This window comes from Equus asinus, chromosome X (assembly GCF_041296235.1).
Source record: "Equus asinus isolate D_3611 breed Donkey chromosome X, EquAss-T2T_v2, whole genome shotgun sequence".
In the NCBI taxonomy this organism is placed as follows: domain Eukaryota; kingdom Metazoa; phylum Chordata; class Mammalia; order Perissodactyla; family Equidae; genus Equus; species Equus asinus.
The window spans coordinates 135,238,395-135,303,084 of NC_091820.1; the positions used below are offsets into that span (position 1 = coordinate 135,238,395).

Genomic DNA, 64,690 nt, shown 5'->3' on the forward strand with positions numbered 1-64,690 from the left:
CTGCCGCCAGCAGTGTACGAGGGTTCCCTTCTCTCCACAGCCTCTCCAAGACTTGTTGTTTCCTGTCTTGTTAATTATAGCCATTCTGACTGGAGTGAGGTGATATCTCATTGTAGTTTTGATTTGCATTTCCCTGATAGTTAATGATGTTGAACATGTTTTCATCCACCTGTTAGCCATACATATATCTTCTTTGGAGAAATGTCTGTTCAGATCTTTTGCCAACCCTTTTTTAATTGGGTTGTTGGTTTTTTTTGTTGTTTAGACATATGAGTTCCTTGTATATTTTGGATATTAACCCCTTATCTGATATATGGTTTGCAAATATCTTCTCCCAATTGTTAGGTTGTCTTTTCGTTTTGTTGATGGTTTCCTTTGCTGTGCAGAAGCTTTTTAGTTTGATGTAGTCCCATTTGTTCATTTTATCTTTTGTGTCCCTTGCCCAGTCAGACATGGTACTTGAAAATATGCTTTCAAGACCGATGTCAAAGAGCGTGCTGCCTATGTTTTCTTCTAGAAGTTTCATGTTTCAGGTCTTACATTTAATCCATTTTGAGTTGATTTTTGTGCATGGTGCAAGATAATGGTCTACTTTCATTCTTTTATACATGACCGTCCAGTTTTCCCAGCATGAAGAGTCTCTCCTTTCTCTGTTGTATGCTCTTGGCTCCCTTGTCGAAAATTAGCTGTCCATATATGTCCATATAAGTCCATATATATATATAAACCCATAACTATCAGAGCTTATTTCTGGGCTCTCTATTCTGTTACATTGATCTGTGTGTCTGTTTTTGTGCCACTACCATGTTGTTTTGGTTACTATAGCTTTGTAGTATATTTTGAAATCAGGGAGTATGATACCTCCAGCTTTCTTCTTTCTCCTCAAGATTTCTTTGGCTATTTGGGGTCTTTTCTTGTTCCATATAAATTTTAGGATTCTTTGTTCTATTTCTGTGAAAAATGTTGTTGGAACTTTGATGAGGATTGCATTGAATCTATAGATTGCTTTAGGAAGTATGGACATTTTAATCATGTTAATTCTTCAAATCTAAGAGCACAGAATATCTTTCTATTTCTTTGGGTCTTCTTCAATTTCTTTCAATAATGTTTTATAGTTTTCAGCGTACAGATCTTTCACCTCTTTGGTTAAGTTTCTTCCTAGGTACTTTATACTTTTTGTTGCAATTGTAAATGGGATTGAATTGTTAATTTCTCTTTCCGTTACTTCGTTGTTAGTGTATAGAAATGTAACTGATTTTTGTATGTGGGTTTTGTATCCTGTGACTTTCCTGTATTCATTTGTTATTTCTAAAAGTTTTTTAGTGGATTCTTTAGGGTTTTCTGTATATAAAATCATGTTGTCTGCAAATAGTGACAGTTTTGCTTCTTCTTTTCCAATTTGGATCCCTTTTATTTCTTTTTCTTGCCTGATTGCTCTGGCTAGGACTTGCAATACTATGTTAAATAAGAGTGGTGAAAGTGGGTGTCCTTGTCTGATTCCTGTTCTTAGAAGGATAGCTTTCGGTTTTTCTCCATTGAGAATGATATTAGCTGTGGGTTTGTCATATATGGCCTTTATTATGTTGAGGTATTTTACTTCTATATCCATTTTATTTAGAGTTTTTATCATAAATGAATGCTGTATCTTGTCAAATGCTTTCTCTGCATCTATTGAGGTGATCATGTGATTTTTATTCTTCATTTTGTTATGTGGTGTATCACATTGATTGATTTGCAGATGTTGAACCATGCTTGCATCCCTAGAATAAAGCCCATTTGATCATGATGTATGATCTTTTTAATGTATTGTTGTACTCTATTCACTAGCATTTTGTTGAGGATTTTTGCGTCGATGTTTATCAGTGATATTGGCCTGTAATGTTCATTTTTTGTGTTGTCCTTGTCAGGTTTTGGTATCAGGATAATGTTGGCTTCGTAGAATGAGTTAGGAAGCCTCCCCCCTCTTCAATTTTTTGGAACAGTTTGATAAGGATAGGTAGTATGTCTTCTTTGAATGTTTGGTAGAATTCACCGGGGAAGCCATCTGGTCCTGGACTTTTATTTTTTGGGAGGATTTTGATTCCTGTTTCGATCTCCTTACTGAGACTGGCATATTCAAATTCTCTACTTATCCTTGATCCAGTTTTGGAAGGTTGTATGATTCTAAGAATTTTCTAGACTATCCAATTCATTGGTGTATAGCTTTTCATAGTATTCTCTTACAATCTTTTGTATTTCTGAAGCGTCCATTGTAATTTCTCCTCTTCCATTTCTGATTTTATTTATTTAAGCCTTCTCTCTTTTTTTCTTGGTAAGTCTAGCTAAAGGTTTGTCAATTTTGTTTATCTTTTCAAAGAACCAGCTCTTGGTTTCATTAATTCTTTCTAATGTTTATTTAGTCTCTATTTCTTTTATTTCCGCTCTGATTTTTATTATTTCCTTCCTTCTGCTGATTTTGGGCTTTGTTTGTTGTTCTTTTTCCAGTACCTTTAGATGCGATTTTAGATTGTCTGTTTGGGATTTTTATTCTTTGTTGAGGTAGGCCTGAATTGCTATAAATTTCCCTCTTAGAACCGCTTTTGCTGTATCCCATAGATTTTGGCATGTCATATTCCCATTTTCATTTGTCTCCAGGTATTGTTTGGTTTTTCCTTTGATTTCTTCATTGACCCAATCATTGTTCAGTAGCATTTTGTTTACTCTCCACATTTTTGTGGCTTTTCTGATTTTCTTCCTGTAGTTGATTTCTAGTTTCATACCTTTGTGGTCAGAAAAGATTCTTGGTGTTATTTCAATCTTCTTAAATGTATTGAGACTTGGTTTGTGGCCTAGAATGTGATTAATCCTGGAGAATGTTCCATGTGCATTTCAAAAGAATGTGTATTTGGTGGTGTATGGATGGAATGTTCTATATATATCTACTAAGTCCATCTGACCCAAGGTGTCATTTAAGGCCAATGTTTCCTTATTGATGTTCTTTTCGGATGATTTATCCATTGGTGTAAGTGGAGTGTTAAAGTCCCCTACTATTATTGTGTTACTGTCTATTTCTCCTTTTATTTCTGTTAATAATTGCTTTATATATTTACGTGTTCCTATGTTGGATGCATAGATATTTACAAGTGTTATATGCTCTTGTTGGATTGTTCTCTTTATCATTATGTAGTGCCCTCCTTTATTGCATTACATTGTTTTCCTTAAAGTCTATATTGTCTGATAGAAGTATTGGTACCTCCGCTTTTTTTCTTTGGCATTTGCATGGAGTATCTTTTCTCATCCTTTCCCTTTGGTTTGTGAGTGTCTTTTGGTCTGAAGTGTGTCTCTTGTATGCAGCATATATATGGGTCTTGTTTTTTTATCCAATTGGCCACCCTATGTCTTTTGATTGGAGCATTTGGTCCATTGACTTTTAAAGTAGTTATTGATAAAAATATATTTATTGTCATTTTGTTACTTTTTTTCTGGGTGTTTTAGTAGTTCTTCTCTGTTCCTTTCTTCTTCTCTTGCTCTCTTCCCTTGTGGTTTGATGGCTTTCTTTAGTAATATGTTTGATTTCTTTCCTCTTACTTATTTATTTTTCTTATGATAGGTTTCTGATTTGTGATTGCCACAAGCTTCCTATATAATCATCTATGTATGTAGCAATCTATATTGAGCTGATAGTCCCTTTAGCTTGACCTCTTTCTAAAAAGCTCTACTCTTTTACTCCCCTCCTCCCACATTTTATGTTTTTGGAGTCATATCTAATCTCTTGTTTTGTGTGTGTCTATCCATTACCCTCTTATCATTGAAACAGGTAATTTTAGTACTTTTGTCTTTTAACCTTCATATAATCTTCATAGGTGGTTGATCTGTTACCTTTACTGTATTTTTGCCTTTACTGGTGATTTTATTGCCTGGGGATTTTTTTTTTTTTGGATAATTTTCTTATCCCTATTTGTGGTCTTCTCTTTCCCACTTAAATAAGTCCCTTCAGCATTTCTTGTAGAACTGGTTTCTTGGTGATAAACTCCTTTAATTTTTGCTTGTCTGAGAAGCTCTTTATGTATCCTTCCATTCTGAATGATAAACTTCCTGGATAAAGTATTCTTGGCTGTAGGTTTTTTTCCTTTCAGCACTTTAAATATGTCACGCCACTCTCTTCTAGCCTGTAGGGTTCCAGCTGAGAAGTCCACTGGTAGCCTTATGGGCTATCCTTTGTATGTCATTTGTTGCCTTTCTCTTGCCGCTTTCAGTATTCTCTCTTTATCTTTAATTTTTGAATTTTAATTATAATGTGTCTTGGTATGGGCATGTTGGTGTTCATCTTGTTTGGTTCTCTCTGTGCTTATTATACTTGTATGTCTGTTTCCTTCCTTAAGTTAGGAAATTTTTCAGCTACTATTTCTTCAAATAGATTCTCTGCCCCATTGTCTCTCTCTTCTCCTTCTGGGAAAGCTATAATACACATGTTAGTGCACTTGATATTGCCCTAGAGTTCCCTTAGACTGTTATAGAACAGTCTGTCTCATTCTTTTATCTTTTATCTGTCCAGCTTGGGTGATTTCCTTTAGTCTTTTTTCTGGCTCACTGATCCATTTTTCTGTATCATATTCTCTGCTATTGAGTCCTCCAGTGAATTTTTCATTTTCAGTATTGTATTCTTCATTTCTGATTGGTTCTTTTTTATATTTTCCAATTTTTTGTTGACATTCTCACTGTGTTCATCCAGTCTTCTTCCAATATCCATGAGTATCCTTATGAGATTTTGTTTGACCTCTTTTTCAGGTAGACTGTTTATTTCTCTTTCATTTAGTTCTTTTTCTGTGTTTTTGTCCTGTTCCCTTGTTTGCAATGCCTTCCTTTGCCTCCTCATTATGCCTCTTTCTCTGTGCTCATATCTATTATTACATGAGTCAGCTATGCGTCCTGATCTTGGAGAAGTGTCCTTATGTAAGAGATGCCTTTTGAGGCCCAGCAGTGTGCTTCCCTCTCGCCACCAGTCCAAATGATCCAGGAGTGACCCCTTTGTGGGCTGCTTATGTCCTTCTGCTGTGGCAGGGTTGCTCTTACTGCAGGTACCCAGGGAGTCTAGCCTTTCCCTCCTTGGCAGGCTGTAAATTGGGTTTGGGGAGCCCCAGCACCACTGTCTACAAGGTCTAATACCGCACTCCTATTGCAGTTTTCCTGTTAATTGAGTAGGCACACAGTGTAGCTGGTTGCTAGGCTCAGGGGCTTATAGTTGCTATAGCCCTCAGGCCTGCAAGGCTGTTGTCAGCTCTCTTAGGATTGCAGCAGAGTGGGGCTGGCCCTAGGCATGGGAGAACCCAATAATTTCAGGCTCTGGAAGGTGGGACTGATCTTCTTTGTGGCTGTTTGTGAACCACAGCTCTTCTGCCACTGACTAGCCCCTCCCACCACAGGTCCACACACACCATCAACACAACCCTGGCCCATGCACACTTCCCATTCCCCCGGAGTGTACTCAGATGCCCCACTGCAGAGGCCCCCACCTCTCCACCAATGCCCCCCTCAGCTCACATTGTCCTCACGCAGGCCCAGTCCCACAGAGGCAGACACACTCACCTGCCTGTAAAGGATCAAGGCACCCAGTCTATGCAAGCTGACAAGTAGCCTGAGAGCTTACTGTTGGGTGGGCCAGTCCCTTGGGTGGGCTTCCTACCCTTGCTGAACTAGATTAAATCTGCACTCTAGTGGGTGTGGCAGAACCCTGGGCTGTCAGGCCAGGGGAAGAACTTAAATGGCATCTGCCAACATTTGTGTTAGCATGGCTGTACTAGGTCATAACAATGGCTGTCACCAATGTCTCAGTCTCTGGAGAGGTCTCACCTCTCACCAAGATGCACCCAGAGCCTAGCAGGTGAGTCTCTTTTCACCAAAGGACTGTGCAGCTTTCTTTTTGGAGATTTTAGGTTGCCCTCTGAGATGGGAGAATTTATACATGGGGCCTTTAAGAGGCAAGTTTTTTGGCTTTTGTCCGTAAGCTTTTCTGGGGGTATCCCCCATTGCGGTTAATAGCCAGTGAAGCCAAATAGTAGGACACTCATCTCAGTTGTGCTGAGTCTAAAGGATGCTTATAGTGGTAACAGGCCCGCACTAACATCACCACTTCTCCAGGGAGGGCTGTGTACCTTAGGGTGGCTCCTGCCCAGCCGGCTGTAAAGCTCCATGGCTCATGAATGTGGCTTTTTTCTCTCCAGAAGGAATTTCTGCCTTTTCTGCCTCAGTCAGGACTGTCCCTTGTTGTGGGGGTTCTTTTTATCCAGGTTTCAGTTTTCTTTCCATCGTAATTTTTCCAAGAATAGTTGTGACCTGTTTGTGTTTTTGGGAGGAGTTGAGTTCAGAGTCTGCCTAGCCACTATCTTGACGAGATCTACATGTGTGATTTTAATATAGGTAAGCTGATTAAATTTATCCCATCAAAAGAAATAGACACTCAGACTTATTTTAAAAAGAAATCTAGTTACATGTCATTTCCATGGCATTGCTAAAACAAAATGATAAAGAAAGTAGGAAAATGTATTCAAGCCAAATGCCAAAACAAAGGAAAGAGTAAGGACAATATATCATAGAGAGTAGAAATCAAGGTAAAATGCATTAAACATGTACGAAATGTGTAGTGTAGTTTTTGATAATTCATAACATTTATTCCCCTAACAATCTCAATGTAAAATATAGAAAGCAGAAAATATCAGAAAGACAAGAAAAAGTGGACATATACACAACTATAGTGGGAAATTTTAGCACTTATTTCTCAGAAATGAACAGGTTAAAGAGGTAAAACTAATAACAGAAATATACAAGATTTGATAAATACCATTTAATACATACAAAAGCTTAAAAATGTAAATATGTACTGTGCCAGACTGCTACACTTGGCTATCCAGTTAGTATCTATTTCCAGCCTCCCTTTCACCCAGGTGAGGCCATGCGCCTAAGTTCTTCTGAATGGAATGTAAGCAGCTGTGATGTGTGCAAATTCTGCCTGACTTAACAACAACAACAAAAAAACACTTTCCTTGGACATCCTCTTTCTTGTTCCCAATGCCTGGAACAAAGATGTGTTTGAGTTCCAGCTAAAATCATACAAACAAGGACAACTTTCCAGGGATAGTAAAGCAGCAAAATAGAAGGATTTTGGATCCCATAAAGGCCAGGTGAAGCAAAGCTTTCCCCAACCCTAGGCTATATTAATTAGGACCGTTGTATGAAAGAGAAGTTAATAACTATTTTCCTTAAGTAATCATATTTCATGATATCTTTGTTACAGGAGCTTGGGCCCACCATAGATAGATGGCAAACAGATAATAGATTATAGATATTTAGATATATATAAGTAGATAAAGTTTGGACCCAACTACCAAAAAAAATCCTTTTTAAATGTTTATGGGGGGCCGGTCCCGTGGCCAAGTGGTTAAGTTTGCACACTCCGCTTCAGTGGCCTGGGGTTTTGCTAGTTCGTATCCTGGGCGTGGACATGGCACTGCTCATCAGGCCACATTGAGGTGGCGTCCCACATGCCACAACTAGAAGGATCCACAACTAAAATATACAACTATGTACTGGGGGGATTCGGGTAGGAAAAGCGGGGAAAAAAAAAAAGAAGATTGGCAACAGTTGTTAGCTCAGGTGCCAATCTTCAAAAAAAATGTTTATGGGACATTTGCAAAAGTTGATCATGTACTAGGGAACTAAAAATTTCTCAGTTTCCCCAAATAGAAACATTCAAGCCATATCTTGCACCATAATAGATAGGAAAAATAAGCAAAGATATGATAGACTGATAGGGAGACAGTTAGATGGATGGATGATAGACAAGGGATAGATAGACAGATTAATGAACAAAGTACCTGGAAAATACCACTGTACTTCTAAATAACTCTTGGGTAAAGAGGAAATAAAAAATAAAATATCTAAATGGGTGTGACAGACAATGAGATCACTATGTGTGAATACCTACAGGATGCATGCAAATAACTATATTCAGAGAAAATGTATAGTCTTAAATGCATTCATTAAAAATTATTTAGAAAACAAGAAAAAGCGAAATTAAATAAACTAAGCATTCAATTTAAAAAGCTACCAAAAGGAGCCAGCCCTGATGGCCTAGTGGTTAAAGTTCGGCGCTCACCACTTCAGCGGCCTGGGTTCGCTTCCCTGTCATGGAACCACACCACCTGTCTATCAGGTTCCATGCTGTGGTGGAAGCTCACATAGAAGAACTAGAATGACTTACAAGTAGCAGATCCAACCATGTACTGGAGCTTTGGGGAGAAAAAAAAACGAGGGAGATTGACAACAGATGTTAGCTCAGGGCAGCTCATTTCCCTGTGGAAAAGAAAAAAAGCTACCAAAAGAGTAACAATATTAACCCAAGGAATATAGGAACAAGAAAACCATCAAAATAGTATAAGACACTAATGAAATAAAAACTGCACAAACAAGAAAAATAAACTTGATAAAGAAACTCAAAGATCAAGGTAGTTCTCAACAATAATAAGACAAACCTCTGGCAAGTCTTGAGAAATAAAACTCAAATGGACATGAAAAAGAAGAAAAAGTGACATATAGACATATATTGGAGAATTTAAATCTTAAGATAATACAATGAACCACCTCTAGCTGGAAGACTTGACAACTTATATTAAATTCACAATATTTCAGTAAATAGGTCACTAATATGTTACCAACGTTGACTGAAGTATAGAAAATGAACATGTTCTTTGACTTAGAAACATTCTACTTCTATGAATTCATTCTAAAGATGTACTCACATATATGCAAACTAACATGCATGCAAGGCTACTGGAAGTCCCAGGGTTTATAAGGGTGAAATAATAGAAATAACCTAATGACCTACTAAAGTCATAACTTCCTATCTGGTAACACTTGGCTTCCCATAGGGCGGACCCAGAAAGACTCTAAGAGATTAACTGGCCTGAGACTCTAGTCTCAGACTCTCAAATTAAGCCATAAGCTTTGGTTATAATGATCTGTTTAAATAAAAATCTGGTAGTGGGTACAGGGGTGTTTGTATCATTATTTGCACCTTTTTCTTTTGCCTGAGGAAGATTGTCACTGAGCTAACATCTATGCCAACCTTCCTCTATTTTTTGTGTGTGAGACGCCGGCAGAGCATGGTTTGGTGAGTGGTGTGCAGGTCTGCACCTGGGATCCAAACCCACGAACCCCAGGACGCCAAAGCAGTGGGTGTGAACTTAACCACTATGCCACTGGGCTGGCCCCTCTAATTTTTTTTTTAATTTGTCAAAATAAAGCTTTAAATTGTCATTAAAAATGTGATGACTTTCAGTTTCAGCTCTCACATGTAAAGTGCCTAGACGTTTTCACTCCCATCATAATGACAAATAAAAATAGCAAGTAATAGGATATAATGGAGTATATGATGAAGCCATTTTGTGTAAACCTAATTCGGCCTGACCTTGTCTTTCCAAAAGGGCCTGACCATGGCTGTTGAGCATGCATTGTATATCTGCTTTAGATAATCCCTATGGCAAGAACAAAGGCCCTTGAGATAAAGGTGAAACTTCCCTCCCCCTCCCATCATTGGCATTTCCTTAAGGATTAAGCATCTTTCCTTAGGCTAGGAACTGATTGCTGTGCTCACCTGTGACCACCCAGCTCGAGACAATAGACTTGCCTCCTGCTCCACCTGCTGAGATAGCAGACCCACTGCCTGCTGTGTCCATCAGGCGCTGTGCGACAGGGCAATCTTGTGACTATTGTGGGAAGGACATTTCAATCATATGTGAAACATCCTGTATGTGGGTACATAACCACTCTGTATACCTCACTTCTTTGGTGCCCTTTCTTCCTTTGGGAAGAAAGGCGCCGGGCCATGGTCCTCAGATTTCAGCTCAGAATAAACTCTCCAAAATTTTCATTTATAGATTGGTTATGGATTATTTTCGTTGACAATTACAATAAGGAAGATGCTGAATAAACTGAAAATCAATGACTTTCTTGGACTCATCAGAGAATTGAGGTTACATATAAAACTGCCACTCCAAAATTGGGAACGACAGGTGAATAAATAGAAACACAGCTGAGATCAGCTTACCAGCAGTAAAAGTCACGGGAGCTATAAACTGGTAAGAACACTGAAACAGTGTTACATTAATTAAAAAGAAGGGCTTCAGACTGAAGTGGCTCTAATGCCATGGTGGCCTACATACGCAAACCAAAATCTAGGCCTGTAAATGCCTCAAGGCTATGACAGTGAAACCTAAGGACAGCCAATCACTAACAGCCAACTAGGCTTTCAGCTACAGCCAATCAATAATTTCCTTACTTTGCTTCTTTCTTTTCTCTATAAAAGTCTCTCCCCGAGCTCCTGTTAGTGGAGTGCACCTAACCACTTCTGGTTTGACACTGCCCAATTCAAAGTGATTTTTGCTCAAGTAAGCTCTTAAATTTTTAATATCACTCAGTTTATCTGTTAACAATGGAGAGATGACAAATTTCTGGGGGCTAAATGTGCACTAGTGTGAGACCAAGAAACTCCTGGATCTACAGTCTTAAGAGGACCCCATACTTGCACAGCTTTTCCCTCCAAAAACCCCATCAGATTATCACAGTGAGGAGCCAAGAAAAATTATCTCGTGTCTTTGGCAATGGGAGGGGGAGATTAAGCATTTTTAAATATATATAGTGCGTTCTGCATAACAAAGACCTACTCTCTAGTGAAAAAGACTTTACCAGAGTCTTATCTCACATAAGCAGAAGGGCAACTACCCTATTCCAGCCACCTCTAGCATTCTTGTCTCACCTAAGCTGGGAGGGGAGAGAAGCATAAATTCTGAAGGACACAAGCCAGGAAAATAGACACACTAGAAGACTGAGATTTCATCACACGATTATAGAAGGCCTCCCCTCTCCTGCACCTTACCACCATAACAACGTCTCCATTATAATAAAAACAGTAGATTATAGCTGAAAAACTGCAAGACACAGAATCTATTTAAGATGTAGTTCCTAGAGAAACCCATAAACAACAGAGGAGAAACAAAAACACAGAAATTATATGAATTTTAAGCCTCTTGCACCTATAGCTGCAATGCTAGCCAGACTGACATAAAACCTCAGACTATAAAGGCCTATTTACTTCAGTTCTAACTGCCAAATATAACATGTCTGGCTTTTCAACAAAATATTACATGACATGCTAAAAGGCAAGAAAAAATACAATCTGAAGAAACAAAGCAAGCATCAGAAAGAGACTCAGATATGACAGAGATGTTGAAATTATCAGACAGGGAATTAAAAATAATTATGACATGTGTTCTGAACTGAAATGGAAAAAGGAGACAATATGCAAGTCAGATAGGTAAGCAGATGTAAACTGAGAAATGGAAACTACGGAAGGTTCAAAAGGAAATGTTAGAAATAAAAAAATACTGTAGCGTAAGTTAGGGATGCTTTTGACGAGCTCATCATCAGAGATTGGATATGGCTGAGGAAAGAAGCAGTGAGCTTGAAAATATGTCAATAAAATCCTCCAAACTGAAATAAAGAAGAATGAAAAAAAAAAAACCCAGAACAGAATATCCAAGAACCATGGGACAATTTCAGAAGGTGTAAAATTTAAGTAAGTGGAATACCAGAAGGAGAAGAGAGAGAATTTAGTTTGTAATTTAAACAACACAGTTCCAAATACCTCTGGATCGGGAGAGAAGCCCCAATATAAATTTCTAAATATTTTGAATTAAATTAAAATAAAAATGCAAATATAAAAATTTGTGGAATGTAGCAAAATCAGTGCTTAAGGATAAATTAATAACACTAAATATATTAGAGAAAAAACATCTAAAATAAAAACCTACTGGAACGTCTAAAAGTGAAAAAACTCACAAGTCTAATGGCTGATGAGAATTCAGAGCAAGAGGAACTCATTCATTTTTGGTAGGAATGTAAAATGGTACATTTACTTTGGAAGACAGTTTGTCATTTTCTTAAAAACTGAACATAGTCTCACCATAAGATCCAGCAAGCGCACTCCTGGCTACGTACCCATCTCATTTAAAAACTTATGTCCACACAAAAACTTGCACATGAATGTTGATAGCTGCTTATTTGATAATCGCCAAAAAATGGAAGCAAGCAAGATGCCCTTCAATAGATGAATGGATAAACAAACTGTGGCACAACTGTACAATGAAACACAATTCATCAATTGAAAAAAAATGACCTACAAGATGTGCAAAGACATAAATGATTCTTAAATGCACATTGTTAAGTGAAAGAAGCCAGTTGGAAAAGGCTAGAGAGTGTATGATTCTATGTACATGACATCCTGGAAAGGGAAAAAGCAAAGAGATGGTAAACATATAGAAAAAGGTTTAAATAGTTTAAGCACAGGGAATTTATCAGGGCAGTGAAGCTATTTTGTATGATACTATAATGATGCATACATGACAGTATGTATTTGTCAAAACAGAAAACTTGATGGCATGCAGAGTAAATATTAACGCATGAAAATGAAAAAATTAATTTAGAAGGTCAAGGAATCCGTGGATGGAATGCAGATCGTGGCAAAATATTCTAACTGCATTAAAAATGTACGAAACAACCTCACTGCAGGGAAAGTTGCTGCCCTAAGTACCTTTAGAAATGAATGTTACCAGGCTGAAGTCAAAAGGAACTGCACAGGGCCAGCCCAGTGGCGCAGCGGGTAAGTTCGCATGTTCTGCTTTGGTGGCCCGGGGTTCACTGGTTCTGATCCCGGATGCAGACATGGCACCGCTTGGCAAGCCATGCTGTGGTAGGCGTCCCACATATAAAGTAGAGGAAGATGGGCACTGATGTTAGCTCAGGGCCAGTCTTCCTCAGCAAAAAGAGGAGGATTGGCAGTAGTTAGCTCAGGGCTAATCTTCCTCAAAAAATAAAATAAATAAATAAATAAAAGGAACTGCACAGAAGCACTGTACTCCAGTTGGTGCAGTTGTTTCCCACAGCAGTACAGGTGAACAATCCTGAAACTACCGTACATGTATAGTGGAACTGAACAATTACATGGATTGAACAATAAATTCAACTGGTGGTGGGAGACAGATTTCTCACTGTTGCAGGGGGATGTTATAGGTAAGCAAACGGAGGAGGCTAGAGTGATCTTTGTGATAATGGATTAGAGTTGGAGACATCAGTATAAACTCACATTCAGCTTAAAATAGATACAGATGGTTCCATATATAAATATTTACAGGTATGTGTATTTACACAGGTTAATACAGACATACATATTTCATTGCTCTGTTAGCTGACAGAGCCTATGATGTAACAAGTCCCCAGTAGCAGCAAGGATACCCAGTACAGAGATCGAGGTTTCTTAAAACCATCCAACAAAAGGACCTAGGAATCCTTGGAGAAATGCTGGTCCTAGGACTGGGGCAGTAAATATACAAACAGTCTGGGGTATCTTTTAGTGTCAGAAAGTAAGGTCAGAAGAACATGTTAAGGGACGCCACAAATGTTGCATTCAGCAAAATCCACACTATGGGAGCCTGGACAGAACTCAAATCTTGTCTTTTTAAAATATTAAGTGCAAGGAAAGAGAGGTAATGTGGGAAAGAATTATAGATTAAAAATATTTAAGGGACATCAAAAACAGCTGCAGTGATTAGCTTATATTTGGGCACCGATTCAAAGAAACTGGTGTTTTTTGAAGTATACATCTGCCAGGTAAACATGAAAAATACCTGGACATTTGATGATCACTTATTTAAACTTTTGAAAAGATAATTGTATTGGATTTATATTTCACAAGAGAGTCCTTATCTTTTCTAAATCCATATAAAATATTTAGAAATAAAAGGGCATAATGTTTTAGATATGCTTCAAATTGCTCTAGTAGCAAGAAATGGGGGACGGTGAGGGTATAATCGGAACCGGATTGTATTGAAGATTGTTGATGCCGAGTGCCAGGTGTACAGGGTTCATTATAATGTTCTCTTTATTTTGCATATGTTTGATAGTTTCTGTAATAAAAAGTTTTGACTATAAATATCATGCCATTAAATTTGAAATTCTAAGTGAAATGGACCACCTAAAGTTTAATCAAACAATAGAAACTGAAGCTGTATTCAAAACTCAAGCCACCGTCAAATGTTCCAGGACAAGGCAGTTTTGGGGGAAAAACAAACTACATCTTATGTAAACTCTTCCAAAGCATACAAAAATGGGCAATTATTCAACTCATTTTGCCAGGCTAGTACTCCTTGATTCAAAAACCAGGTGAGAACACCCCATGAAAAGAAAACTTGAGCCAAGCTCACTCACACAGCAGCAAATGTTCTGAATAACTTAATAGCATATTCAACACAGCAGTGAATTAAATGAACAAAGACACTGTGTCTGAGGAAGAAAAATATGATTTGACGTTAGAAAATACCTTCAATTATAATCCCCTGTGCAAATTAGAGAAGAAACATCGATCATATCAATGGGTCCATAATAAGCCTTTGAAAGAAATTCAACGCAAGTGCACGGTAAAAAAAAAAAAAGATAAACATTAGAATAGAACTTCAATTTCCACATCTACAGCAAACACACTTAAATGTGAAATGTTAGAAGAATTTCCATCAAAGTCAGGGACAGACAACACGAAAATGTATGCTCTCTCCTCTACTGTTCAAAACTGCACTGGAACGCATAGAACTATGGATATCAAAATAGATAAAATATGAATATGGAAAAGAAACATAATATTTGGTGACAATATTATCTATAAAATACTTTTATCTGTAACATTATATCTATTCAAAGGAATAGGTAGATGGATAAGAGACTTCAGAAAAATGTTACATGGAAGATCATTATAGCAAAATCAAGAACCTTGCCACATAAAAGCAATAACTAATTAGAACTTGTACTAGAAAATATCCCATTCACGACTGCAACAAAGTCCAAAAATTACCTAAAAAGAATCCTAGCAACAATGTACAAGATATTAATGGAGGCAAATGTAAGAGTTTGCTGATAGATTCAGCTAAAAGAAGTTTCAAATAAATAGAGCGGTAAAACATACCTGTTAATGGGGAAGATTATAAAGATGTGAATTCTCCTTAAATTATTTACAGCTTTAGTGCCTTACCTGTAGATACCAAGATGATCATCAAATTCACACTGCTGACTTCCACTCCCCAAATCAATCCTCAATAACTATAGAAGGCAGAGGGGGGGAAATCAACAACAAAATCTGAACAACCAAACAGGAGAAAGCCCTGGGGGAGACTGCAGATTGCGGCGAGCTGGTACTTGTGTTTGGGTGGGGCGTGGGCAGCGGCAGCCATGTTGGGAGGGGCTGTAGGCTGCATAGATGCAGATGACGGATGGGGAGGAGGAAAGGCTTCAAACTTCTGCTCCTGCTTCACTGCACACATCTGAAGCAGGCCCTCAGGACACACAGGCCAGTGGCCCTGGGGCAAAAGCAGGACAGCCAGAAAGATGGGATGATTTAGGTAGTAGGGCCCCAAAGTCTGTGCTAATAACCACCTGAAACCCTTTTAGTGTGTTAAAATCAGAAATAAATAGAAACCAGCCTTGAAAATTCCCTGAGCAGACAAAATCAGTTTAGTCATACAAACAGTTTAATTCAGTTTATTTTGCAAGACTAACTTGACCCGAGTCGTTTCTTGCTTATACCTCTGGAAATCATGAGCAAAACTTAAACCATTTCCCAAAATTGACATGAGGTAACCACTAACCAATTCCCTGTCATTCAAGAAAACTCCAGTATTATAACCAATCACTGTGAAGAATAAACAGTCACTGCGTTCCCACTGTTGTAAGCTGCTCTATAACAATAGCCCCCTGAGCCTCACTCCATGTCTGCTTTGAGTGTTCCCAGTTCGGAAACTGTCTTTTGGGTGCGTACACAATAAACTTTTACTAATTACGACTTCGGTGATTCATTGGTTTTACTTGTTATTTCTGAACTTTTGACAAGTGGGTAAGGATTAGCCTTTCAAACATTATTTTAATAGAAGATGAAGACTGGACTGGAAAGAGAACAGGAAGTATCAGTGATCCACACATAGTAAGTGAGATATTCTTTCATGAAATTCTACGCATTCTAAATACACACTTGGTAGATATGTAAAATATATTTTTTACTAGGAATGAGGGTTAAGAAAATGAAAACAGCTGCACTGGAGGATTCAGTGTTAGATAACCTCAAAATAGCAGGACCTCCCCAAATCCTGTTGCTCAGCCTTTTCGGAGTAGAAAATACATCTTTTAGAACAAAATGTTTCTGGAGTCTGGCTGGCTGGTGAAGAGACACCATTGGAAGGTGTGCTTCTCTGCCCTTCCTCCGCTGGTGGTGGGCACTCCAGCTTCATATTAGCATCTAGTCTGGGACCCAGGGGTGTCATTCTCTGCAAGGGTTGCAGCTGGGCAAATGCTCAGAGCTGCTAGGGAGGGAGCATCTCCCAGCCAGCATTTAATCAAGGAGCCAGGAGCCTAGATGAGGACCCTCACGAGTGAGGACTGAGGGTGGGGAGGTTCACCCTCCTCAGGGGGCCCATAGAATCCACGTCCACCCCTGATGACAGCCCTGGGAGACCAAGGTAGAGCTGTGAGGCTCAGAGCCCCCATCGTTTCTGCCTCAGGGGCTCTCAGAGCAGTGAGAGCCTTGGCCAGAAGGAAGCCGAGGGACTCGGGACAGCAGCGAGAGGAGTCTCAGGCCCTGCCGGGAGTCACGGTGAGGATCTTGAAGCAGCATTTAGACAACCTCCCATCCCAGAAAAGAGGGGTCCTAGCATCACTGCTGTCCCTGCAGTCAGCCCCTAGAGACCCTAAATCAGGGAAATATGATGGCCCCTCACTTCCTTCTGGGGAAGAGGGGATGCAGATCCCAAGGAAATGAGGCTTGGATACAGGGGTGCGTCTTCAGATCAGCAGTGAAAGGAGTCCCAGTACCTGCCAGGAGTCAAGGTAAGGACTCTCAGGAAGGACTGAAAGGACCCTTGACCTCAAAACAGAGAGGCCCTCAGCCCCGCCTGCCCTGCCCCTGCTATCAACCCTGGAAGACCTCAGGAAGACATAGCCCAACATGGTGGCCTCTGACTTCCGCCGGGGGAGGGGGTCTTAAGGAGGGGAAAACCTTGATTTGAAGGGGCTGGACGCAGGTCAGCAGAGGGAATGGCCCATGACCTGTCAGCAATCAAGTTGAGGACCTGAGGGAGGATTGAGGGGACCCTGGACTACAGAACAGAGGGGACTCCCACCCACAACAGAAACCCACCCTTTCTGTCAGCCCAGGGAAGCCCCACTGCGGTCTGGCCAGATGTAGTATTTCTTCACTTCTACCTTGGGATACTGAAGGAGGGCTGGCTTGGTATGGCTCAGGTCAGCAGAGGAAGGGGTCCCAGGCCCTGCCAGACGTGAAGGTAAGTAAGGACCTGAGGGAGGACAAAGAGATTCTGGACCCCAGACAGAATCAGTCCTGGGAGGCCGCTGGGCGGCATGACCACATGTGGCGTTTCCTGACTTCCACATCTGAGTATGGGAGACTGGAGACTTGGTCAAAGGACAGGGCCTGAGGTCAGCAGAGGGGAGGGCCCCGAGAAGAGATGCTGAGGGAAGAATGAGGGCACCTGGGACCCCAGAACAGAAGACACTCTACAGAAATACGCCCCTGCTGTCAGTCTTGGGAGGTTCCGGAACAGCTTTCTGACTGAAGCTACCCCTCCATTTGCTCTCGGGAATCTGAAGGAGGTGAGGCCTTCATCTAAGGGGGCAGCATAAGGCCAGCAGAGGAAGGGCATTCAGGCACCACCAGGAGTCAAAGTATGACTGAGGGAGGAATGAGAGAGACTTCTACTTGAAAACACCCAAGGGCATCACAGAAACCTGACCTGCTTCCGCTTTCAGCTCTAGGAGATGCCCATCATGGCTGTCTGACCGATAGCACCCTCCTTTCAGCCAGGGGAGTCTCAGGGAGGTGAGAGCTTTAGACTGAGGGGCCACACTCAGGTCAGCAAAGGGAGGAGTCCCAGGCTCTGGCCCCTGTCAAGGTGAAGACTCTGAGGGAGGACTAAGGTGACCCTGAACTCAAGAACATAGGGGGCTACGGCTCCTCCCCTGCCACTGCTATCAGCCTTGGGAGACCCCGGGCATGATGGCCAGGTGTTGTGTACCCTCACTTCTGTCTTGGGGATCTCAGGTAGGTAAGAGTCTTGGTCTGAGAGCAGCAGACTCAAGTCAGCAGAAGGAAGAGGCCCAGGCCCTGCCAGGAATCAAAGTATAGACCCCTGGTGAGGACTGACCATACCTATGCACTCCAGAAAGGAACTCACAGATTCTGACTGTTGCCAATTGTCAGCCCCAGGAGGATTCTAGTAAGAGTGGCATCCACTTCTGCCACAGGCTGGGGTTGGGGAGGGGTCTCGGGGAGGTGAAGCATTGGCTGGAGTGGGTGATATCAGGTTAATCCAGGGCAGTGGTCCAAGCCCTGCCAGAAATAAATATGGATATCCTGAGAGAGGACTGAAGGAACCCTGCCTACCCCACAACAGAGAAGCCTCAGCCCCTACTGTTAACCCTGGGAGATCCCTGGCCGGGGGAGGCCACAGATGTGGAACCTCATTGCTTTTGTTCTGGAGCTCCCAGGGAAGTGAGAGCCTTGGTCTGAGAGGCAACATCAGGGCTGTAGAGGGTGGAGTCCTATGCCTTGCCAGGAGTCTAGGGGAGGACCCTAAGGGAGGATTGATGGTATCTCCCACCCCAGAACACAGAGGGGTGCCCACAGAAATCTACTCTTATCTCGCTGGCAGCCCTGGGAGACTCCAGGCAGGACTTTTAGGCTGAGGCACCCCCTTGTTTCCAGCTTAGAGTTGTCAGGGAGGTAAGGGCCTTGGTCTGAGGGGGCCCAACTTAGGTCAGAAGAGCAAGGCTTGCAGACCCTGCAAGGCATCAAGTTGAGGACCCTAAGGGATGACTCAGGAGACCTCTCACCCCAGAGAAAGTAAACCCCCACCCTCTCCTTGTCATCCCTGTGTGGCTCAAAGTTGTGGTGGCCAGATGTATTGAACTACCATTTCCACCTTAGACAATTCACCCCAGAACAGTGGGGACCTGACAAAGTCCAGGTGTACTCAGGCAAGGGAGGGCCTTGGCCTAAGGAAGCCAGACTCAGATTAGGAGAGGGAAGAATCTCAGGCCATGCCAAGCGGCAAGAGTTCTCAGGGTGAGAACTGAGGGGACAACTCATATCAGAACAGATGGAATCCCAGCCTTACTTTGCCATTTGTGTTGGCCATGAGAGGATGTGGAACGTGGTGGCTGTCTGTGGTGCCCCTCGCCTCCATCTTCAGTGTCTCAGGAAGGTGAGACTTTGGTCAAAAGGAGGGTGGCCTCAGGTCAACAGAGGGAGTTGTCCCAGGCCCTGCAGGGTGTCGAGGTGAAGACTAAGCAGACCACCCATCCCAGGACAGATGGAACCTGCAGAATTTGGTCACCCCTTCCTGTCCCTTGGTGCCTCCTGTTAGCCCCTGGTCAGGTGTGGCCAGATGTGGGCCCCCTTACTTCCTTCTGCCCAGTCTCAGGGTTGTGTGGTCTTGTTCTGAGAGGTTTGCCTCAGGTCAGCAGAGGGGTGGGGCCCAGGCCCAGCCAGGGGAAATGTAAGGACCCTGAGTGAGCTCGGAGGGGACCACTCACCCCAGAACAGTGGGGATCTCACAGAGTCCGGCCCACACCTCCTGGCAGCCCTGGGGGTCCAGGGCTGTGCTTGCAGTCTGAGCCCAGAGGTGCCCCGTGTTTCCTCTTACAGGGCTCCAGGAACCTGGAGGTGAAGGCCTTGGTCTGAGGCTCATACCCTCAGGTCGCATAGGAGAGGAGGCCCAAGCAGTGCCAGGAGTCAAGGTGAGGTATACACCCCAAATGTGCATCCAGGGCCTCCCCCACACCAGAACCAAGAAGACCCTGCAGACCCTGAGGCCACACCACCCCAGCCCACCACCTGCCCCAGAACCTCGGGCTGTGCTGGGTGCTCCCTGATGAGCCCTATCACTTCTTCCTTCAGATCCCTAGGGCACAGGCCACCCTGGAGCACCGGGCCCTGTGATGCCAAGAGCACCCCTAACAGGAGACCTGTAATTTGCTTTTTTCAGAGCCGCCAAAGGTGTGTTTCTCAGCTGAGGCCACTCACACTCTCTCTCTCCCCCAGCCTCCAAGGTCCCAATCGGTCACCTGCCCACGTTCCAGCTGGCTGCCTGACACGTTGTCATGAATCTAGGTCAAGTGGGTGGCTCTGCAAGTGTGAGGAAGACCATCAGGACCCAAGAGAGACCCAGGGCCTGGTGGATGTGCAGCTGTCTGGGGCTGAGGAGGAGGAGGCCATATCCCCCTCATCCTCCCCCTCTGTCCCCTTCCTGGGCACCCTGGAGGAGGTGGCTGTGGCTGCAGCCCTGAGTCCTCCCCAGGGCCCTAAGAGTGCCCGGCCCTCCAGCTCTGCCATGGCAGCCACTCCTTGGAACCAGTCCGGAGGCGATGGCTACAGCAGCCAAGATGAGGAAGGGCCAAGCACCTGGGAGGACCCGGGAGACGCCGACTCCTCGCTCCAAGACACACTAAGTCTGAAATTCACTGACCTGGTAGGGTTCCTGCTTCTCAAGTATCGCACAAAGGAGCCGACCACAAAGGCGGAGATGCCGAATACGGTCCTCAGAGATTACCAGGACCACTTCCCTGTGATCTTCAGACAAGCCTCTGAGCGCATGAACCTCATCTTTGGCATTGACGTGAAGGAAGGGGACCCCAGCGACCACGCCTATGTCCTGGTCACCACCCTGGGCCTCACCTACGATGGGATGCTGAGTGGTGAGCAGAGCATGCCCAAGACTGGCCTCCTGGTGATGCTCCTGGGTGTGATTCTCCTGGAGGGTGACTGTGTCCCTGAGGAGGACGTCTGCGAAGCACTGAGTGTCATGGGGGTGCATGCTGGGAGGGAGCACTTCATCTACGGGGAGCCCAGGGAGCTCCTCACCCATGTTTGGGTGCGGGAGCAGTACGTGGAGTACCGGCAGGTGCCCAGCAGCGATCCTGCTCGCTACGAGTTCCTGTGGGGTCCCAGGGCCCACGCTGAAACCAGCAAGATGAAAGTCCTGGAGTATTTGCTCAGGGTCAGTAGCAGGGCTCCCAGTCCCTTCCTCCACCTGTGTGGAGAGGCTGTGAGTGACGAGGAAGAGGCGCCTGAGCCCGAGGGCGGCCAGGCATGGTCTAGGCCCATGTCCAGCAGCTTCTCCTGCTGGGCATGAAGTGAGGCCACTTCTTCACTGCGTGTTTCATGAGAGAGCAGTGAGTGTCCTAAGTAGTGGAGGGACGAGGTGGGAGGCCACTGTGGATAGCATCTGTGGGTTCTTGTTCTCTGTGATGGATCCTGGAGATGGATCTTGGTTTCTGTTAGGAATTTTCAAATGCTGTTCCTTTTAATAGAAGGTTTAATTTGCTTCAGCGCCTAAGTTTTGAATGCCCTTGATCACATATGCATTTGTACTTATCCAGGCCAAGAGTAAGAGTTTTGCTATTTTGTAAAAGTAATTGGGACACCTTCCACCATAGCCTGTGATCTGAACTGGATGACATGGCACTGGAACAGAAATTTCCTTGGAAATGTGAAAGAACTTAGCAGTCAAATCGATGGGGTCAAGAAATAGAGAAATAAAAGTAGAAGGCACTTGATTCTTGGCTTCTTATCCCTTCTCGTGTGTCGTTCTATCAAACTGAAAGACATATATATGCCCAGATTTCTTGGGTTGATTCAAGAAACTCAGAGAAATTTAGTCTGCATGACTAAGACCCCTGCTCACTGGCTCCATTCTTCCCCAGACTTTTGCTGAGCCTCTGCTCTCAGGAAGGCCCTGTGTCAGTAGTGGGGACACAAGGATAAGCAGGAAACCCCCCACCCATAGAATGAGAGTCCGGGAGCCGCAGTACCAGAAGAAAGGTGGTGAGGTGTCCCCTCCAGGACGAGTCAAAGAAGGTGGGAGGTGGTACGGCCCCAGGAGAGCCCGCTCACGTGTAAACGCCCCGAGTCAGGGCAGTGTGGGTCTTCGGGAAACTGCGATTCCTTCTGTGGGAGTTGGTTGTCATGAAGCTCGGTGGTGGCAATGGCCAGACTCACAGTGTGTCTTAGGGCTGAGGGGCAAGTCTGAAATGGAAAATTGCTCTGAAGAGTTTCTTAGGGATCTCGGGTAACCAGACAGAAATCTCCACCTGGGCAGGAAGGGAAGGTGTCCTGGGCTCTTGTCACATTGCAGTTGAACACAGTGAAGAACGGCGAGTTTGACATCCATTATCTGTAAGGATTTCACAAGAAATACGGTGACATTCCTTTGAAGTGATGCCCAGAAGTCAGTGGCCTGGCACTCCTCTCCCAGGCCTGGGAGAACCAGAGCCCACAGCATAAATTAGGTGTTAATCTTAATTGAGTTTAATTGGCCAATTGTAATGAAGGGCTAGATTTTGGTGGGGTGAAATGAAAGGAAGTAGTGGTCTGGATGAAGAGCAGCTTGGAGAGAGGCAAGGAGTCGGTCCTTGATTCTGTTTCTAGGAGCCCTGTGTTCCATCCAGCTGGGGAGACTGTCCCTCATCCGAATTTTCACATATATCCTCTAGCTGGGAATTTATTGAGTTTCATTTGTGAAACATCCTTTTTGGCTCATTAGTTATTTCGTGTCCTGTTGAGCTGCGTGTTCTCTAATACGACCTGGACAACAAACACACAAAATCCCAGAGGAGAGAGTGGAAGGTCTGGGATCAAAACAATCCTAGAAATAACTGCCAGTCCTCAAAGTTCCCATGTATACCAGGGACTGTGCCAGGTGTTTGCCACACATCCCATCCGTTCCCTCAGTCCTACAAGACAGGGCTCACCAACCCACTGCCTTCGCAGAGGAAGAGCCCGAGGGTCATAGCGCTTGGTAACTTTCCCAGGATCACATGGCTAATAAGCGACAGACAGACTAGACCCGGGTCTGGAGTCATCTAGAGCCCACGCTGTTGCCACTCATCCCAGCCTGCAGCCCACCTTCTGACTCCTCATTCAAATCTCTTCTCATTTCTCCATGATGTCTCTCAGGTGACAAAATTATGACCCTGAGGCCCAGGTAGTGAAAGCAGGCCTAAAGAAGGAAGGCAACAATGAGAATCAAATACAATTTGGGGATGCTCCGAGGCTTGTTGAGAGCTGACTCCTCTGGGTGTCGCCATTTCTGTCCAGTCCCAGCACTTTTCCACATGACAGCACCCTTCCCCTGGTCTTCCCCTGTGCGCCCTCCTGTCCAAGTCTGGAACATGTCACCTGACATACTCGTCACTGCTCCATCCTCTGAAGGCTGCACAGAACCTCCTGCCCTCCCCCTGACACAGAGCTTTCCTACTCCCTACCGGGGTCCAGGGGCCCTCCCATATCTCAGCCTCAATCCCGGAGAGCCACAGCCGCTTACAAGGAGAAGGTCACTCCGGACTGTGACATTTGGACACCTGGTCATTCCTCCCTGGGAGCCTTCGACACACTCACTGTTTGCCAAATGGGCTGTGAGTAGAGTATGATGGTGCCTATAATCTACTGGGACCCGGGATACAACCCTGAAGTTATACAGACTGTTTGTGAAGCGACCCTGTGTTTGCAATAGGACTTTAACAGGCTCCTTATTTGATGCTGGGAACTGAACACGTACACAGAGGAAAGAGCTGATTTAGCTGGTCAGAAATTAATGCCTCGTCACAAGCGGTAGATGAGGAGGAATCATCCACTGAAGCCGAATTCCTATGAACCCTGGAATCCTCCTAGGAGGTGAGAAATGGTTCTCTAGTGGATATGTTGGGTCAAATTCACAAAGAAAACCCACCATTCTCCCACTGTTCTTGTCTGGTACCTGCCGCCCCACCCCCCCCCGGAAAGTCCTGTCTTTCAGTGAGCCTGGGGGCACCTGTGCCGCTGTTCAAGGAAGTTCAGTCACTTCCTTGTGGAGGGTAGCTGAGACCCACAGGCTAAGATTTCACCCCTGCATCAGAAGGAAGCCTACTGAGATTATAGGCGGTATCGCAAAGGGAGTGGAGAAAAAGCCATAGAGCGAAGAAGGCGACCCTACCTGCTGAGATTGACAGGATCCTCTTAAAATGAGATGTGGTTCTGTATTTGAGAGCATCTGTTGCATAGTAGGCACTTAACACTTCAGAGAATTTCAAGGCAAACCTGACCTCAGAAACTCACCCACACAATGAACACGGATGTTGTCATAACAAGTTATAATTGTTGCTTTGTGTTGGGCACCTACTATGTAACGGGGCATGGGAGAGACTTCAGTGCTCATCCATATCTCGTCCAGCTGTTATTCCTGGACACAGGAGACACTACATTGCCAGGCCACTTGTAGTTATGAAGGGACATGTGACAAGCCTTTGCCATAGAGACCTGAGCAGGAGCATTGTTTGTCACATCCAGGCATTTGAGAGCCTGTATGCCAGTTCCATGCTCTCTCCCACGATTCACCAGCAAACGTGGTAACCCCGTGTTTGATGGTGGAACCACAAGATGGAAGCAGCCTGCATCTCTGGGTCGCCTAGAGCAGAGGGCCTCTGGCTAACTGCATCAGAATTTATGTGCACAAATAAGACACTTTTCTTGTGTTAACCTTTCAAATGTCATGGTTTTTCTGTTGCATCAGCTATTGCTTACACTGACACAGCTACTTTTCTATTGCTAGGTTTATATAAATATTTTATAATATAGAGATTACTATATATTGCATTATTATATATGACATATATTGCATATATTCTTGTTGCAAAAAAAACTTCCAAAAATAGAGGTAAATCACAATTTCTTTCTTTATAAAATTCTTCCCCAATTCAGCCCCCTCCTCTAAGGTCACCACAAATAACATATTGCTGTACATTATTTCAAAGCTTATTCTAGGATTTTTCATCCATAAATATGCTGTGAGATGTGTGGCATTTTTAATGTACATAGGTAATAACATACATGTTGATCTATCATGTGCCTTTGCTGCTTAATAAGATGGATGCAGGATATTCCCATGACAGCACATATCAATCTACCTCACTTAAGAAAGCCAACAAATAACCCGATTCCAAAATGGGCAAAGGACTTGAATAGACATTTCTCTAAAGAGGATATACACATGGCCAATAAAACAAATGAAAAGGTGCTCAACGTCAGTGATCATCAGGGAAATGCAAACCAAAACCACAATGAGATATGAACTCACGACCATCCAGATGGTTACTATCAAAAAAAAAAAAAACCCCACAAAATAACATGTGTGGGCGAGGATGTGGAGAAATTGGAACCCTTGTTTAGTGTTGGTGGGAATTTAAGATGATACAGCAGCTGTGGAAAACAGTATGGCAGTTCCTCAGAAAATTAAAAATAGAGGCCAGCCCAGTGGCACATTCTGCTTCGGCGGCCCGGGGTTCACCGGTTTGGATCCCAGGTGCAGACATGGCATCACTTGACAAGCCATGCTGTGGTAGGCATCCCACATATAAAGTAGAGGAAGATGGGCATGGATGTTAGCTCAGGGCCGGTCTTCCTCAGCAAAAAGAGGAGTATTGGAAGCAGACGTTAGCTCAGGGCTAATCTTCCTCAAAAAAAAATTAAAAATAGAATTGTTATATGATCCAGCAATCCCACTTCTGAGTATATACCCAAAAGAGGTGAAAGCTGGATCTCAAGAAGATATTTGTACACCCACATTCATAGTAGCATTATTCATAATAGCTAAACGTGGGTGTTATATTGTGTTTTATAAGAAAAATATATATTCGGTCTTTCTCATGACCAAAATATATTTTCCATATATATTTGCTCTTTGTCTACCGTTCCTGATTCACAGCTCCCAAATCACTTGGAATTTCCTATGTGTTGAGAATGACAGAGGTGTCTCTGGTTATGTTATTGAGATGACTTTTGGAGTCCACCCAAGGATGGGGGCTGGTTGACATGAGAATGTCGGGGAAGTGGGAGAATCCTCCCCCACCCCTGCTTTTCCTTAAGGTTCCTATGGCTGGTCAAATAGTCAAAGAGGCAGGTTGTGAGGAGAAAATCAAACAAAATTTCATAGCATGTACACATGGGAGAAACCCAGAAGAAACTGAGTAACTCAGCCGTCTGGCTGAGGCTGCCTGTTTAAGTATCTTCAGCTACAGACAAGGAGGATGTTGGGGATAGTGATTTGGGGCTTCAAAGGGGAGGAAGACAATTTACATAGAGATGGAATGCAAATGCTTGTTAAACAGGTTTTGCTAGGCCAAAAATGGGTTTGTTGGTGTCCTTTTATCACACCTATTTTACATCATACTATAACTATCATATGGTATGAGCTCCTTCCTGGAACAGGCCTTCTATGTTAAGGTTTTTTAGGCAGTTTGTGGGGGGAACTTAGGATGCTCTTCCTGAGTCTTTTGAGCCTTTATTGTCTTCAGCTTGAAATAGTCCGCATACCAGAGTGGCGCATCTTGGGGCAGCCTGCCATGAACCCCATCAAGAACCAACCAGGTGATTAGAGGGTTGGAACTTTCTGTCCCATCCCACCTCTACTCCACCCACCCCTGACCTCTGTGGAGGGGAGAGGGCCTAGTGAATTAATGACCAGTAGCCAATGATTTAATCAACCAAGACAAAGTAATGAAGTCTTCATGAAAACCAAAGAAGACAGGGTTCAGAGAGCTTCCAGGTTGGTGAACACGTGGAGGTGTGGGGGGAGTGGCCTGTCTGGAGAAAGCAAGGAAGCTTCATGCCCCTTCCTATGTACCTTAGTCCCTATCAGCTCTACATCTGGCTGTCCCTGAGTTATATCCTTTCACAATAATCCAGTTATCTAGTAAGTGACATGTTTCTCAGAGCTCTGTGAGCTGCTCCAGAAAATTAATTTAACTTGAGGAGGGGGTCATGGGAACCTCTGATTTCTAGCCAGTTAGTCAGAAGTACAGGTAATAACCTACGTTTGCAATTGGCACCCTGAGTTGGAGGGCGTCGTGGGAACCTCCAACCTGTAGCCATTCAATGAGAAGCACGGGTAGCAACCTGGACTTGTGACTGGCATCTGAAGTGGGGGGGGGGGCAATCTTGTAGGACTGAACCCTTAACCTGTGGAATCTGCTACTGTCTCTAGGTAGATAGTGTGAGAACTGACTTGAATTCTTGGACACCCTGCTGGTGTCTGAGAATTGCTTGTTGTGTGTGTGGGAACTACCCCCCGCCAATGTGGAAATTGAGTCTCAGAACACTAAAAGAGCAAGAGCAAACCAACAGGTGACTGAATAGCAAAATGTGGTACAAACATACAATGGAATACTATTCAGCCTTAAAAAGGAAGGGAATTCTGACATAATCTGGTGAAAACTAATATACAGAAACCTTATTTCAAATGGAGTCAGGAAGCAAGAAGAGAGAACACTCATGCATGAGCCTCTCAATGCACACTATAGACTCCAAGAGGAAGAGGCATAACTTGCATCTCCCACAGGAAGTGATATACTTTACTACCCCAGCGGAAGGAAGGAAGGAAGGAAGGAATTCTTCCTTGCCTAGCAACAGTTCAGCCAATGAGAGACAGCCACAACTCACCAATGAAAATTCACTATACTTCGAACTTCCAATTTCCTCCAATGGACACTTTGTTTATAACAGCCCCTCCCAACTTGATGAAAGAATGTTTTTCTCCTTTCTTTCTCTAGACATGCCTGTGGTTTGCCACAGACCACGTGTCCCTTATTGCCATTATTTGTTGTTCCCGAATGAACCTATTTTGCTGGTAAAATAACTGGATGTTTTAGGTCAACATGCTACAACACAGATGAGCCTTAATGACATTATGCCAAGTAAAATAAACCAGACACAAAAGACAAATGCTGTATGATTCCACTTACATGAGGTACTTGGAGTAGTCAAAGTCATAGAGACAGGAAGTAGAATGATAGGTGCCAGGGGTTGGGAAAAGGTGGAATGAGGAGTTATTGTTTAATAGGTAGAGAGTTTCAGTTTTGCAAGATGAAAAGAATTCTGGAGATGGACAATGGTGATGATTGCACAACAATAAGAATGTACTTAATAGCACTGATCTATACATTTAAAAGTAAGATGGTAAATTTTATGTTATGTGTATTTTACCCCAATAACAAATGTATTTTATTAAAAAGAGACACTGTAACAGGAATGAAGAATGCCTTTGATGGGCTCCTCAATAGACTGGACTCAACTGAGGATAGAATGAGTGAGCTAGAAGAAACATCAACAGAAACTTCCAAAACTGAAATGCAAAGAGAAAAAAGAATGAAAAGATGAAAGAGAATATCCAAGAACTGTGTGACATGTGCAAAAGGTGTAACATATATATAATGGGAATACAAAGTGAGAAGAAAGCGAGAAAGGAACAGAAGAAATATTTGAAGTGATAATGGCTGAGAATTTCCCAAAACGAATGATAGACATGAAACCCCAGATTCAGGAAGTTTGGAGAACATCAAGTAGGATACATAACCAAAAAAGTCTACATCTAGGCATATCATATTCAAGCAGCAGAAAATCAAAGAGAAAGAAAACTTCTAGATAAAAGGCAGAGGGAACAAAAAGTGTGAGCGGAATCTTCTGTTAGTTCTCTCCCTCCAAGCACCTTCCAGTTGGCCAGGCAGTCAGACCCATTCAGGGGAAGTGCATAGTAGTGTCAGGAGACTGAAGACCCACTGTCTAGCTAGAGGACCACAAGAGGGTCCCCTGGGAGCCGGAGAGTGTGGTGAAGGAGTTTTGTTCCAAACAGTTTTAGCTGTCTATGACCAGTGTCGACGATGTGTGGTGCAGCTGTTCTGAGTGGAAAGTGCCAGAGCTGGGCCCACCCCGGGCTGTGTCATAGTCAGTGCTGTCAGGTGTCCTCCCAGGCTCAGCAGTCGTTTGCATTCTATCACTTGCAGCAGCTTGCAAAGGCAGCATGGTGAGTTTTCCTTCAGGAGGAGGGCAAAGATTCCAGGAGCAGTTCTGGAAAACCAAGGTCAAAAAGCTCTCCCCTGCGCCACATATCTCCCAGGGTTGGGTTTTGTTTTTCCTCCATCGTTACAAATCAGCGTGTCCCATTCAGTGATCAAATTTACATTGGTTCCATCATCCCCTCTTCTCCCCCAGACCCTTTTGTCTGGAAGGATTGTATGCAAGAGGGGCAAATGCATTTTCACAGACAAACATTGTCATACAAGTGAGCCAGAAAGACATGTCATATTCAGGATGCGGTCAGGAAGAAATCTTCACTTTTCATCGATTTTCAAAACATTTACATAACCATTTTTATCCGATTGCTTATCAAGTGAGAGGTGAAGAGGGCAAGGCCTTTCTGGGGACAGTGTCGTTAACACTCACACTGCCTGGTGCGCGCACCAGGAGAAAGGTGAGGGAAACAGTCAGGCAGTCAATCCTTGTTGCAAACTGCGACTAACCCGTCCACTCAAAAACAGAGGAACATCGCGAAAGGGGGTCTCAGTGGAATCTGTCTGGAGTGCATGGAGGGCTCCCGGTCCCCGTGATGGGCCCTCCTCCAATGTACAACTTGCACAGGCAGCCCAAGTTAGCAGTGCAATCATCCGCCTCAGAAATGGAGTGCCCATGAGCAGCTCCATCTCACTTGGTCCCATCGGATACTGAGCCCTTCATTGTGGGCATCTGCAAAAGACCCAGACGGTGCAGGACAGCACTCAAGAAGCTTTGACAGATTCATACCCCACAGAGGGTTGTCCCAAATCTGCAACAGTCCCAGAGTCCAAGACCTGTTCGTTGAGCTTGGCCTGCTTTCCATTCAGCACAACTCGTGTTGAGGCTACAACAGCCCATTGTGGACAGTTTCAGGATTTATCTTAAAGTTGGTCAATTAGGATTTGTGGGTTTGGGGTCCAAAAAGAGTCAGTGGCTTTTCTGCAGCAGCAGGAAAGCCGAGACACTGCAAGGCCAGACAGCGGGGGTCCAAGTCCAAGTGACAAGCAATGCTTTCCTAAGCCCTTTCTTCCTTATCAGCCTTAGAGTCCCTCCCAATTGACGCCTGAAAAACACACACCTCAGGTCGGATAATCATCAGCCTCTTAGGGTCAGACACGTGATTTCACAAGCGCTCATTAGCCAGCTGTTGGGGGTTCAAGGGATTGGAGGCTGACCCAGTAAGAAGAGATGACCAGGAGAGGCAGCAACGTACCACAAGATTTACAGGATGGTGCCTCAACAGGGTTGCATTAGAGGGGAGTCCCTCACAGCATGAGATCGTCCATGGTGTATGGGTCAGTAGGGCACTATCAGAAGGGGAGCGCTATGGTCTGAATGTTTGTGTCCCCTCAAACGCATATGTTGAAACCCTAACCCCCAAAGATGATGGCATTACGAGGTGGGGCCTTTGGGAGGTGCTTAAATCATGAGGGTAGAGCCCCCATGGTTGGGAGTCACCTTATATAAGAGGCCCCAGAGAGATCCCCAGCCCCTTCCACCATATGAGGACACAGCGAGAAGGTGGTAACTAGGGACCAGGAGGAGGGCCCTCACCTCACCATGCTGCTGCCTTGATCTTGGACTTCCAGCCTCCAGAATGGTGAGAAATAATTTTCTGTTGTTTATAAGCCACCCAGTCTGTGGTATTTTGTTACAGCAGCCGGAGCAGGTTAAGGGGGGAAGGCAACGGAGCTGTTGAGAGAGAGGCATCGGAGAGGGGGCCCACATGTCTAAGCGATGTTGCTCAGCAGAAGGCAGCCTTGGAGCAAGACCCCAACAGGCTGAGTGGCCCCCGGACAGAGAAACGAATTGTCATATGAGAGAGCAGCAGGAGGAGCATCCTTGGCAGGAGCTCATAGCATGTCAAGGAATAGTGCCAAGGGCCTAGTGAAGCTGGCCCGGGGCTACAGCCCAGCAGATGATGAGTGAAAGTGGCTGGAGGGCCTCTGGGCTGGCAGACACCTGAGTGGGTAAGAGGAGCACAGTGGCCAGGAGGCTAGAAAAGTCAGGTCCCCAACGTCATGAGGGACTGTGTCTGTGCCATGCTGAGAAAAACAACTTGGGTGCAAAATAAACCAACTGCAATGGCACAGCTGGTGCCCAGAATGGAGGGAGACCAGTAAGGACGCAGCTCCCACACTGACCCAAGGGGCAAGGGGGGCTTGAGGGAGGGGGAGGCACAAAAGGCCACATAGCCAGGCTTGCCCCTTGGCGGCCCCAGGCCTTGGGCCCCATAACCCACAGCTAGGCACTTTCTCCATGGCTGCAGGCTTTGCAGAACCCACGGTGAGTCCAGACTGAAATCACATTCCCTCCGGGGTGGCTGTCCTCAGAGGCCAATCAGCTGTGATCTGCTAGAGTGACCTGATTCTGGGGGTTTTCTCCATAAGGCAGTGACACATATGGGTCACCTCTGGGGCCTCTGGAGCACTGAAAAGCCAACCAATCATTTCTCTCAAAGGGTCTTGAGCATGGTAGGTACCTAGTAAAGACTGTCGAAATGACGGCCACAGGACCCAGGGTTCAAATTCTGGACAGAGAAGGCTTAGTCGAGGTAAGCTGTTTCCATAATGCATCTCGTCAACTAGACTAAAGTCAGCACTGTGAGTATCTCATCTTCAGAGGAAAAGATGAGCCTCGTGTCCTAGATTCTTAACGCCAGCAGAAATTCGGTGACTCCCGAAAGAAAGGACGTTAGCTAATAGTCCTACAGGAGACTTAGGATGTAAGAGAGCCCAAATCACATCAAGTAAATACCTACTCCCTGCAGAATGCTGGACTGTGGTTTCCCAAGTCATTTTCTCCTCTCCCACCAAACAGCCCAATCTCTTGGTATAAGTCATCAGCCGAGTTCATGAGCTAGCACAGGCCACAAGGAAGTTTCATTCTCAGTCTTTACAGAACTCACTGAGGCAAAAATACTCTGCTGTGCAACTGAAGGAAGATGGCTATTCATCCAAAGACTTTAGGAGCCCCCTTCTGAGAAGCCACCAATGGCCTCGATTTAAATTCTTAGCCTCTGAGGGCATGTCCCTACAGGATAAGCTGATGTCCTCAATGAACACTTTGGAAACCTGTTTTGAAGCACAAAGACCACAGACCAAGCCCAAATGTAAACCTGGGGGCTCCGTTAAGGATTGCAGTCCTCAAACTGAAAGGCATCTTGGGAGATTCTATTTCAAACCCTCTTTGCACTCCCCTTTTAGAAACAAACGATTGACCCTCAGAGAGGGCAAATGACCCTACTCAGTGGCAGCCTGGACAAGGACCTGAGATCCTTGCAGACAGGGCCTTCCCATGGTACCACTCAATCTCCCGATGCAGAGTGACTATTAAGAACGAAGTTGTCCACAACATCTAGAGAATACGTATCACCAAATTCACAGTCGTATCCACTGTACCATCCTCTGTGGTGAGCATGACTTTCATTTGGGTTTTGTCCCATTCCACACCCAGACTCTCATCTATTTTCACGTACACAATGATGGGTATCTTCATGTTGGCTTCCTTACTCACATCTAGCTAAACAAGAAGGAATTTTCCTTGGGAGTGAGTCTGTGTAAAGGAGGCCCTTTGAAAAGGATCTAACCCAAGAGCAGACAAAATTATTCCATGGACCTACCACCCAGGTAATGGCAGGGGAGGGATACTGGGGTCAAGGGTTGGGATTGGCTTGGGGCAAGGAGAGCAGGGATGGCTCAGGAGAATGGGTCAGTGAAATGCTTTGTCTCAACAGATCAGAATAGGTGTTAAACCCCCCAAATCAATTAAAAGGGGAAGTACCAGAGGAGATCCAATTTGGAAGCGGGAGGCCAGAAATCCGGGAGAGCAGAAGCCAAACCACTCTGGGGCAGAAAGGAAATAGGGCTTTAGAGGCAGCCTCAAGGGAGGCTGTAGGCAAGCAGTTGAGGAAGGTGATTTGAAAAGGGCAGACGCAGGTGTTCCCAAAGGGAGTCTGTCCAGGGCAACCAGAAGAGTTTCTATGGTGAAGAAATGGAAACTAAAGACAACCCCACTGTGATCTAGAGAGGGATACGATCTGCGGGCAAGGAGAGTTCAAGAGGAGACTCCCTCCCAAGCACAGTGGACGATGTGGCCATCCACCACCACGCCGGCACTGTGGGTAAGTGTGTCTGAGGTGCTTTGGGTGATACTGAGATTGAGGATCATCAGAAGCACTCCCACTGTGCTCCAGCACAGCCCTACTCTGGGGACAACTTGACCCAGGGGCAAGAAAACTGGACTCCTTGTTTGAGCCCATCTGAGCAGGACTAACCAACCAGCAGAAGCAGCTGGAACAGACCAAAGCAGGAAGCAGAGGTGAGAGGAAGAAGGAAGAGGCTATCAATCTAGGCTAGGCAAATCAGCCTGCTAGGGACCACCGTCTCCTGGGAGGCACGGTCCACAAGTGGCCCATACGACCCACCTAGTCTTGGTGGGAGCCAAGCTAGGACTAACCAGGGCCTGGCCCTTGAGCACATCAGAGGGGTCAGCAACAGGCCCCCTCCCCGTCTTTAGGGGTGGGATTGGAAATAGGATCATGCTTTCTCAACCCATCCAGGACCTGGACTCATGAAACAATGTGCCTGGCAGCTGACAGGAGCCTTTTCTGGGAACTTGAACCAAACGTTTCTCTCCTTTTAGAAAAGAGAGAAGCTGGGACCCTGCACCCTCTCCTCCTCCACACTTGGCCAGGGCTCCCTCTCCAGACCAGCTGCGAGCAACCCTTGTGACATCATGTGACAACTAAAGAGAACGATGACTTAAGCAGATGGTTGCCCCACTACCCAGACTCTAGAATTTTGTGGACATTATTTACTGGGCATCCCCACCATGACCGAAGGCATTTCTGACCTGAGAGTTCAGGGATACGATCTCAGCTAGAAAGTGCTCCTGATCTAGACTAGCTCCATGGCTAGTCAGAGTACCGACCAGATAGATGAGGTCAAGCAGGCCCCATCAGGTGACCGAGAGCCAGCAACAGGCGTCCCATCTAATTCATCCCCGGATCCAAATCTGGATTCAAGGGAGATTTTGGAGACCCACAGTGACCAAGCCATGAGCCAAGATCCAGGCCCCCGCGACAACATGCGACCACAGGAGCCAAACCAAGGCGCCGTCCATGTGGAAGAAAACAACCACCTTCTGGGGCTCTCCTTCCCAAGAAAGCTTTGGATGGTAGCTGAGGACGACGCCTTCACGTCTGTGCGCTGGAATGACGAGGGAGACACCGTGATCATTGAAGAGGATCTTTTCCAGAGGGAGATTCTTCACCAGAGAGGCCCAGGGAGAATTTTTGAAACAGACAGCTTGAAGAGTTTTATCCGCCAACTGAACCTCTACGCCTTCAGCAAAATACGTCCAAACGACCCTTCGGTTCACTCTCCAGGGAACAAGAGAATGATGGTAAAGTAGAACGTCCTTCTGTTTCCCATGTTCTCCGTTCCTTGAACATCTTCCTAGTAGACCAAGATGAATGATGCACTGAAAGGGTTTAATTTCTGAGGATAACTTTTTTCACTTGAGACTTTATTTATGGAAAGATGAGAAGGTATAGTTGTTCCTATGAAACGATAACCCCCTCAGAGGTAATCTGCAGGTGTGACGAAAGACTCTGAGAGCTCAGTTAATGTCAAGGAGATAGATGCACCTTAACCTATGCATTACGTATGTTGAGCGAGCTCAGGCTCTAGGGCAAAATGAAACTTGCCAGCAAGTTAAAAAGATCTTTTCTCCCTAGGAAAACAAGACCATTATGATGGGGGGGGGGTGAATATTTGCTCCCAGGATGACTAACAGGATTGATTTTGTTTCAGATCTACCGTAACTCCAACTTTAGGAGAGACAAGCCTCTGCTCATCGAGAACATCCAAAGAGGCAACGTGAGAACTACCGCTCAGCCAGGGACCAGCACAACAACTCCAAAGAGAAAGAAGCAGGTAGAAGCTATGAGGCGCTCCCCACGAATCCGTCACAATGAACCCACCACAGAAGCTGACAGAAAGGCCCAAAAGGAAGCCCCAAAAGCTCAGGGACCCACTGACACCTGGTCGGTCACGTGCTCTGATATCCACTCTGTGAGCAGTGTAGCAGGACATGCCACAGAAGTTCGTCAACCAAGTGAGCCAGCTAGCCCAAGTGGGGAGGGCACATCCGGGAATGTTGTTTGTGCCCCTGGCTACTGCCGGAGGAGACGGTGCAGAGGAACCACCCACCAGCCCCCCAGATTACCCCGATTATGATTCGGTGATGTCCCTGTACAACACCTGTTATTCCATCCTGCTGGCTTCCCTTTCAGTGATGGCTCCACATGAGGTCCCTGACGAGGACGAGGAGCAGGAAGGCTCCTCAGATTACAAGTGTGCACTCTGTGAGCACTTCAAGGACAATCCACGTCCCTAAGCTCACAGGTCACTGATGACAGATAAAAACCACCATTTTACAGCCATGATGCAAAACTCTGATGGAGTAAATAAACAATCTAATGAGAATTGTGACTTGGTGTTCTAATTTGCAACACTACACACACCTCATCAGGTAAGCCTGAGGAGGCTGGAAATCCTGGCCCCAAACAGGCTTTGGTCCCCATTGTCCTCTTTGATTTGAAGAAGCAGCATTTTCACACATTCAGCCAAGGACTTGGCTAGGGAGTATCGAGGCAAGCCCAGGAAGACCTTGTTCCCTGAACCTGGCCTGGTGGTCAGAACACAGAACAGCCTGACTCTTGTCCTTGGGGCTATCGCCTTCCACTATTCACGTATCTTGAAACAGGAGAGTCTTTCCTCATGGGGCCCCCTAAGATGCCAGGAAGCTTCTGATCAGCAGCTCAATGTCCCTGGCCTAGGAGGCAGGGGTCTTCCAAAGTAGGGCCAGCCCATTTGCCCAGGGAGGTCCGACCACTGCAGTCTGGCTCAGAAGCGACAGGTCATTCCAGTCACTGCCTGGGGGAAAGCCCATCATGTTTATAGGTAATAACCATTAGAAACTTTCCTAATAAATGATCAAAAAGAAAGAAAGAAAGGAAAAAGACTTCCCACAAAATAAACAACACTACTTATCACTTTTCTGAAAGAGCTGTATTTAGGCTCCTTGTTTCACACATGAAGTGGCTGTGCGACATGTCTAACACGTATGCCCCATGAGCCAAGGGACACTTTTACAGCAGAGAAAGTCTTTTGCAAGGACAGGTGCTCTGTTTCCAAGTCTGATGTCCTCTTCGTCAGGAATGAGGCCATCCAGGGCTGGTCACTCTCCAGCAATCACTCAGCGCCCGCTCCCAGCCTCCACACAACGTCCCCTGGATGCTGTGCAAACACTCTATGAGTTTGACTAGAACAAAGAGAGGGGAGAACACTAACGAGTCCTCTTAAAATGTATTTCTTTGGTCAATCCAGAAATCAGCTGGACCAAAATGAGTGGCAGCGGCAAGACCTCAGGGGCAGCTTTCCCTTTTTCCTGAAGGTCAAGGTCCTTGAGACTGTCACTGAGCCCAGAGAGGCATCTTGCAAGTAAAGCCCTGCTCCCCGTCCCTGCATCTGAGCGGAGAAGCTGTTTACGTGAATAGCACATAGTGGGTTGCGCGCTCCCCTGCAGTGCCAATCCACACCGAACCCGATTTCCACGTCCACCATGTGACGACGAGCAGCTGGGTCACGATTTAGCTGGTCCCTCGGTGACCTTCCTCTGAGGAGCCCACGCTCATCAGGCCTCCTGCCCCAAGGGGATCAGGTGCTCTGGGAGGTCTACCTGGAAGACATCCTTTCTGCCTTTCCCTGGGGATGGGCTCCAGCAGCCACCTGGGGTTTGAAAGCACCGTCAGGAACTTCTGCTTCAGGTTGGTCAGCACGGCTTGATTTGCCAGTTCCACCACCTCATCAGGATCTGGACATTGCAAAGTTTCCCCAATGTCAACGAGCCCTGTGCACAAAGGGAGGAGCACAGAGACGTTTTTCCTTCCATAAACCAAGGCCTGCCTGTCAGAGAACATGGGTATTCAAAGTTACAACCACCAGAGACTAAGATGATATCGCCCAATGGACACGGAGTGAAGTGGGTCTTTCTCAGTGAGCACTTCTGACATGCCAGACTCTGTGCACGGGATTTTGGGAGAGGCCGAGTGAGGGACAATGAGGAGGAGAGGCTCTTGTCCTTAACAACCCTACCAAAATAACAGGCAGATCCCAGTCAGACTGCTGAGGGCAGCAGGTACAGATCACAAGGGCCCGGCCACAGTAGGGAACTTACAGGCCATCAGGTCCCCAAGCACTTCACCAGCAGACAAGAGCTGATGTGGGACCTCAACCATTGAGGGATCAGGGGACTTGCCCAGTATGCAGTGGGCACTGGGGGTGGGACAGTCACCTGAAGCCAGGAAGGCAGCCTGAGTCCAGAGGCCGGTCCGACCTGCTCTGTGTGCTATGCTGCCTCTCAGGATCTCTGCCACACGCATGCGCAAGCAATCACATACACACACAAGCAAACCCCACATGCAGACTCAGACCTCACCCTGCCTCTCGTATCACACATGGAAACGGAGGCCCAGGATGGAGAAAGGGTTCACCCTGGGTCAGGGAACCTGGGCCGACCGACCCCAGGGCCAGGGCCCTTTTGCTGCCCCTCTGAAGGGATGTTGCTAAAAGAAACCACACAGCCCACACACGCAGCAGTTCAACAGAAAACAAGCTACCAATCTCCCGAGCAAGGTCCTGGGGGCAGCCCTGGGAGGTGTCTGAGCGGTGCTCGGCACAGCAGCACTTGCTGGTTATCACTCCACGGCCGTACTTTTCCCCTTCCTGGAGCAAGGCCTAAATCTGAGCAGGGGTCTTTCCCAGCCTTTCCACCAGAAGGTTCCTCCAGGCCACATCTTTCTAGTCCCTGTGAAGAATGTGGATGGCAATGGTTCAGTCCTGGTGGCTGTTCAGCAGAGGACGCCAACGCGTCTCCATGGTCTCGACCCCTTTTAAGACAAAACCTGCCTAGGGCTGCCGGAAGGAGAGGCAGATGAACTTCATCTCCCCAGAGCTCCTTGCGCCTCACGTGGCCTGTGGAAACGCAGAACCGCAATGTCAATAAACCTCACGCACCGGCACTCCAAGCTCATGGCCCATGGACCTGACCTCTCCCCACCATCCCCCGGGTGCCCTGAAACCCTACTGAGCTAGAGAATGTTGGCTTCTCCTTTCAATCACCAGGCAGTCAGTTGATAGGCCTGAAGGAAGAGGCTGGCCACTGGGATGACTCACCCGTCAGATGGAGTCTTTGGGGAGCTCTTGGAGCAGGGTGGGGACAGCTAGAGAAAGGCACAGCCAAGACAGCACTTGGTCAGTTGTACAACAGACGTCACAAATAAACAATCTAACGGTGCATATAAGGAACTGGAAAAGAAGAAGAAACAAAACCCAAAATCAGCAAAAGTAAGGAAATAATAAAAATCAGAGCAGAAATAAATGAAATAGAGACTAAAAAAAAAAACAATAAAAAATTACTGAAACCAAGAGCTGATTCTTTGAAAAGATAAACAAAATTGACAAACCCTTAGCTAGACTCACCAAGAAAAATAATAGAGAAGGCTCAAATAAATAAAATCAGAAATGAAAGAGGAGAAATTACAATGGACAGCTCAGAAATACGAAAGATAATAAGAGAATGCTATGAAAAGCTAGACGCCCACAAATTGGATAATCTAGAAGAAATAGATAAATTCTTAGAAACATACAACCTTACAAAATTGGACCAAGAAGAAGGAGAGAATTTGAATAGACCAATCACCAGTAAGGAGATCGAAACAGCAATCAAAAACCTCCCAAAAAATAAAAGTCCAGGACCAGATGGCTTCCCTGGTGAATTCTACCAAACATTCAAAGAAGACTTAATACCTATCCTTCTCAAACCCTTCCAAAAATTGAAGAGAAGCGGAGGCTTCCTAACTCATTCTACGAAGCCAATATTATCCTCATACCAAAATCAGACAAGGACAACATAAAAAAAGAAAAATACAGTCCAATATCACTGATGAACATCAATGCAAAAATCCTCAACAAAATACTAGCAAATCGAATACAACAATACTTAAAAATATCATACATCATGATGAAGTGGGTTTCATTCCAGGGATGCAGGGATGGTTCAACATCCGCAAATCTATCAACGTGACACACCACATTAACAAAATGAAGAATAAAACTCACATGATCATCTCAATAGATGCAGAGAAAGCATTGGACAAGATACATCATCCATTTATGATAAAGACTCTAAATAAAATGGGTCTAGAAGGAAAATACCTCAACATAATAAAGGCTGTATGTGACAAACCTACAGCCAATATCATTCTCAATGGAGAAAAACTGAAAGCTATCCCTCTAAGAACAGGAACCAGACAAGGATGCCCACTGGCACCACTCTTATTTAACATAGTATTGGAAGTCCTAGCCACAGCAATCAGGCAAGAAAAAGAGATAAAATGGATTCACATTGGAAAAGAAGAAGTGAAACTGTCACTCTTTGCAGACGACATGATTTTATATCTAGAAAGCCCTAAAGAATCCACTAAAAAACTTTTAGAAATAATAAAGGAATACAATCAAGTCGCAGGATACAAAACCAGCATACAAAAATCGGTTGCGTCTCTACACACTAACAACGAAGTAGCAGAAATAAAATTTAAGATTACAATGCTACTTGCAATTCCAACAAAAAGAACAAAATACCTAGGAATAAACTTAACCAAAGAGGTGAAAGATCTGTACACCGAAAACTATAAAGCATTGTTGAAAGAAATTGAAGAAGACACAAAGAAATGGAAAGACATTCCGTGCTCTTGCATTGGAAGAATTAACATCATTAAAATGTCCATACTTCCTAAAGCAATCTACAGGTTCAACGCAGTACCTATCAAAGTTCCAACAACATTTTTCACAGAAATAGGACAAAGAATCCTAAAACTTATATGGAACAAAAGACCCTGAATAGCCAAAGGATTCCTGAGAAAAAAGAACAAAGCTGGAGGTATCACACTCCCTGATTTCAAAATATACTACAAAGCCATAGTAACCAAAACAACAAATACCAGCACAAAAAGAGACACACAGATCAATAGAACAGAATCGAGAACCCAGAAATAAACCCACAAATTTATGGACAGCTAATATTCGACAAGGGAGCCAAGAGCATCCAGTGGTGAAAGGAGAGTCTCTTCAATAAATGGTGTTGGGAAAACTGGACAGCCACTTGCAAAAGAATGAAAGTAGACCATTATCCTACACCCCAGACAAAAGTCAACTCAAAATGGATTAAAGACTTGAATGTAAGACCTGAAACCATGAAACTTCTAGAAGAAAACATAGGCAGTACACTCTTTGACACCAGTCTTAGCAGCATATTTTCAAGTACCATGTCTGACCGGGAAAGGGAAACAAAAGAATAAATGAACAAATGCGACTACATCAAGCTAAAAACCTCTGCACAGCAAAGGAAATCATCAACAAAATGAAAAGACAACCTAACAATTGGGAGAAGATATTTGCAAACCATATATCAGATAAGGGGTTAATAGCCAAAATATTCAAAGAACTCATACATCTCAACAACAAAAAAAACCAACAACCCAATTTAAAAATGGGCACAAGATCTGAACAGACATTTCTCCAAAGAAGATATACGCATGGCCAACAAGTATATGAAAAGATGCTCAACATTATTAGATATCAGGGTAAATGCAAATCAAAACTGCAATGAGATATCACCTCACTCTGGTCAGAATGGCTATAATTAACATAACTGGAAACTACAAGTGTTGGAGAGGATGTGGAAAGAAGGGAACCCTCGTACACTGCTGCTGGTGAGAGTGCAAACTCGTGCGGCCACTACAGAAAGCAGAATGGAGTATCCTCAGAAAATTAAGAATAGATCTACCATGTGATCCAGCTATCCCACTGCTGGGTATTTATCCTAAGAACTTGAAAACACAAATGCATAAAGATACATGCACCCCTATGTTCACTGCAGCATTATTCACAATAGCCAAGACTTGGAAGCAACCTAGGTGCCCATCAAGGGATGAATGGATAAAGAAGATGTGGTATATATACACAATGGAATACTACTCAGCTGTAAGAAATGATGACATCCAGCCATTTATGACAACATAGGTGGACCTTGAGTGTACTATGCTGAGTGAAATAAGTCAGAGGGAGAAAGTCAAATACCATATGATCTCACTCATAAGTAGAAGATAAAAAGACAGACAAACAAACACATAGCAACAGAGATTGGATTGGTGGTTACCGTAGGTGAAGGGGGGAGGGAGGAGGGCAAACGGGGTGATTAGGCTCACATGTGAGGGGATGCACTATAATTAGTTTCTGGGTGATGAATAGGATGTAATCTACACAGAATTTGAAATATATTATGATGTACATCTGAAAGCTATATTATGTTATAATCTAATGTTACTGAAATACAATAAATAAGAAAAAAGAATAAAGGCTTGAATTGGGTTTCAAGAAAAATCTAATTAGAAAGCACAGCATAGTGTCCAGGTTGAAGCAATGTCTGGAAAACCATATCATGTGAAGAGAATAGTTGAAAGTAATGAGAGTTATCCTGTAGACAAGAAAGCATAGAGTAGCTCTGAGAGCTGTTATGTGGAAAAGGAAGCAAGTGCTATAGGGGCCTACAACTGGTAGACATTAGAGGAATGTGGACTTCTGCTAAATATAGGAAGCACCTTCCAACTCTTAGAGCTATGCCCTGTGGGAGTAGGGCGGTTTATCACTGGAGGGATTCAAACCGGTAGATTATCAAGCATAATGCAGGAGGAACTCTTGACCAGGGTAGGGGCTTAGGACTGACAGCCACTCATGTCCTGTATCTGGCTCTGAAAATTCAAGATTTGAGGATTGAATGGTAAAAGTATTGATATATTGATTCCATGATAGAGATTATATGCACATGGAAGGGACTGGACCTTTCATACTTACACTTCAAATCACAATTGGCTTGAGACACACCTACTCAGCATGTGCCCCACTTGTTCACAGTATTGGCTGAGTTAAAGGAAAATAAAAACCAAGTTGTTCATGCCTTCTTAGTAACTTTGTATTTACACATGTGGTCACAGGTGCCAGTTTATTCTGAGATTAAGAGCCCCAAGAAAATATCTTCCAAGATGAAAACATACGTAATAACTGACACCTTTGGTACACAAATCAGGCTATGTACGTGGCAAGGAAACAAATAAGCAATCCCCCAAACATTTACTCTTAAGTTCACAGTATCTGCTGTCACCGCTGCCACCACCATATAACCTTGACACAGAAAAAGTGTTGATATGGTGTCACATCCATCCAAAATCATTGTTTCTACTCTATTCTTAAATGTGTAAAAATGAGACCTTGTGCCTGATGTCTTTCATTTCCCCTTCCAGATATATTCTCCACTCTTCTCCACCCTGTTGTCTTTCCTATAAGGCTGACCCGCATGAACTAGACAAACAGGGCTTCCATGGACTCTGGCTTCAACTTGGGTTGGCCTCCTTGTCTCAAGATCAGAGGGAGGAAGAAGAGCAAAGTTTGAGTAGGTAATCCCCTGGCTCTCTCCTTGTGAAATCTCCTCCATCAAAGGTCTCTGCACCTCTTTTAAAAACATGTTTTATATGACATAACTCCTGCCGGCCTTAGGTTCTTCCCAATCCCCTGGGGTGCCCCTGCACCCAGACCATACCTTTACAATTGGTCCCTTTGCAATTCTACCTTCTTCAAACAATGTTAATTGAAATGCATCATCTGTTTTCTTTGGGGTCCTGACTGATACATATCTCAAGTTTCAATAAATTGCAGTCAGACTTGGACAAAAGATCCATTTGGAGCTTATTTGATACTTAGGTTGGCCAATTAGGAAATTGCTTATATTTGACCATTTTGACCCAGAAAAATGACAGTTTCATAATGGTTCAACCTAACACGGTTCACTCATATAGTTCTCATTTGTCGATGGTCAAAATACTGGACCAGGAAGTAAGAGTCTAAGAAATGTCTTTATTATGTGAAGCTGAAATTGTTCCCTGTAGCTTTTCCTTAAGAATATGGCACTGGGAATCAGAGACTAGTGTTCCAGACCCAGCTCTACTATTAAATTGCTATAATGTCTTAGAAAAGTCCGTTTCATTTTCTGGACCTCAATTTCTTCAGGCACAAAATGAGGACTCAGACTAGATGCTCTCTGTGGGTATTCCCAAGTCTGCTACTCTAAAATTCCAGAATATCGTATCCCTAACTATACTGTTAGTTCCTCGAGACAAGGACTGTGTCCCCAAAGTATTGTCAAAGATTCATTACATCAGAATCAACTGGGGCATTTGAGAAAATACAGATTTTTAAGCACTATCCCCAGAGCTACTAAATTACAATCTCCAGATGTGGAGCCTTCTTCCTTGCTCACACATACTGAACATTGAGAATCATTGCATTGGGCACATGAGCTATACAAAGTACTGGTCAATAAACTACTGTTGATTGTTGTAGCTGCTTGGGTAGCCATCCCAGGTGATTCAATTGAATAAAACACTAAAAGTAGATAAAATAATGCAGCAAATGGGTTTTTTTCAACACACAAAAACATCATTCAGAAGATATCAAAACAAGCAAACAAAAAGGAGCAGCTCTTCTAAGTATCAGAACTATCAGCATAAACCATATGTTTTAAATTTGTATTTGTTCCTTTATTTCTAGAAAATACAAATAAAGTTCCAAACCAAATATTTGGAGCCAGGCTTTTAGTTGTCTCATCCCTCCAAAGCATGAATTGCATTGGACTTGGAAGAAAGTAACCCCCCCAAAGTTTCTAATGCCCCTGTGTTATATTCAAGCACTTCTTTCTGCTTTTTCAAGCAGGATCTCTTGGGCTTCTCTTTAATATAATTACTAAAAGGCTTGGTTATCTGGTTTTCTAAACACCAACAGCATGTAAACAAACCCATGTAAACAAGAGAGGTCACAACTAACACTGAGGATGGAGACACAAAATGAAAAAGGCAGATATAGAATGAACATACTGAATATTCTTTATGATGACCATAAAGCCACCAATAAAAGGGACTACTCTGTTCAAAATCCTTGCTTAAGATTATAATAAAAGATGCAATACATTTTTAGAGAACTTTCTTCTCAAAGTTAAAATTAAAAGGCTTTAACACCTGAAGAGGTAAGGTTCATTTATTTAAAACTTCCATCTTATTTAGATCATCTATCATAGCCCAGTGAAGTCAGTACATGAGGAGTTAATGAAATAGAATTAGTCTGTTTTTCCAGAATGGGGTAAAGAACAAAAAGGGCCTCATGGGCAAACTTTCTAAGGACATATCCGTCCAGATCGGTAGCCCTCAGCCACAGAGATTGCTGTTGAAAATGCGATAGAAGATGGAAAGACTCAAAGTACATTAAGATAATCAACCCTGCAAAAATAATTAGAAACAAGTCCCAATGCTTCCAAGAATAAGGGACAGTAGCCAAATGTAAAACAATAACAAAAAAACCACTATCAAACAATAAAATATCCTGTGTAATACTGCAATACTTCAAGCCTCAGGGGGTCATTTCTGGTAATGATATTTCTTGAATGTTATGGGATTTTAAAGTCAAAAGAAGTTCAATACAGCTAAAGAACACAGAGTTTGGTGACAGGAGGACTACAAAATAAGGCTGACAAGATGGGTAGAGGCTGGGTCAAAACAGGCCTTATAAAATCATGTTTAAAAGTTGGGACTTTAATCCAGGGACAGTAGGAAGCCATTAAATGACTCTAAACAGGATAGATATTGTATTGTAGAAGAAACTCTAGCTACAGAGTGGAAGCCAGTTTGGATGGGAGCAAGACTTCAGGAAGTAAGACCAATTAGAGACTCTTGCAGTTGTCCAAGTGAAAGACAACACTGGATTAAACTAGGCTGGTAAGAGGAAAGTTAGAAAAAGTAAATGAATTCAAGGGGTGCGGGAGGTAGAAATGACAGATCTTGGTGATTGATTCAATCTGGAGAGCGAAGGGTAGAAAACTGGCAAAAATGATTCCAAGTTTCTGGCTTGAGCAATGGGCTGTACGGTGGTGTCGTTGATTGAAACAAAGAGAGATGGAAGAGGAGCATGTTATGTTTGCTTGTTGTTTGGTTTTTGTTGTTGTTTTTAAAGTGGAGGAGGGAGATGGAAATGATGAGACTACTTTGGACATGCTTAGTTTAAGGAGTTTACGGAACAGCCAAGTGGACCTGTCCAATAGATAGTTGGATTTAGAGGTCTGATTCTCAAGGAACGGCAATTCAGACAAGAGTCGTTGGCATATATATAAGGTAACAATGTCACAGAGATGGATGAAATCACTTACAGTCTATATGGTAAGAAGAGCACCTAGAACAAAACAAAGAAAAACACCAACACCTGAGAAATGAACAAAGAAAGAGGAAGATCACCAAAGAGATTGCAAAAGATCTTCATATCACAAAGGCCTCTGATAGAGCTATGTAATATTGTGGAAAATATTCTAAAAAGCATACCCATAAAACCGTGAGGAAAACCAATTATACTATTTACTGTTGGTAATATGTCCAGATCTCTTTTCCCGGGCCAATGAAACCATCCCCCAGCTAATTCTGATTATTACCATTGACCTAAGGGAGCCACCTCACCCTAAAATGCCTGAGAAGTTATGTCTTCTACCAGTCAGCTCACAGGCAATGACTGATTGAGATGAGGCTACAAAAGCCCAGGCCCCTAGCCTCAAGGTGGGCCAAATCTGGAGTGCCATTCACACTCCAAATCTCCCCATGAGGTCAAATGGAGGCTACGCTTCAAGTAAAATCGCAGCTTTGCTTTACTTCTTCCCCTTCCTCATCTCACTTCTCTTACTTCCTTACAAGTTTCTCTGAGAGGACTCTCTCAAGAATCCATTTGCTTAGGAATCCTTGTCTCAGGCCCTGCTTCTAGAGAACCTAATCTAAGAACCAGGGAATTATGGTGTCTCTGAAGTCAAAGAAAGAATTATTCTTAAACTATACATTTATATTTTATGCAATTTTTATATATATGTTTTATTTCATAATAAAAAGTAGTTAAGGAAGAAGAGAAAAGTCAACAATGTTGAATGTTGCTACATGCTACTAAAGAAATTGAGTAACATAAGAACCAACAAGTGTTCATTTTAGCAACAGAGTCAACACTGGTCATCTTGGTTGCAGAAGTTGCCTTAGAGTCATGGGGTTGGAAGTCAGACAGCAGTGGTGGAAAAACAAGCAGTGGGTAAGTAGAGACAATAAAGAAAACTCCTTCTTCAAGAAGCATGACTGTGAAGAGAAGCAAAGATTTAAGGTACTAACTGGAGGGAACTTTTGTTTGGTTGTTTGTTTTGGTTTTTTTGCTGAGGAAGATTCACCCTCAGCTAACATCTATGCCAGTCTTCCTCTATTTTGTATGTGGCTGCTGATGAGTGGTGTAGGTCTGCATCTGGGAACCCAACCCAGGCAGCTGAAGCAGAGTGCACCAAACTTAACCACTAGGCCTCGGAGCTGGCCCCTGGAAGGAATATTTTTAAATTTATGCTGAGGGGCTGGTCCCGTGGCTAAGTGGTTAAGTTCGCACGCTCCACTGTAGGCAGCCCAGTGTTTCATTGGTTCGAATCCTGGGCGCAGACATGGCACTGCTTGTTGAGCTACGCTGAGGTGGCATCCCACATGCCACAACTAGAAGGACCCACAACAAAGAATATACAACTATGTACTGGGGGGCTTTGGGGAGAAAAAGGAAAAAAATAAAATCTTTAAATTTAAGTTGAGAGATTCTTAATCACATTTAAGTGCCAATGGGACAGAACCAATAAAGAGACACATTGAAGATCCAAGGGAGAAAAGAGAAAATTGAGAGCAAATGGCTGGAGAGAACTGCTTTTAAAATGTTACAGAGGGAATTCAAACACGGGCTAGAGAGTTGCCCAAGAAGAACTTTGAGATCTCTTTCTACCTTAAGAGTCTGAGCTGATGATGTTTTTCCAAATACAGTGCAATGTCTGAATATCAGGGACCAGAGTACTTGAGTTCATCTGGGATAAAAACCAAAAGTTTTGGTCCAAGGCAAGAATTTATCACAGCCTTCTTTTGTTCTAGGAGTTAAAGGTTCTTACCCGCCAATATCCTGCTTCACAGAGTCCCCAGGTTCTTGTCGTCTTGATTCCCCTTGGCCAGTTGTTCCAGGGAGAATATTAATCAGGAAGAGAAGACCAAGGCTGATCATGCAGAAGTGACTCATTTGTGTGATTATCATCTTCTTAGGCACCAACTTGAAGAGACCTGTGAGATCCCTGTTCAGGGAAAGAGGAAGGGGAAAGGAGTAGAAGACAAAGGGACGGGGGAAGAAGAGGTTTTAAAAAAAGATTTTATTCAACACTATTAGAGTCATTTTACTTCCCTGGTATCCAGTTACTAAATGCCTAATGTGACAGTCCCCTTTCCCTAATTCAGCAATGCCACCGAAATTCACCCCAAGCATATCCCCCACTTGAATGTACCAGAGCACATCTAAGAAAGGGCAGTGTAAAGAGTGTAAAGGGCAGTGTTAAGGGCAGTGTACCATAGCCCATCTAAGAAAGGGCAGTGTAAAGAAGTCTTAGGTTACAGTTCCAGCTCTTTGCCTGTCTTCCCATGACTAGATGAGTCACAGCACTTCTCTCAGCCTCAGTTACCTCGTATAATCCAAGAGCTTAAAATAATCTCTCATGTCTTCATTTTATTTCCCCCCAATCCCATTTGATTTTTACCATCACAAATGCCTTTGCCATAGTTAACTGTGTAATATTGTAGACAACCGTAGAATATTAAGACCTGGAGCCTCTTTATAGCATTTTTGGGATTGATTCTCATCTTGATACAGTTGAGCAATTTTCCAAAAGATCAAGGGCCTGGGGTAGATGAACTGTTCCCCCTGAATCAGGTTGAGAAAATGCTGAATGATGAGACACCAAGGCTCTTGAATAGGAATGCAATGTTTCCCCACAAAGAGAGTTGAGGACAAAGCCGCCCCATATAGGGGCCACAACATAAAAAATAAATCCAAGCCTAAGCTCCCGGAACAGAAGTCCCTAACAGGTCAGCAAGTTACGCCGATAGGATTATGTTATTTAGAGTTGCCTATATGCAAGGTTGTTTTATGAACTCTGGACTGGTGGAGGTTTACCCAAGAAATGGGGTTAAGAAAACAGTGTAAAGTGGCACTTGCTTGCTATCTCTAAACCTTATGGCTTCTTTGAATCTGAAACATTGACCACTTGAAGGAGACCTAACTCTGAGCCAACCCCATACTCTTTTTCAGCCATGTCAGTGTTTTAACTTTCTGAAGGAACGGAAAGATGTGAAACTTTTTTCTAAGGAAGGTTTATGGAAGAGACTAATATGTAAAACAGATGCGGGCTGGAGAGATATTCTGGTTGATGAGAAGATGAAGAACAAGTCTTTCTAAACTGATCTCCTGCCCCAAAAATCAGCCACTAGGATTGTCTTCTTGAATCTGTGTGATGGGAAAACAGCTATTTTGAGTTGCTGCCCAGGCATTACAGTACGAGAACCCTGCTCACACCCAGAGTCTGGACATTTAGATAAAGACTGGAGCTTAGGATTTCCACCACAAGTTCCTGCTTTGCTTTTCCCAGGGCACCTTTTAAAATAACCACTTATGGTTAAGCCTGTGAAAAGTTAGTGACCTCTGCCCCAACCACCTTACAAGTAATAGGTGCTTGCTACCCTGCTCTCTATCTCCTGCTTGCTCATGACCTGGCATGGAGAACTGCCCTTCCCCCAGCTCATTGCACCCCCTTGCCCCATTGTGGGATCTGTAAGTAATAAATCTCGTGACTTTACTTCCTTTGCATGGGTGTATTGAAACTGTGCCTTCAATCAAAGTGACCCTGGGGTTTTCACTTCCCTAAAGTTGGAACTTGGAGGCTGAGGGAAGTACCTGCCAGCCCTGTATGGGTGGTTTGTGCCTCCTCATTCAGCAGGTCATAATCAGCATATTCTTAATGTAATACATCAGCTACAGGAGCCCCAACACAATCTGATACAGGCATAGAAAACTACGATAATGAAGAAGACGGACTTCTGACACGAAGCATTGTCCACATTATAGATAGAAATAGATGTATTATTAGCCTGCATCATAAAAAATTGCCATATTTGACAATTTTTGTTTCACAAAAACAGCAATGTCTTATGATCAATCTAATGCTGTGACATTCATGATTCATGAGCTGTAAGTTGACGGTCATTTTACAGAAATGAACAGAAACAGTACGGTTCAGAAAACCATAGCGTACGAATAAGAAAATATGGTTCATGAGCAAACAACTCTGGGGCAAGGGAAACCTCCATAGTATGAGCGGTAACCATGATATATGCTCAAACATCCACAGTGCTTTAGCAGACTGTAATGTTGTGTGATCACATAACAAAGATTAATGCTCAGATAATCATGACACATGACTGACAATTACTCTATAGGAACACAGAGACTTGGTATAGGATGTGAAGTCCAAATTGCAGAAACAATCCATGGAATACAAGACAGAACCACAATGGATACTCAGAAAACATGAGTGCATGAGTAACAATTCTGGGTATAGAAGATGGCCATGCTGCATGAGCAAAGAGACCCACAGTGTGTATTCAACTATGCTATTCTAGTATATAATTATGGGTTATGTTCAAATGATCATGGTAAACAAGCAGCAAACCTTCACATTAAGAGTAGATGCCAATGACAAAGAAGCAAATGCCCATGATTTGGAAGGAGAAAACTACGGTATACAGTATGATACACAAGAAGACAGCAATGTTATATGAACTCATGACTAAAGCACATGTTCAAATAACCATTATGCATGAGAAGACAGTCGTCATACACAGAAGAGGTTGGATATAATTTGTGCCCTCCAACTACTATAACACTTTGTTAGCAAATATCATTATTATAACACGTGTGAAGACATTTAGAGTATAAAACCATCTGACCATGGTATATATCAGAAAACCATAACGCCTGAGCCTAATAATCACTGAACAAGAAAAGAGGGCTTGGTATACACTCCATTAAGACATTGTGCCTGATCAAATGCATGCCACTGGACTATTGCACAACAATGTGAATATACTTAACTCTAATAAACTATACAGTTAAAAAAGTTTTTTATGTTTTTTTTACCACAATTAAATTTTTAATTAAAAAAACATACCACTAGAGCAGGTAGCCTTAGCAAGTGCCCAACAGCACCCAACCCTGGTATATGTACAGAGTAATATAACACATTAGCAGATATTAGCATTAAACGAACATACATCCATGGTACATGCTCAGATGATCATCAAACAAGTGCAGACAAAGACTGTAGGAGAGCAGATGCCCAAAATTCTTCTTATGACAAACTTGGTGAATTTTCAAGTGACCATAGTGCATAAATTGAAAATCATGACACTTGAACAAAGAGCCTTCAAACATGATAAAGTATCCATGTAGCTGGAGAAAAGTATGGTATATGCTTAGACAACCATGATACATGCGAAGAGATATTTGGTATATTAGTCCTTAACCATGATGTGTGCACACACACTGTATGCATCATGGCAACCATGATACAGGAATTAAGCAACATGGTTTAAGAGCAGATGGCCATGCTAGGGGAGTAGAACGCCATAGTGCAGGAACAGAAGGCTGTGGTGCAAGAGTAGGCAGACATGCTCAAATGTTTTTCACTGGAGCAGAGAGGTGAGATATAGATGTAAGTGGCCACAGTGAAGAACTGATATCTTTCGAGTACCGATGACCGTGGTGAATAAGTAGCTGTCTATAACATATGAACAAACGGATATAGTACACCCATCCATGGTGAATAAACTGGAAATTACAGCAAAGGAACATCATATAATGACATGGATCTTCAAACAACTATGCTGCATGAGCAGAATTTAAACAAAGACTAGTTTTAAAGTTAGTATGAAGAAGCCAGACCACATTGTAAACATAGGCAACCATGGTGTATGCTCATATAAGGACAGCACATGGATATACTCCAACGACATATGAGCTTACAACCAATGAACATATTCAGATAACCATGGGCACAATAGCAAATGCCTGTGGTAGGAGCAGATGGCCATAAAATATGAGGAGACAGCCCTTGTGCAGGTTCAGATAATCTTGGTGTTACAATGGATTATCCATGGTGTATGAGCACACAATCACGACATATGCTCAAGCCACCATAATATGTGATTGCGCAGCCAAAATAGCAAATGGTTACTCAACCAATTCACTCCACTTAAAAGCTAAAAGACGATACAAGGAACAAAAAATAGGGAAATAAGCTGATGACTTACATATTAATATCTCCATCCCAGATCTCTCCTGCAACCCGTATCTGCACTTAGATGTCTGAGAAGCATCTTAAACTTAACATGTTCAAATCTGAGGTTCAGATTTCCACGTCCACACACACACACACACACACACACACACACATACATACACACACACACACACAGACCTGGTCCTCCTGTAGTCTTTCTCATCTCACGTAATTGAACTCCACCCCTCCATTTGTTCTAAGTTTTTATTCTTGACTCTTTTACTCTCATCACACATCCAATCCATCAGTAAGTCTCATTGGCATTCCATTCAAAAGTAAACATATACAGAATAAAACCACTGGTCATCATTTCTGCTGTTATGACTCTGGCTCAGCAGCTCTTGCTGAGACCGTTGTAAAACCCTCTTAAATTGGTCTTGCTGCTTCTTCCCTTGTTTCCTTACAGTCTGTTCTCTATACAGCAGACAACGTGAACTTTTAAAGTGTTAAGTAAGATATGTCTCTCCTCTGCTCAAAACCCTCCAATCACTTCCCATTTCAAAAGGCTTATGAAGATCTACAAGGACCTACATGATCTAATCCCCCAACAGCTAGCTAACATCCTCTACTACCCTCTTCTCACTCACTCCACTCCAACCACTATGGCCTCCTTGCTGCTCATTGAATATGCCAGGCATGCTCCCGTTCTAGGGCCTCTGCACTTGTTATTGCGCCTACCTATAATATTCTTTCATCCAGTTTCCAGATAGGTTCTTCCTTCTCTCACTTCAGGTTTGTATTCAAATATCACCTTTCCCATTGAGGCCTTCCATGACTACCCTATCCAAAATTTCAATCCTTCACACATCTCGGATAGTTCCTATGCAGATGCCTGCTCTATTTTTCCTCCTTTGCAATTCTAATATATATTTTATGTTTTTTGTTATTGTCTGTTTCCCAAGTAGAATATAAGCTCGATGGGGACAAGGAATTTGCTTGTTTTAATCACAGATGTATGCCCAATGCATAGAAGAGTGCCTGATAAGTAATGTGGAGTTAATGAATAAATAAATGAATATTATTTTGAAAAAATCACATCCATAAATGAGGTAAGATAGTATAGGGGGTAGAGTGTAGGATGGGCTTTGGAACCCACTAGATCAAGAGACTACTTAGAACTACCGAAAGCAAGTGTTAAGCTTTAAAGATCTCCTTCTTCAATGTAAAACAGGGATAATAATACTCATCCTCTAAGAATACTAAAGATTAAATAATATAACATATATAAAATGCCTGGCTAAAGACCTGCTACCACGATGAGTCTGCTGTTAGATCTTGCCCAAATACAAATTCATTTTATCATGAATATTTGCACACCTATTATGTACAAGGCGCTGATACAACACAGTCTCCTATTAGAATTCCTAAAACTTCTTTACCTCAGTGCCTAGAAACTACCAGATACTGACCCTCTGTTTTCAACTCCATTGCTTGGATGCTACGAGGCGCTATCTGCCAGAAGTTTACCTGAACAGAGGCATCCCAAGTGCTGCCACCCAGCCCAAGCCCATGCTGCCATTTCTTTGCCTCAATTTGTCACCAATTTCATTTGAGGCCATCTAATTCCACCCAGCCTCAAAGCACTGCCATTATTAAAGGTTTTGGAGTCAGAAAGATCTTAGTTCCAATTCTTGATATACCACATAGAAATCTGATATTGGGTGAGTGATTCGACTCAACATTCTCGTCTATAAAATGTTGATAATGATAACACTGCCATATAGGAGTGTTACGAGAATTAAATGGTATAATTCATGTGTAGCATTAAGCATTACATTTGATATATAGTAATCTTTGGTCACTATGAGCTACCAGTCAATTCCTTGACCTCTTGCCCTCCGATGAGCCTCAGCTCCACCCTAATCCAGTCACTCATTCCAATGGTCATACCCTAAATCTTGTCCTTACGTAAACTCATAATCTCAAATAACTATCTGACCACATCTTTCCAACCTTTTTCATCCAGTACCTTCATACTGTCAACTCTTCTACCCTCCTAATCTCTAATCCCTTGATTTTACCACCTTTAAATTGCCCATCATTACCTTCATGTTCTTACTTCTTTTCTTATCCTACTTGGATTACATACATCGTCCATAATTAAAATCATTATAATCATTCTCAGGTATGTGCCCTCAACACACTTGGCTCTCTCTTACTCTGCTGTAACTGCCTAGAAAAACATAAACCCTGGTTGAATCCATCTCTTTGCCTGCAAATGAGCAGCTAAATATAGCTGGAGAAAAATGCATAATTATGCCTGACTAGTCTCCCTTTAAATTTCCCTCAACACTCTTCAAATGCCCCATGATCCTCTTACATTTGCCAAACCAATTTACTCTCCCACTCTCTGAAACATCTACTTCTTTAGTTTCTTTTTTCTCCTTAAATCTCCAATAACTCTTCTCCCAGATCCTCAGCAGATGGCTGTGCTTCTTATTTTATCAGGAAAAGTAAAACAATCAGAAGACCTCATCCTCCTGATATCTTTGAGACTAATCTACCTGAATCTCTGTCATACACTCTATCTTTCCCCTCATTACCAGGCGTGTTTGTGCTCCTATATATCACTATCCCTTCCACATGTGCCACTGATCCCATTCCCTGTCTCCTGCTCAAGGACTTTACTTTGGGGACTTTCTTATCTCTCCCACACTTGTCAGCTTTTTCCTCTCTACTGGCTCATCCCTTACAGAATAATAATTTAAAAAAAGATGTAACATCATCCATCATTAAGAAAAAGAAAGCCTTCCCTTGACCTGACATCCCTTCCAACTCTTTCCCAATTTCTCTCTTTGCCTTTATAGTAACTCATGTCAGTAATTTTCGGTATCACTGTCTCAATTTCCTTACTTCTCATTCTCTCATACCATTTACATCAATCACGCATTTTCACCTATCTCTCCAGTGAAACCACTCGTTATTCATTCATTCAAAATTTATGGAGCACCGTCTATGTACCAGGCACTGTTCTAGGTGCTAGGAATACAACAGTGAACAAAACCGCCCAAAAGGGAATCAGTGAAGAAAGAGAGGAACACTAGACCAAGCACTTGTCTCTCCTACATACCCCGTATTAAATCCCCCCATACCCAATCCACAGCTACACCTTAATTTCTCTCTTCTACACCCTATATTCAAACTACCAGCTTATCCAGTTCATTTCAGAACCGATTCGGACTCTAACCACTTCTTACCACCTCCGTTGCCCACAGGCTGGTCTAAACCATCATCTCTTGCCTGCATGACTGCAATGAATAGCCTCTTATCTCTCTGCTTCCTCTCCTGACCCTACAACCCATTCTCTGCACAGCAGCCAGAGTGAGTTGTTTTTAAATATGTCAGGTTTTATCACCCTATTCTCAAATTTTTCCAGTGGATTTTCATTGGATCCAAAGTATTTCCCACGACCTATAAGGATCTACTTAATTTGACCACCGGCTACCTCTGAATCTCACCTCTTTCTACTTTCCCTCTCCACTACTCATATCAAGTTATACTGATTTTCCTACTGTTCCTTGAAAACACCCAACATGCTCCTGCCTTGGGAGCTTTGCCCTTGTTCTTCCCTTTGTCATAAATGCTCTTCCTCCATCCATCAGTTTGGCTCGCTCCCTCACTTTCTTTATGATTCTAGCCCTGTGTCACCACTTCAGAGAAACTTTCCCTCATCACTCTTACCTAAAACTGCACATTCCTTCCTCATTTCTCTCTATCCCTTTCCAGTTCCATTTTTCTTTCTTTTTTTTTTTAAGATTGGCACCTGAGCTAACATCTGTTGCCAGTCTTTTCTCCTCCTCCTCCTCCTCCTCCTTCTTCTTCCTCTTCCTCTTCCTCTTCTTCCTCTTCCTCTTCTTCTTCTTCCTCTTCCTCCTCCATAAATCCCCCCAATACATAATTGTATATTCTAGTTGTAGGTCCCTCCAGCTCTGCTATGCGGGATGCCACCCGAGCATGGCTTGATGAGCTGTGCTAAGTCTGTGCCCAGGATCTGAACTGATGAAACTCCAGGCCGCTGAAGCGAAACACGCAAACCTAAACCACTCAGCCACGGGTCCAGCCCCTCTATTTTTCCTATAGGATATACCACTACTGAAAATTATATTGTATATTTATTTGTTTATTTTCTATTTCCCCCACTACATATAAGCTTCATTAGTACAGAGACTTTATCTCTATTTCTGGGCCATAGAACAGTGCCTGGTACATGGTAGCAACTCAATAAAATATTTGTTGAAAAAAAGAGTGAATGCTCTCCGGAGTTCATGCCCACGCTACTCTAGGCATCCTTTCCTTCCCAGAGATATATTCTCAAGACTATCTTGCCCTTCTAAAACCTTTCCCCCACGGCCTTTCAATCCTTCCTTTTATCGGAAACAAATGTTCCTATATCCTCAATCTCTTAACAGAAAATTCTCCCCTTCTCCTTACCTTAAGTAAGTTGGAGTTGATGTCAAAGACACTACCTCATTAACTTTCCTCTGAAGTGTAGCATGCGCATATTTCCATACATTATGCAACTGAGAGACACAATCAGAATTATCTCATCTCCTCAATGCCACTTTGAAACTATTCCTCCTCTGTGGGCACACAACTCCTTGCCATTTGAGGTTCATGCCACCTATCTATATCACCCTCTGCCCTCATTAGTCTTACATTGGTCTCCTTCTGGCCTCCCCACATTGATTCAAAAACAATGCTAAGCCCACACTTTTTATGTCCTTCCATCATCTTCAGTATTTCATTGTTGGTGCTGATAATGTATCTGTCATAGTATTTGACCTGCACAATCCCTATGACCTTCTCTCCTATTTTACTTGAGTAATCTATGCCCTTAGTCACACTCTGAATCTTATGCATAATTGCTCCCACATCACAAATCTTATAGTATCTCTAATTTCTGTCCTTTTTCTATTATTCTTCTAGTATTTAAACGATTACTTCTACTCCACTTGTTCTTTGAAATTAGTGCTCTTATTTATTGATGCTTCCATTGTCTCTTAGTCTCTTGGGCTTGCCTCATGTTACTTTCTTTCATTTCAAGGCTGGACCCAACAGCAAATCACTTGAATTACTCTTTCACCAGCATCTTGCATGTATGACCTTCTACTGAGTTTTCCCAGAAATTCTTCCTTGCATCAATCAACAAAAAAATCTTGTTCTCTTGGACACAACTTAGACAAAACTTGGTGAGTGCTGCTGAAGAAAATTCCACAATCATGCAAATCAGCAGCACAACAAATCTGTCCCCAGTGCCAGCACCACTCAATGATCCTTTGATTTGTCATGAATCAGCCCTCTCTCCTACTCCTCTCAACTGTTCTAATCTTTTTTTATTATTAGTTACTTTTTTAATTGCAGTAACATTGGGTTATAACATTATATAGCTTTTGGATGCAAATCATAATATATTTCCACTTCTGTGTAGATTACATCATGTTCCCCACCCAAAAACTAATTGTAGTCCATCCCCTCACATGTGAGCCTAATCACCCCTTTTGCCCTCCCTAAGCCTTCCCCCATGGTAACCACCAATCCATTCTCAGTTGCTATGTGTTTGTTTGCCATTGTTTTTATCTTCTACTTATGAGTGAGATCATATGGTATTTGACTTTTTCCCTCTGACTTATTTCACTCAGCATAATACCCTCAGGGTCCATCCATGTTGTCACAAATGGCTGGATTTCGTCATTTCTTATGGCTGAGAAGTATTCCATTGTGTATAAATACCACATCTTCTTTATCCATTCGTCCCTTGTTGGGCACCTAGGTCGCTTCCAAGTCTTGGCTATTGTGTATAATGCCGCAATGAACATAGGGGTGCGAGTATCTTTATGCCTTTGCATTTTCAAGTTCTTTGGATAAATACCCAGCAGTGGAATAGCTGGATCATATGGTAGATCTAGTCTTAATTTCCTAGGATACATCATACTGCTTTCCATAGTGCCTTCACCAGTTTGCACTCCCACCAGCAGTGTACAAGGGTTCCCTTCTCTCCACATCCTCTCCAACATTTGTTGTTTCCTGTCTTGTTAATTATAGCCATTCTGACCAGAGTGAGGTGATACCTCACTGTAGTTTTGATTTGCATTTCCCTGATAGCTAATGATGTTGAGCATCTTTTCATATGTCTGTTGGCCATCCGTATATCTTCTTTGGAGAAACCTCTGTTCAGATCTTTACCCCATTTTTTAATTGGGTTGTTTGTTTTTTATTGTTTGTTGAGCTGTATGTGTTCTTTGTATATTTTGGATATTAACTCCTTATCTGATATATGGTTTGCAAATATCTTCTCCCAATTGTTAGGTTGTCGTTTCATTTTGTTGATGGTTTCCTTTGCTGGGCAGAAGCTTTTTAGTTTGATGTAGTCCCATTTGTTCATTTTTTCTTTTGTTTCCCTTTCTCGGTCAGACATGGTACTTGAAAATATGCTGCTAAGACTGGTGTCAAAGAGTGTACTGCCTGTGTTTTCTTCTAGAAGTTTCATGGTTACATTCAAGTCTTTAATCCACTTTGTGTTGATTTTTGTGTAGGGTGTAAGATAATGGTCCACTTTCATTCTTTTGCATGTGGCTGTCCAGTTTTCCCAACACCATTTATTGAAGAGACTCTCCTTTCTCCATCGTATGCTCTTGGCTCCCTTATCTAACATTAGCTGTCCATAAATGTGTGGGTTTCTTTCTGGGTGCTCGATTTTGTTCCATTGATCTGACTGTCTGTTTTCGTGCCAGTACCAAGCTGTTTTGGTTACTATGGCTTTGTAGTATATTTTGAAATCAGGGAGTGTGATACCTCCAGCTTTGTTCTTTTTTCTCAGGAATCCATTGGCTATTCGGAGTCTTTTGTTCCATATAAGTTTTAGGATTCTTTGTTCTATTTCTGTGAAAAATGTTGTTGGAACTTTGATAGGTATTGCGTTGAATCTATAGATTGCTTTAGGGAGTATGGACATTTTAACAATGTTAATTCTTCCAATCCAAGAGCACGGAATATCTTTCCATTTCTTTGTGTCTTTTTTGATTTCTTTCAACAATGTTTTATAGTTTTCGGTGTACAGATCTTTCACCTCTTAGGTTAAGTTTATTCCTAGGTATTTTATTCTTTTGGTTGCAATTGTAAATGGGATTGTATTCTTAATTTCTCTTTCTGCTACTTCATTGTTCGTGTATAGAAACGCAACCGATTTTTGTACGTTGATTTTGAACCCCGCAGCTTGACTGTATTCCTTTATTAATTCTAAAAGTTTTTTAGTGGATTCTTTAGGGCTTTCTAGATATAAAATCATGTCGTCTGCAAAGAGTGACAGTTTCACTTCTTCTTTTCCAATGTGAATCCATTTTATCTCTTTTTCTTGCCTGATTGCTGTGGCTAGGACTTCCAATACTATGTTAAATAAGAGTGGTGCCAGTGGGCATCCTTGTCTGGTTCCTGTTCTTAGAGGGATAGCTTTCAGTTTTTCTCCATTGAGAATGATATTGGCTGTAGGTTTGTCACATACAGCCTTTATTATGTTGAGGTATTTTCCTTCTAGACCCATTTTATTTAGAGTCTTTATCATAAATGGATGATGTATCTTGTCCAATGCTTTCTCTGCATCTATTGAGATGATCATGTGAGTTTTATTCTTCATTTTGTTAATGTGGTGTGTCACGTTGATAGATTTGCGGATGTTGAACCATCCCTGCATCCCTGGAATGAAACCCACTTCATCATGATGTATGATGTTTTTAATGTATTGTTGTATGCAATTTGCTAGTATTTTGTTGAGGATTTTTGCATTGATGTTCATCAGTGATATTGGCCTGTAATTTTCTTTTTTTGTGTTGTCCTCGTCTGGTTTTCGTATCAGGATAATGTTGGCTTCGTAGAATGAGTTAGGAAGCCTCCCCTCCCCTTCAATTTTTTGGAAGAGTTTGAGAGGGACAGGTATTAAGTCTTCTTTGAATGTTTGGTAGAATTCAACAGGGAAGCCATCTGGTCCTGAGCTTTTATTTTTGCTAGTTTTTTTTTTTTCCCTGCTTTATCTCCCCAAACCACCCCCCCAACCTCATACATAGTTGTATAACCTAGTTGTGGGTCCTTTCAGTTGTGGTATGTGGGATGCCACCCCAATGTGACCCAACGAACAGTGCCATGTCCGTGCCCAGGATCCGAACCCTGGGCCGCCGCAGCGGAGCGCTGGAACTTAACCACTTGGCCACGGGGCCGGCCCCCTGAGCTTTTATTTTTTGGGAGGTTTTTGAATGCTGTTTGGATCTCCTTACTGGTGATCAGTCTATTCAAATTTTCTACTTCTTCCTGGTCCAGTTTTCGAAGGTTCTATGCTTCTAAGAATTTATCCATTTATTCTAGATTATCCAATTTGTTGGCGTATAGCTTTTCATAGTATTCTCTTATTATCTTTTGTATTTCTGAGGTGTCCATTGTAATCTCTCCTCTTTCATTTCTGATTTTATTTATTTGAGCCTTCTCTCTTTTTTTCTTGGTGAGTCTAGCTAAGGGTTTGTCAATTTTGTTTATCTTTTCAAAGAACCAGCTCTTGGTTTCAGTAATTTTTTCTGTTGTTTTTTTAGACTCTATTTCTTTTATTTCTGCTCTGAATTTTATTATTTCCTTCCTCCTGCTGATATTGTGCTTTGTTTGTTGTTCTTTTTCCAGTACCTTTAGATGCACTTTTAGATTATCTATTTGGGATTTTTCTTCTTTGTTGAGGTAGGCCTGAATTGCTGTAAACTTCCCTCTTAGAACTGCTTTTGCTCTATCCCACAGATTTTGGCATGTCGTATTTTCATTTTCATTTGCCTCCAGGAATTCTTTTTTTTTTTAAAGATTTTATTTTTTTCCTTTTTCTCCCCAAAGTCCCCCGGTACATAGTTGTATATTCTTAGTTGTGGGTCCTTCTAGTTGCGGCATGTGGGACACCTCCTCAGCGTGGTTCAATGAGCGGTGCCATGTCCGCACCCAGGATTCGAACTGATGAAACACTGGGCTGCCTGCAGCAGAGCGCGTGAACTTAACCACTCAGCCACGGGGCCGACCCCTGCCTCCAGGAATTTTTTGATTTCTCCTTTGATTTCTTCATTGACCCAATCGTTGTTCAGTAGCATTTTGTTTAACCTTCACATTTTTGTGGCTTTTCTGGTTTTCTTCCTGTAGTTCATTTCTAGTTTCATCCCTTTGTGGTCAGAAAACATGCATGGTATTATTTTGATCTTCTTAAATTTATTGAGACTTGTTTTGTGGCCTAATATGTGATCAATCCTGGAGAATGTTCCATGGGCATTTGAAAAGAATGAGTATTCTGTGGTTTTTGGATGGAATGTTCTGTATATATCTACTAAGTCCATCTGGTCTAATGTGTCCTTTAAGGCCAGTGTTTCCTTATTGATCTTCTGATTGGATGATTTATCCATTGGTGTAAGTGGAGTGTTGAAGTCCCCTACTATTATTGTGTTACTGTCTATTTCTCCTTTTATGTCTGTTAATCATTGCTTTATATATTTAGGTGCTCCTATGTTGGGTGCGTAGATATTAACGAGAGTTATATTTTCTTGTTGGATTATTCCCCTTATCTTTATGTAGTGCCCGTCTTTGTCTCTTGTTGCAGTTTTTGTTTTAAAGTCTATTTTGTCTGATATAAGTATTGCTACCCCCCCTTTCTTTTCTTTGCCATTTGCATGGAATATCTTTTTCCATCCTTTCACTTTCAGTTTGTGATTGTCTTCAGGTCTGAAGTGTGTCTCTTGTATGCAGCATATATATGGCTCTTGTTTTTTATCCAATTGGTCACCCTATGCCTTTTCATTGGAGCATTTAGTTCACTGACATTTAAAGTAAGCTATTGATAAATATGTATTTATTGCAATTTTGTTACTTTTTTTCTGGGTGTTTTAGTAGTTTTTCTCTGTTCCTGTCTTTTCCTCTTGCTCTCTTCCCTTGTGGTTTGATGGCTATCTTTAGCAATATGTTTGATTTCTTTTGTCTTACTTTCTTGCTTGCTTATTATAGGTTTCTGATTTGTGATTACCATGAGGATCCTATGTAATATTCTATGTTATAACAGTCTATATCGAGTTGATAGACTCTTTACCTTGACTAAAAGCTCTACTTTTTCACGCCCCTCCTCCCACATTTCATGTCTTTCAAATCATATATAGTCTCTCGTTTAGGGTGTGTCTATCCATTACCCTCCTATCATTGAAATAGGTTATTTGAGTACATTTGTCTTTTAACCATCATATTATCTTCATGGGTAGTTGATCTGCTACCTTTACTATATTTTTACCTTTGCAAGTGCTTTTTTTTTTTTTGAGGAAGACGACTAGCCCTGAGCTAACTACTGCCAGTCCTCCTCTTTTTTGCTGAGGAAGCCTGGCCCTGAGCTAACATCGTGCCCATCTTCCTCTACTTTATATGTGGGACGCCTACCACAGCATGGCGTGCCAAGCGGTGCCATGTCCGCATCCGGGATCCGAACCAGTGAACCCCAGGCCGCTGAGAAGTGGAACGTGCGAACTTAACCGCTGTGCCACCAGGCCGGCCCCTACAAGTGCTTTTATTGCCTGGTTTTCTTTGTTGTTGTTTTGTTTTTTTGGTAATAATTTTTTTTATCTCTATTTGTGATCATTGCTTTCCCACTTAAATAAGCCCCTTCAGCATTTCTTGTAGAACTGGTTTCTTGGTGATAAACTCCTTTAATTTTTGCTTGTCTGGGAAGCTCTTTCTCTCTCCTTCCTATCTGAATGACAACCTTGCTGGACAGAGTATTCTTGGCTGTAGGTTTTTTCCTTTTAAGCACTTTAAATACGTCGTGCCATTCTCTTCTTGCCTGTAGGGTCTCGGTTGAGAAGTCCGCTGATAGCCTGTTGGGCTTCCCTTTATACGTCACTTGTGGCCTTTCTCTTGCTGCTTTTAGGATTTTCTCTTTGTCTTTAATTTTGGACATTTTAATTATAATATGTCTTGGTGTGGGCCTCTTTGGGCTTATTTTGTTTGGAGTTCTCTGTGCTTCCTGTACTTGGATGTCTGTTTCCTTCCTCAGATTAGGAAGTTTTTCAGCTATTATTTCTTCAAATAAATTTTCTTCCCCTTTGTCTCTCTCTTCTCCTTCTGGGACACCTATAATCCGAATGTTAACATGCTGGATATTGTCCCAGAGTTCCCTTTGACTGTTCTCACTCTAAGTCTTTTTTCTCTTTTCTGTTCTGCTTGGGTGATTTCCTCGAGTCTTTCGTCTAGCTCTCTGATCCGTTCTTCTGCTTCCTCTACTCTGCTATTGAGTCCCTCTAGTGAATTTCTCATTTCCAGTATTCTATTCCTCGTTTCTGATTGTTTTTTTTTAATATCTTCCAGTTCTTTGCTGATGTGCTCACTGTGTTCATCCATTCTTCTCCCCATATCTGTGAGCATCCTCATGATATTTTGTTTGAACTCTTTGTCGAGTAGGTCGCTTGTTTCTGTTTCATTTAATCCTTTTTCTGGGGTTTTGTCCTGTTCCCTTGCTTGGAATGTATTCCTTTGCCTCCTCATTATGCCTCTTTCTCTGTGCTTATTTCTATGTATTAGGTGAGTTGGGTATGTCTCCTGATCTTGGAGAAGTGGCCTTATGTATGAGATGCCTTATGAGGCCCAGCAGTGTGCTTCCCTGTTGTCACCAGTCCAGAAGATCCAGGAATGACTCCTTTGTGGGCTACTTGTGTCCTTCTGCTGTAGCAGGGTTGCTCCCACTGCAGGAACCCAGGGAGTCTAGTCTTTCCTTCCCTGGCCAGCTGTTTGTAAATCCAGTTTGGGGAGCCTCAGCACAGTTGGCTACAAAGTCTGTCAGCACACTCCTATTGCAACTTTCATCTTAATTGGGTCGGTACCCAGTGTAGCTGGTTGCTAGGCTCAGGGGCTTACAGTTGATAGGCCTCAGGCCTACAAGGCTGTTGTCAGTTCTCTTAGGAGTGCAGCTGTGTGGGGCTGGATCTAGGCACGGGAGCACTCAATTGTTTCAGGCTTGCAAGGTGGGGCTGAACCTTTATGTGGCTATTTGTGAAACACAGGTCTTCTGCTGCTGATAAGCCTCACCTCCCCACCCCCAGGGCCACACACACTGTCAACACAGTCCTGGTCCATGCACGCTTCTCAACCCTCTGGAGCGTACCCTGACACTGCACTGTAGAGGCCCCCACCTCTCCATCAATGTCCCCCACAGTTCACCTGGTCTTCATGCAGGCACTGCCCCACAGAGGCAGACACCCTTGCCTGCCTGTAGAGGATCAAGGCACCCAGTCAGTGCAGGCTGAAAGGCAGCCTGAGGGCTTGCTGTTAGGGGGGGCTGATCCTCAGGGTGGGTTGCCTGCCCTGGCTGAACTGGATTAAATCTGTGCTCTAGTGGGCATGGCAGACCCCTGGGCTAACAGGCCAAGGGATGAATCTCAATGGCACCCACCAGGGTCTGTGTCAGCATGCCTGGACCAGTTCAGAACAATGGCCCCCACCAATGTCTCAGTCTCCGGAGAGGTCCCTCCTCTCACCAAGATGCCCCCAGAACCCACCAGGTGAGTCTCGTTTCACCAAAGGACTGTCAGCCTTCTCTCTGGTGATTTTAGGTTGCTGCAATGAGTGAGTTTGTGCATGGACACTTTAAGACCCGGGTCTTGTTAGCTTTCAGCCGATAGCTTTTCTGGTGGTATCCTCACTGCAATTAATAGCCAGCAAAGCCAGACAGTAAGACCCCCGTCCCAGTTGGGCTGAGTCTGAAGGATGCTTACAGCAGTATCAGTCCCTGCTCCGGACTTCACTCCTCCAGGGAGGGCTGTGTACCTTAGGGTGGCTCCCACCTGGCCAGCTGACAAGCTCTGCAGCTCCCAAAGGTGGCATTTTCCCTCTCCAGCAGGAATTTCTGCCTCTTCTGCCTTTGTCAGGACTGTCGCCTTGTTGTAGAGGTTCTTTTTATCCAGTTTTCAGTTTTTTCTCCAGGGTAATTTTTCCAAAAATAGTTGTGTCCTGGTTGTGTTCGTGGGAGATGAGTTCAGAGTCTGCTTACACTGCCATCTTGGAAGAAAAGAACCTGTTCTTATCTTTTGTCCTCCTTCTCCTGTTGCCTATTCAAGGAAATTTTCACGCGTTTTTAGTAAAAAGTCAAGATGATCAAGAAAAACGAAACATCCATAGCAGATATTAACAGTACTTTGTCCATATCTCCTTGGATCTCTTTATCAATTTCATGTGCACCAACTCTGCTGTGCTTCCTCTTCCAACAAGCAGCTTCTT

The 64,690-nt window shown here is 43.2% G+C and overlaps 2 protein-coding genes and 1 pseudogene across 2 annotated transcripts; 2 read left to right on the forward strand and 1 right to left on the reverse strand.

The window, feature by feature from the left end:
* Nucleotides 1–5,789: 5,789 nt before the first annotated feature.
* Nucleotides 5,790–21,692, forward strand: LOC106828616 (melanoma-associated antigen 8-like). Its single transcript, XM_014837271.3, has 2 exons — nucleotides 5,790–5,860; nucleotides 20,186–21,692. The coding sequence occupies exons 1-2, from the start codon at nucleotides 5,790–5,792 to the stop codon at nucleotides 21,273–21,275; spliced, it is 1,161 nt and encodes a 386-aa protein (XP_014692757.3). The 3' UTR covers nucleotides 21,276–21,692.
* Nucleotides 21,693–33,454: 11,762 nt separating this feature from the next.
* On the forward strand, nucleotides 33,455–35,341 carry LOC123282615 (heat shock transcription factor, X-linked member 3-like). The gene is made up of 2 exons (XM_044764095.2): nucleotides 33,455–34,408; nucleotides 34,819–35,341. The coding sequence occupies exons 1-2, from the start codon at nucleotides 33,914–33,916 to the stop codon at nucleotides 35,242–35,244; spliced, it is 921 nt and encodes a 306-aa protein (XP_044620030.2). The 5' UTR covers nucleotides 33,455–33,913; the 3' UTR covers nucleotides 35,245–35,341.
* An 831-nt stretch (nucleotides 35,342–36,172) lies between these two features.
* Nucleotides 36,173–38,013, reverse strand: LOC106828618 (protein EOLA1-like; annotated as a pseudogene).
* Between the last annotated feature and the right edge of the window lie 26,677 nt (nucleotides 38,014–64,690).

Coding starts and splice junctions, on each gene's coding strand:
- LOC123282615 (XM_044764095.2), top strand. CDS start 33,914: ATGGCTAGTCAGAGTACCGACCAGATAGATGAGGTCAAGCAGGCCCCA. Junction 34,409..34,818: donor CAGGGAACAAGAGAATGATG/GTAAAGTAGAAC, acceptor ATTTTGTTTCAG/ATCTACCGTAACTCCAACTT.
- LOC106828616 (XM_014837271.3), top strand. CDS start 5,790: ATGGCTGTCACCAATGTCTCAGTCTCTGGAGAGGTCTCACCTCTCACC. Junction 5,861..20,185: donor ATGCACCCAGAGCCTAGCAG/GTGAGTCTCTTT, acceptor TCTCTCCCCCAG/CCTCCAAGGTCCCAATCGGT.